The 72,089-nt window shown below is 45.8% G+C and overlaps 1 protein-coding gene across 13 annotated transcripts; it reads left to right on the top strand.

Annotated features, from left to right (window-relative positions):
* The first annotated feature begins 20,452 nt into the window (after nt 1–20,452).
* Nucleotides 20,453–25,934, top strand: LOC109750273 (serine/arginine-rich-splicing factor SR34). 13 transcript variants are annotated; one of them, XR_012182042.1, is made up of 17 exons: nt 20,544–20,606; nt 20,893–21,095; nt 21,891–21,986; nt 22,343–22,408; nt 22,527–22,601; nt 22,688–22,808; nt 22,896–22,942; nt 23,035–23,092; nt 23,771–23,820; nt 24,061–24,117; nt 24,191–24,276; nt 24,356–24,448; nt 24,691–24,903; nt 24,989–25,060; nt 25,314–25,347; nt 25,486–25,572; nt 25,650–25,934. XR_012182042.1 is itself a non-coding variant. In XM_073496625.1 (15 exons), the coding sequence occupies exons 3-15, from the start codon at nt 21,900–21,902 to the stop codon at nt 25,662–25,664; spliced, it is 876 nt and encodes a 291-aa protein (XP_073352726.1). In that variant the 5' UTR covers nt 20,534–20,606; nt 20,893–21,095; nt 21,891–21,899; the 3' UTR covers nt 25,665–25,934. The 13 variants fall into 13 exon arrangements, 7 of the variants coding, with proteins under 7 accessions (XP_020164838.1, XP_020164823.1, XP_073352727.1 ...); XR_012182039.1 differs by having other exon boundaries at nt 20,552–20,606; nt 24,807–24,903; nt 25,650–25,923; XR_002229863.4 differs by lacking the exon at nt 20,893–21,095 and having other exon boundaries at nt 20,453–20,606.
* The last annotated feature ends 46,155 nt before the right edge of the window (nt 25,935–72,089 follow it).

Raw genomic sequence — 72,089 nt, 5'->3', positions numbered from 1 at the left:
TTTTGACGCCTGGATAATTAAGCTACAGTAATTCCCCGCTAATGATGCCACATCATCATGATTACTGTTGTTAAACTCGCGTTGGTTCGAGATCCAAATTCAAATTTAAATTAAAGTCAAAAATAGAAGTTCTCAAGCATAAAATCTAAAATGTTCAAAGTGTGGCAAATAATCTCTGGTTATTTGTCATGTTGGAAGCAACCTCTTTTGGATTCCCAGGTGCCCCTGAAAATTTATTTAGTGGTCCAACAGCATTTAAAATTGACCTTTCCACTTTCTAAAAATGGTTAGACAACTCCTTTTGGCCTCGAACTTTTTGTGCCTCATAGAAATAATATGCTTGATTTATGTGACAAGTCTCATATCTAACAAAACTCATTTAGTTTTACAATTTAATAGAAAACAGTAGCTGAAATTGAAAACAGAAAATAGTTAAAATGAAAAGAAAAACAAAAGGCAGAAGAAAACAAAAGCCCCCTCCCTGTTGGGCCTTGGCCCAGTTGGCCAACCAGCCAGCCCACCTACACCTCACCCCCTCCTCTGTACAGGAGACAGGGGGATCATGGCACACATCCATGGCCATGGCCACGGCCATGGCACGCGTGGCGGCCATCGGTGCCCCTGGCCGCCTACAAGATGTCCCCGACGCCCTCCCCTAAACCCTAGCCCCTATTCGCCCACTTCCTCTCCCTCTTGCTCCTCTCTCCTCCAGATCCGCTGCACCAGAGCGGGAGCTCGTCCCGCCACCATCGCCAGCACGCTCCGACGCCACCCCGGGCCGCACCAGAGCGTCCAGGAGCTCCCTCTTCCTCGCCTACGTCGACTACATCACCCCGTTCGAGCTCAGCACCGCCGCAACACCCCGTTCGAGGTCGTCTTCAACCTCCGGACCCGATGCCGTGCGCCGTTGACCCACCCCGAGCACGCTGCCATCCCCTACCGTCCCACCATGAGCACCACATCTATTCCCCCCTTTTCCCCCCGTTGATTTGGACGCCGTAGGCTGCCGACTCCGTCGTGCCTGAATGGAGGGAGGCGCTCGGGGCCGGCGCCGGCGCGGGACGGCGAACGGCGGCGCGGGCTGGAGCTCGGGCTCCGGCGGTCGACGACGGCGGCGGAGGGCGCGGCGGCGTGGCGCCGGCGGCGAGGCGGCGGGGCGGTGACCGGCAGGGAAGGGCGAGGCATGGGCGGAGGAAGGAGGCGCCGGGCGGCGAGGTGGCGCGCGCGGGCCGCGGGGAGGGCCGGCCACGGGCTTCGGCGGGCTGCGGCGTGCGCGGTGGCCGGGGGATGACGTGGCGGACGCGGAGTGGCTGCAGGGTGGCGGCGGCTTCGTCCGGCGGCGCCGGAGGGTGATTTTAGGGTTTGATCTGCGAATGTATTCGGAGGGGGAGGTGTATATATATGTAGAGGGAGCTAGGAGACTCCAAACGGAGTGCGGTTTTCGCCCACACGATCGTGATCGAACGACCTAGAGCATGGAGATGACTTAGAGGGGTTTTGGGCTGTTTAGAGAGGGGTTTTTTCTGCAACACACAAAAGGACTTTGCGGTTACCCGGTTAACCGTTGGGGTACCAAACGACCTCCAAATGGAACGAAACTTGACCGGTGGTCTCCCGGTGGTATACCAAGGCCACTTGACAAGCCTCAGTCCATTCCGAGAATGTTCAACACCCGCTCACGAGAAGAAACAAGAGGGGTGCGCCGGAGGAGATGGGAGTGCCGGATTGCAAAACGGACAACGGGGAAAAAGCTCGGATGCATGAGACGAACACGTATGCAAATGCAATGCACATGATGACATGATATGAGATGCATGACATGAACAAAATGCAAAACGAAAAACAAAACCCGACCACGAAGGGAATATCATAACACATAGCCGAAAATGGCAAGAGTTGGAGTTACAAATATGGAAAGTTACATCCGGGGTGTTACAACACTCCACCACAACGAGAGGATCTCGTCCCGAGATCTAGGACTGAAAGAACTCCAGATATTCGGAACGGAGATGGTCCTCGCGTTCCCAGGTGGCTTCTCGGTCGGAATGGTGCGACCACTTCACTTTCAGGAATTTGATTGACTTGTTGCGAGTCTTGCGCTCAGTTTCTTCAAGAATAGCAACGGGGTGCTCATGATAAGACAGATCTTCTTGGAGGTCAATCTCTTCGAAGTTGATGGTGCGCTCGGGTGTCTTGAAGCACTTGCGAAGCTGTGACACGTGGAACACATCGTGCACGTTCACGAAGTTGGAGGAAGCTCAAGTTGATAGGCGAGGTCGCCTCTTTTGCCAATGATCTTGAAAGGACCCACGTATCTAGGGGCAAGCTTCCCTTTGATACCGAAGCGACGAGTGCCTTTCATTGGAGAGACGCGGAGGTAGACATGGTCTCCGATCTCGAAAGCCACATCACGGTGCTTACTATCATAGTAACTCTTCTGGCGCGATTGCGCAGCTTTGAGATTATCACGGATGACTTTACACATTTCTTCAGCCTCTGTGATTAAGTCATTGCCAAGAAGTTGGCGTTCACCAGTCTCTGACCAATTGAGAGGAGTACGACACTTTCTGCCATAGAGAATCTCGAATGGGGCCTTGCCCGAACTCGCTTGGAAGCTGTTGTTGTAGGAGAACTCGGCATATGGAAGACAATCTTCCCATTTCATGCCAAAGGAAATGACACAAGCCCTGAGCATATTTTCAAGAATTTGATTGACTCGCTCGACTTGGCCACTAGTTTGAGGATGGAAAGCTGTGCTGAAGCGAATGTTGGTGCCCATGGCCTTCTGGAAGGAGTCCCAGAACTTAGAGGTGAAGATGCTTCCACGATCTGAAGAAATCAATTGTGGAATGCCGTGCAAAGAGACAATCCTGGAGGTGTAAAGCTCTGATACCAACTTGTAACGCCCACGATGCGGCTATATCTCCCACGTGTCGAGGCACGACTTAGAGGCATAACCGCATTGTGGTTTTGTCGCAAGAAGGGTCATCTTCACACAATCCCATGTAATGAACAAGAATGGGATAACGAGAGTTGGCTTACAATCGCCACTTCACACAATACATAAATATAATTCATACATCATCCAAAATACACACATAGACCGACTACGGTCAAAACCAAATGAAAATAAGATAACCCCAAATGCTAGATCCCCGATCGTCCCAACTGGGCTCCACTACTGATCATCAGGAAAAGACACATAGTAATGACCACGTTCCTCATCGAACTCCCACTTGAGGTCGATTGCGTCATCTGCACTGGCATCGTCGGCACCTGCAACTGTTTTGGTAGAATCTGTGAGTCACGAGGACTCAGCAATCCCACACCCGCGAGATCAAGACTATTTAAGCTTATAGGAAAGGGATGGTGAAATGAGGTGGAGCTGCAGCAGGCACTAAGCATATATGGTGGCTAACATATGCAAAAGAGAGCGAGAAGAGAAGCAACGGAACGGTCGTCATCTAGTAATGACCAAGAAGTGATCCTGAACTCCTACTTACGTCAAACATAACTCAAACCATGTTCACTTCCCGGACTCCGCCGAGAAGAGACCATCACGGCTACACACGCGGTTGACGTATTTTAATTAAGTCAAGTGACAAGTTCTCTACAACCGGACATTAACAAATTCCCATCTACCTCATAACCGCGGGCACGGCTTTCGAAAGATAATACCCTGCAGGGGTGTCCCAACTTAGCCCGTCATAAGCTCTCACGGTCAACGAAGGATAAACCTTCTCCCGGAAAGACCCGATCAGTCTCGGAATCCCGGTTTACAAGACATTTCGACAATGGTAAAACAAGACCAGCAAAGCCGCCCGATGCGCCGACAAATCCCGATAGGAGTTGCACATATCTCGTTCTCAGGGCACACTGGATAAGTCAAGCTACGAGTAAAACCAGTCCTCGAGTTTCCCCGTGGTGGCCCCGCAGGCTGCTCGGTTTGGACCAACACTCGAAGGAGCACTGGCCCATGGGGGGTTAAAATAAAGATGACCCTCGGGCTCGCGAAAACCCGGGGGAAAAGGCTTAGGTGGCAAATGGTAAAACCAAGGTTGGGCCTTGCTGGAGGAGTTTTATTCAAGGCGAACTGTCAAGGGGGTCCCATAAATCACCCGACCGCGTAAGGAACGCAAACTCAAGGAACATAATACCGGTATGACAGAAACTAGGGCGGCAAGAGTGGAACAAAACACCAGGCATAAGGCCGAGCCTTCCACCCTTTACCAAATATATAGATGCATTAATTAAATAAGAGATATTGTGATATTCCAAAAAAATCCATGTTCCAACATGGAACAAACTTCAACTTCACCTGCAACTAGCAACGCTATAAGAAGGGTTGAGCAAAAGCGGTAACTTAGCCAAACAACAGTTTGCTAGGAAAGGATGGTTAGAGGCTTGACATGGCAATATGGGAGGCATGATATAGCAAGTGGTAGATAGCGCAGCATGGCAATAGAACGAACAACTAGCAAAGCAAAGATAGAAGTGATTTCGAGGGTATGGTCATATTGCCTGCAAGGTTCTCAGAGTTGTCGAAAGCTTGATCCTCGTAAGCGTACTCAACAGGTTCCTCGTTCACGAACTCGTCTCCCGGCTCTACCCAAAACAAGAACACAAGCAACGGAACCACAATCAATCACGGGAAATGCACAAGCAACATGATGCAATACATGAATGATATGCAAGATATGATATGCGATGCATATGCCTCTAACTTGTAACGCCCACAATGCGGTTATGCCTCTAAGTCGTGCCTCGACACGTGGGAGATATAGCCGCATCGTGGGCATTACAGCTGCCTCGCACCCCTCCCCCGCCACTCGCCTGCGCCCGCCATTGCCCCACCGTGGCCGTGGCCGTTGCTCGGTTCCGCCCCGACGGGCGCCCCCGCCAGTGCCCAGACGGGCTGGCACCCGTGGCCCCGTTAGCCGTCGCCCACTAAGCCCCCCAAGCCCACTGACCAGGGGGCCCCACGCCCCTTTTCTATAAAAAAAGTTTTAATAACAATTAATTAATTAAGCTAATTAATCTTAATTAAACTAATTAAATTTGTTTAGTTAAACTAATTAAAACTAATTAGCCTAATAACCTATTTACTCTAAGCAGTGTATGACACGGGGGCCCCACCCCTTGTTGACCAGTCAAACTTTGACTAGTCAACTGGGTCCACCCTGGCCCACATGTCATCCTTTGTGTACACTGTTGTGTACACAGAGCTGGGTGCACCTAGCTTTTAATCATTATTTTCGAATTAATATTAATTTCAGAATATTGCTAAAACTTTAGAAATTCGTAGAAAATAAATCGTAGCTCGGATTGAAAAGCTTTATACATGAAAGTTGCTTAGAATTTCGAGATGAATACGGATACGCCCTTCGTTCGTCTGTCACACGTCCCTAGCATAGCGAACATGAAGCCTTCCCCCTCTTTTCGTCTGCCTGAAAATGCCGAACACCGGGGATACTTTCCCGGATGTTTTCCCCCTTCACCTGTATCACGCAGCACCGCGTTAGAACATCCCTAACGCTGCTTATTGTCTTGTCATATGCATAGTTTTGCATTTGTTTGCTTTGTATTTATTGTTTCTTCCCCCTCTTCTCTCCGGTAGACCCCGAGAACGCTGTTGATGTCCTTGTGATCGACTACGTCGACGACGACCCTTCTTCCCTTTCAACGGAGCTTCCAGGCAAGCCCCCCTTTGATCATCCCGATGTCGCCCATTCCATTCTCTCATGCTTGCATTAGATTTTGCTACTGTAATTGATTGCTCCTATTCTGATGCATAGCCTGCTTTTGTAACCTGCTTATTGTTACCTTACCTGCTTGTCCTAAACTGCTTAGTATAGGTTGGTTAGTGATCCATCAGCGACCCCCACTTGTCCTTGTTGCCCCTGCTTCATCATCGATGACTCGATCAATGTGATCGACGACCAGAGCCCGACACCTCACATCACATCACGCCCCTTTTGTTGCTCGACTCTGCAGAGTTGCCATCGAGTGCCGAGGGTGGTACCTCATACATCACTCCTGATGAGATCTCTCTAGTGTAGCTATTCGGTCGTGGTCAACAAGGGTGATTCCTCATTAACCATTTCCGATACGACTCTGTCGTGCAACCCCTCAAGTGTGAACCTCGAGGGTGGTTCCTCTTACGTTCACCTTGATGATTACATCGAGTGGAATCCACCGAGGGTGATTCCTCGGGTTTTCCCCTTGATGTTTGGACACACGGTTACCTTGACTTTACTTGAGACCTTTGGGAAAGTCAGGCGGGCCTGGAGAGCACCTGCAAGATGGTTACGAGGCACGGCCGGGCAGGCAGGCTGCCCCCGAGTGGGCTGGGCTAGCCCTTGCCGTATTTCCTCGAGACGGGGCAACGGGGTCACATTATCGTGAGTCTCTGCTCGTCTCCGCAAGCTAATAATACACTATGGTTGGGTATTTGTTCTGAGTTGGCTTCTGGCCTTTCGCACTAACCACCACGCGAGAATAGTTATGGGCCTCGGCGTCGTAGTATCAACCGAAGCTTTGTCAGACGTCTAGTTCAGCATTGTGGCCGGGCCGGATCGCGCCATCTAGGCAGAGGTGGTGCTAGTATCCCCTTGCGCACAACGACCCGGAGTGCAACTGGCGATGGGCCCATACCCCGGAGTGCTTAGGATGTAGACCGGTGGGGACCTCTCTGTTGAGCCTAGGTAGGGATACGACGTGTTGATCTTCCGAGGTCGGGCATTGACCCAGAAAAGTGTGTCCGGCCAGAGTAATCAAGCGTGTTGGAAAACGTGGTGCACCCCTGCAGGGAAGATTATCTACTAATAGCCGTGTCCACGGTAACGGACGTTCAGACTTATATCCTGATCTTTTACAACTAGAAATGGATACTTGAGATATGTGGCCCCGGGATTGCTTTCTCGCAGGGAGTCGAGGAAGGATCTCTGGGCATTAATGCTACTACATGCTTGTTAATTATAAACTGCTATTCTTTACTCTTCTACATGCTGCAAGATGCTTGGAGCTGCTTGAAGATGCTAGTCTTCGATAGGCTAGGCCTTCCCCCTCTATTCTGGCATTCTGCAGTTCAGTCCACAGATACAACCCTTCCATTTGATACCAATGCATACTTAGTATAGATCTGATGCTTGCGAGTACTTTGGATGAGTACTCACGGTTGCTTTGCTACCCCCTTTTCCCCTTTCTTCCTTCTTTCCGGTTGTTGCAACCAGATGGTGGATCCCTGGAGCCAAATGCCACTGTTGACGTCTACTACTACCCGATGATGCTTGCTACTACATGGAGGCTGTCGACGACCAGGAGTAGTTAGGAGGTCCCCGGCAGGAGGCCTTGCCTCTTCGATCATGTTGCTTTTGTGCTAGCCTTCTTAAGGCGTCCTTTTTTAACTTATGTCTGTGCTCAGATATTGTTGCTTCCGCTGACGCTTGTGTCTCGAGCTTTTGTATTCGAGCCCTCGAGGCCCCTGGCTTGTAATATTAAGCTTGTATTATTTTATTTGTGTCTAGGGTTGTGCTGTGATATCTTCCCGTGAGTCCCTGATCTTGATCGTACACATTTGCGTGCATGATTAGTGTACGATTGAATCGGGGACGTCACAAGACACATATCTATACAAAAAACAAATAGGACCTATAGAAAAACACGTTTTTGCTTTAAGCGCTAAAATATGCAAGCTCGAACATCTACGTGTCTAAGACAAAGGGAAAATCATGTACCAATTTTCAATTGCCCTATCTATGCAGATAAACTTTATTTTCTATGTGCATTACATTCACCCACTCATGAGGTCAATTAGCAGTTTTGGCACCCGAACCGTTTTCCATTATATTACAAACGTAAGAATGCACATTCAGCCAGGCAAACAACCATATGAAAAAAAATCATACACTGCACCAAACCATCTTTCTTATCTGTGCAGGCATTTCTTTCCACAATTTGGGTACAATCACAACCAAATATCATGTTCATAATAAAGCAAAGGAAGTTATTTTATAGTGAAGTGAACAAAAAATTAACTTCCAGGGTGGGACACCATGCAAAGCACATCATTTATATTTTTTTTATCACATGATGAACTTTAAATATAGTGAGTCAGGTGCGTGTTTTTCCAGGTCGGTCAGCTATTCTCCATGGCTAAGCTGGTGGCGGCACGTCCGGCCCGGATGCTCGGAGCGAGCAGCCTGTATAAGCGAAGGGATAAGCGCATGACGTACCAGCGATCCAGCCACTTACATATGGGTCCACCACATCCTCCAAAGCCCCAACGCCCTAGAAAGCATCATTTCTACGGAGCTTGGAGTTTTAGTATATAGTAAGGTAATTCATGCATTGCACACATGAAATTTGGCAACGAAATTATGAATAAATACCACACTATAACATGTAAGCTTTGAGTCATACATGGATGATGTAGATGTTCGTTTAATTTTTATAGTTTATCTCATTCAAAATCAATTAATTTTTATAAAAAAATAATCTATTTTAAGATTCATAAAATTATGCGTTGTAAAGCATAAAGTAAAAACAAATAATGGCAATTCATCTAGAAAAAAGTTTGGGCAATTATGATAGGAAGATTCTACAACAAATGCAGATGATATCCAACGGCCAGTAGTTGTGACGCCCCCGATTTGACCGTACACTAATCATGCACGCAAATATGTACGATCAAGATCAGGGACTCACGGGAAGATATCACAACACAACTCTAAAACATACATAAGTCATACAAGCATCATAATACAAGCCAGGGGCCTCGAGGGCTCGAATACAAGTGCTCGATCACAGACGAGTCAGCGGAAGCAACAATATCTGAGTACAGACATAAGTTAAACAAGTTTGCCTTAAGAAGGCTAGCACAAAAGTAGCAACGATCGAAAAGGCAAGGCCTCCTGCCTGGGACCTCCTAACTACTCCTCGAAGCCGAACTCCACGTAGAATCATCCTCGGGATCTCTAGCTCCTGGACTCCAGCATCTGGTTGCGACAACCAGGTATAGAAAGGGGAAAGAGGGAGAAAAGCAACCGTGAGTACTCATCCAAAGTACTCGCAAGCAAGGAGCTACACTACATATGCATGTGTATATGTGTAAAGGGCCATATCGGTGGACTGAACTGCAGAATGCCAGAATAAGAGGGGGATAGCTAATCCTGTCGAAGACTACGCTTCTGGCAGCCTCCATCTTGCAGCATGTAGAAGAGAGTAGATTGAAGTCCTCCAAGTAGCATCGTATAGCATAATCCTACCCGGCGATCCCCTCCTCGTCGCCCTGTTAGAGAGCGATCACCGGGTTGTATCTGGCACTTGGAAGGGTGTATTTTATTAAGTATCTAGTTCTAGTTGTCATAAGGTCAAGGTACAACTCCGGGTCGTCCTTTTACCGAGGGACACGGCTATTCGAATAGATAAACTTCCCTGCAGGGGTGCACCACATAACCCAACACGCTCGATCCCATTTGGCCGGACACACTTTTCTGGGTCATGCCCGGCCTCGGAAGATCAACACGTCGCAGCCCCACCTAAGCACAACAGAGAGGTCAGCACGCCGGTCTAACCCTATGCGCGCAGGGGTCTGGGCTCATCGCCCTATGCACACCTGCACGTTGCGTACGCGGCCGGAAGCAGACCTAGCCCCCTTAATACAAGCGCGAGCTTACGGTCCAATGCGGCGCGCGCCACTCAGTCGCTGACGTCAAAAGAGCTTCGGCTAATACCACGACGCCGGGATACCCATAACTACTCTCGCGTAGATGGTTAGTGCGTATAGACCAAATGGCCAGACTCAGATCAAATACTAAGATCTTGTTAAGCGTGTTAAGTATCTGCGAACGCCGACCAGGGCCAGGCCCACCTCTCTCCTAGGTGGTCTCAACCTGCCCTGTCGCTCCGCCACAAAGTAACAGTCGGGGGCCGTCAGGAACCCAGGCCCACCTCTACCGGGGTGGAGCCACCAGTCCTTTCAGCCCCCTCATCAGAATCACTTGCGGGTACTCCTCGAGCCGACCCGACTTTAGTCACCACATGTGTCATGTATATAATGTATATAGTATATACCCATGATCACCTCCCGAAGTGATCACGGCCCAGTAGTATAGCATGGCGGACGGACAAGAGTGTAGGGCCACTGATGGAACACTAGCATCCTATACTAGGCAGTAGGATAGCAGGTAAGGGTAACAACAGTAGAAGCAAGGGCAGGCTATGCATCAGTATAGGATTAACGGAAAGCAGTAACATGCTATACTACTCTAATGCAAGCACTATAGAGAAGAATAAGCAATATCTGGTGATCAAGGGGGGGCTTGCCTGGTTGCTCTGGCAAGTAGGAGGGGTCGTCAACTCCGTAGTCGAACTGGGGGTCGTCAGTAGTCTCGGGGTCTACCGGAAAGAAGTAACGAAGGGGGAACACAATAAATAACAGAGCAATCAAAGCAACACAAAGCGTATCATGACAATACACGGTGCTAGGTGTGCCCTAACGCGGTAATAGGTGATTCCGACGAAGGGGGGAAACATCCGGGAAGGTATTCCCGGTGTTTCGCGTTTTCGGACAGAGGTACCGGAGGGGGGGAAGTTGCGAGTTCGATAGGTTAGGGAGGTGTGGCGGACGAACGGGCTGCGTATCCGGATTCGTCTCGTCGTTCTGAGCAACTTTCATGTAGAAAACATTTTCATCCGAGTTATGGTTTAAAAGATATGAATTTTCAAAGATTATTTGAATTTAGCAAAAATGAATTATGACGTCAGCATGAGGTAACGCTGACGTCAGCAGGTCAACAGGTCGGCTGACCAGTCAAACCAGACAGGTGGGTCTAGTGGGACCCACATGTCATTGACAGGGCACTAACAGAGTTTTATAACTAACTTAAACAAGGTTATTAGCAGGTAGGCCCCACCTGTCAGTGCCTATTTAGATTAATTAATTAGTTTTATTTATAAAAACATTTTATTTAGTTTACTTACGCGGCGGGGCCCGCATGACAGTGACACTGGGCTGCCCAGTCAGCAGTTGACTGGGGTCAACCCAGTCAACTGGGCCACCAGGACCCACTGGCGGTGACCCAGGGGGGCCCACTTAGCCACATTGGCGGACGGCGCCGGAACAGCTCCGGCGAGCCAAATCGCGGTGGCGCGCGGCGGGCTCGGCTCAGGTTTAGCGCACAGGGGGTCCCAGGGGCCGCGGTTGCTTGCGTTCGACGTGGCTCGACGCCGCGCGTCGTACTGTGGCGGTGCGGGGTGCTGGGGAGGTCGGAGCGGAGCGCCAGGAGCTCGCCGGCGGCGGGGTGGTTCGGGCGTGCGGCAGAGGCGGGGCTACGGTGCGAACTGGGGCAAACCGAAGAGCGGGGCGAGGCCTACACGATGCGGCCAAGGCAACGGAGGCACGAACGAGACCAAAAGGTCGCCGTGGCCACGCCGGCGACGAGGCCAGGCGGCGGAGGGTGCGGCCTAATGCGGCGCGGTGGCTACGGCAAGCTAGCGAGCTAATGGAGAGGGGGAGGAGGAGCAAGAGCTCACAGCGGGGCGTAGCCGTTTAGAGCGGGCGCGGGGAAGGCGTGGTGCAGTCGGAACCGACAGCGAACGGCGGCGGGGATCCGACGAGGAAGAAGATGGCGTGGGGTCGATGCAGGGTTCCCGGGGCTCAGGCCCGTGGTCGAGGAGGACGGGCCCGACGCGGCGGAGCTCGTGGACACGTTGGGGAGGAGAACGGGGCTCGGTGGCCGCGGCTATGGCGCAGCCATGGGGACGGCGGCGCTCGGTTGCGGTGGGGAACGAGGTGGAGCTGAGGGGGAAAGGCGCAGGGGCCGAGAGGGAGAGCGGGTGAGTGGAGGGGAGGGCTCGAGGCGTCGAGGGGATGTCGCCCTTATCCCCTCTCTGACGGGGACGGCGACAGGGTTCGGTGGCGACCGGCGAGCGCGGTCGCTGGGTCGGGGGAACAGGGAGGAGGGAGGCGACCGGGGGAAAGGTGGGCTGCTGGGTTGGGCCGCCCAGATGAGCCGGCCAGCTGGGCCATCTGGCCCAGTGAGAGGGGGGGTTAGGTCCAGGAAGGGGTTTGCTCTTTTTTTGTTTGTTTGTTTCTTTTTATTTTATTTTCTTTTATCTCTTTTCTGTTTTATTTCATTTTAATGCATTTAGGCATTTTCTGGAAATATGTTTTCTCCACAATAATTATCAGTGCAATATTTGGCACCCACTGAACATTTTTGTTTAAATTTTTGAAAACTTTTATTATTGACATTAATTTGAATTTAAATTTTGAAACGGTTTCGAATCATCGCGAGGTTAACAACAGTAACCGTGGTGACGTGGCATCATTAGCGTGGGATTACTGTAGCTTAATTATCCGGGCGTCACAAATCTCCTCCACTACAAGAAATCTCGTCCCGATATTTAGGAGCGGTTATAAGGGGGAAGGGATCTGGTTACGAAATTCTAACGATTCTTCTCGGTCATAGTTGCTCTTCTCGAAGAGGTCGATCCATTACGTTGATGTCTTCAGTCCTCTGCTTCAGGTCATCATGATGAAGTTTGTCGTCCTTCCTGCAGGATCTTCACCGTACTTACGAAAGGGTGAGCAGGGAAAACTTTTCATTGGAATAGCTTATTCCCTATAAGGACGGATTCTAACAAGATCGAGCATCAAGCGGTTAACCCAGGGGAAGAAGCATAAGTATCTCTCGAATTGAAACCTAAGAAGATGTCGAGAGCAAAGTAAGAAGGTACCATGAGCAGTTTCAAACCGATAGGCAAGCGTTCGATGCCTATCAGAAGGTGAAAGGGGTTCAGAGCAACGAGAATACGTATTGCGTCTGATACCCGGATAGAGGTTTCGATCCTGTGGAACTGTGGGTTATGGGCCCACCATGTGGTTTTTTTATAGGAGCAGTGACATCTTGCACGGTCATGATAGCAAGGCATGTCAGAGAACACCCTGTCAGTTATGTCGGCAACACGTTGGTACCAAGGGCGAGGGACGAAGAGAACCATTTTCCTGCTCGTTCAAACGAGGCGGACCATTAGGCAAAGTTCTCGTCCATCAGTGGTTACCGAAATGTCACCAACAATAGTAACAGGGTCTTACTGACAGAGTTGTACACCGAGGTGTTTACATAAGTAGGAGAATATTACTGCTTAGATCATATAGATCACCAGAAAGGTTAAACCAAACAATGGAAAGGAAAATATGATTATCAGATTAAACAGAAGAATGGAAAGGAAAATGTGTTTAAACACATATTTCAAGGGTGTATCCTTCCCAAGGACAAGCAGCGTATCATATCCATGACAGGATAGAAAGTAGAAAACCATTTAGGTAAGGGGAGAGGAATTTCATGACATAACCCATACAGCGGTGTTTGGATAATTGAGCAAGAAACATTTAGTATTGGGCTTCAAATGTTCTTGTTGAAAATCGGAGTACCATAGACATGCTTTGAGATAGCATTGACATGGTCAACAGGTGAAGATCGGAATTTGGAAACAAAAAGGATCCATCAGGAACAACTTATAGAATAAGTCTTACAATTTCCTCATGGAAGAATAGATAACCTTGCTGAAAGGAAAGCTTATAACAATAGGTCCTCCAGCCAGGTGTGTTCGGCATGTCATCACCTTACCGGGTCAAAAATAGGCCAATGTTATAACTCTTGGAAATATGTTCCAACCATCATATCTGACCGAGATTCAGATTTGATTGGTGTCAGGATAACTCAGACTCAGGATGCCTGAGAAGAAAGGTGCAACACAAATTGTCGAAACGACATCGAAGATTCTCGGGAGATGAACTACGGAAGCGAGTTCCGAACAAGGGTTCATCATTACATCAAGGAGAGGTGAGGAGGTGACTGATTGACTCAGCGACAATCCATTGAGATTTTCAAAAGATGGATTTCCACAACTATGTGAACAAGGAGATAACATTAGCTAGATCAAATGACTTAATGATGTATGCTCGAGGAAAACATACTCAGTTAAACATTGGTTGAAATGTGCACCCAAAATATGGGCTAGGTAGCACGATCAACGTTCGAATGATGATTCATTAAGCCATAGACGTAGAATGAAACTATAGACCAATAACTTCAAAGCAATAGGGTTGCTAGAAGTTTAGAATTTACACGTCACAGACCATTTGTCGGTATTTCGTTTAGAAACAACACGGGGACCAAGAAAGAATGGTGATGGTGAGAAGTATCACTGTACCAAGAATTCTCAATAGGTGGAGAAATTCTCACAATATCCTTGACATAAAATATGGTAATACTCCAAGGTAGAACATAACATAAGTTGGATAGCAGGGGAAATCAAGATACAACACAAAATATGAACAAGTTTGTGTTGGGGGGAGGTAAGAATGTTGTCGATGTTAACACAATTCATCGAGGGGCAAGGATGGTATTTCTCATCCTGAATTTCGACACACAACTTGGAAGAAGTCAAATTGTTGACAATGATCACGACAAATTTGTCGAGAGGTTTTCAAGAAGATGTAATTGATCGACGATGACATCAAGTCAAAGGAATGATGAAAGCGAAAGGTTATTGGAACTACGGGTAGGACACAAACTCGAAATCAAGTTTGCAGTTCAAGGAGAAGTGATATGACGAGGAAGATCGACGCAAGATTAGCTCACTATCGAAATTGGTGCGTTGGGAAGGTCCAGATAGCACGGTTAAAATCGGCACGATAATGACATAGCCGAGCAGGCTAGGAATGACTTGAAGGATTATTAAACTCGTAAGCAACAAAAATTACTTAGAGTTATTGAATCGGAGTGCGGAATTGATTCACATATCGGTGTCCTTGAGGGGTTCTAACAACTCAGAACCCGTTGGAAAAATTGGAATTAGTGAGAAATAATAGCTGATGAAGACTCATAAGATGCAACACAGTTCTTAGATATTCTCGAGATACCAGAGGGTATTACTCGACGGTAGATCAAAGTAGAGGTTGGACTGGGGTATTGACTTGCAAAAGACAAGTGCTTTAACTTGTCCGAGAAATGGGATCAAAGAGAAAATATGGTCGGAACCACGATTGCATAGGATCAATTCACAGATACCAGATGATATTATATCAACGAAATAGTTATTATTACAAGAAGCTTCTATGGTAGGATCTACATCGTGTCCATGGGCATGAACACAAAGTTCAAGGTCGACTCCCACTTCTTCAATGTATAACCTTCCATTCACCTCTCACTTTCGAATAAGTTGTAGTGTTGAAATTTTATCTAGCAAAATACCAGAAGAGTATGACTCGCGAAAACTTTTGAGTTCACACATATTAAGGAAGGCATAGGTTCAACCCGTCAGGGTATCGTGGAAACATATACCACAAGCTTCAATAGTAAATACCACCAGCTCAAAAACAGAGCATGGTTGAGAAAGTAGAGGATACAATTTACCAAAGGCCTTATATATCCGTGGAAAGGCTCACAAGGTTATTTGAATATGGAGGACACTGCCAGATAATAATCCAACAAGAGGTCTGGTGGTCTACAACGGAGCTGATGTGAGTATCGGTACTCTATCAAAGGGAGAAGGAACGCAAGTGCATCGGATTATAGAAGCAACTGACTAACTCAAAGCTCAAATGCAAAGGAATTATGATTTCCAAATCAAGGGATCCGAAGCAATGCTCTGATTAGGGATGGATAAGTTGAATAGCCTTAGGGATACAATCGACAGTAATTTGATTAGTCGAGAACCAGCTCCTGTTTAAAATGACGTCTGAGCCGGAAGGATGAATTCTAGGATATGATTGAGGATTGCGAGCATTCGCAACAATTTGAATCAACGGACTCAAAATGATAATGACAAAAGATGCCAATAAGATTATAGACTTATGGGATTAACCATAATGCTAGTAAGCAAGAATTTCAAGAGCAACAGGCTCCTGAAGATTTTCGGAAGATAGAATGATATTTTGAACACTTTTGTGAAATACTTGAATCAACTGGGGATGAGCGGATACTCGGTAAGTGCGAGGATTATCCATAGGGGTATTCAGGTGACAATGAACAACAAGGTAGTAAGCTCAAAGGATTCTCGGAACAACAGAGCGAATTTCGGGGTATCTTGTAATAACAAGATCATCTGGGAAACATTGTATGAATGGCGAGTATACGTGGTTATCCATAGGAGTTTATCGATGAAAGGGAATTGCAAAAGCGATGAACACAAGTTCTCGGGTTATCAGCGGAGAGTATCTTCAGGGTCTTCACGTGCAACAGACGATCATCAGTAATAAGGGGCTCTCCGGGTGAAAGTGATAACGAGATCCTAATGTTAGATTTAGTAAAATCATTTAACCCGAATAGAAGAGAGATCAGAGTCCCAGAGTATAGGCAAGGAGTAAAAGATCCTAATACCACCCAATGGCGACGTGGGCCCGTAAGACACACAGCCATGTTAGTAAAAGTTTTTGAAATGTCTAGACTAGACTTCGGCCAAGGAGTGTGGAAGGGGGATTCCTACAGGCAGTCGGCTCTGATACCAACTTGTGACGCCCCCGATTTGACCGTACACTAATCATGCACGCAAATGTGTACGATCAAGATCAGGGACTCACGGGAAGATATCACAACACAACTCTAAAACATACATAAGTCATACAAGCATCATAATACAAGCCAGGGGCCTCGAGGGCTCGAATACAAGTGCTCGATCACAGACGAGTCAGCGGAAGCAACAATATCTGAGTACAGACATAAGTTAAACAAGTTTGCCTTAAGAAGGCTAGCACAAAAGTAGCAACGATCGAAAAGGCAAGGCCTCCTGCCTGGGACCTCCTAACTACTCCTCGAAGCCGAACTCCACGTAGAATCATCCTCGGGATCTCTAGCTCCTGGACTCCAGCATCTGGTTGCGACAACCAGGTATAGAAAGGGGAAAGAGGGAGAAAAGCAACCGTGAGTACTCATCCAAAGTACTCGCAAGCAAGGAGCTACACTACATATGCATGTGTATATGTGTAAAGGGCCATATCGGTGGACTGAACTGCAGAATGCCAGAATAAGAGGGGGATAGCTAATCCTGTCGAAGACTACGCTTCTGGCAGCCTCCATCTTGTAGCATGTAGAAGAGAGTAGATTGAAGTCCTCCAAGTAGCATCGTATAGCATAATCCTACCCAGCGATCCCCTCCTCGTCGCCCTGTTAGAGAGCGATCACCGGGTTGTATCTGGCACTTGGAAGGGTGTATTTTATTAAGTATCCAGTTCTAGTTGTCATAAGGTCAAGGTACAACTCCGGGTCGTCCTTTTACCGAGGGACACGGCTATTCGAATAGATAAACTTCCCTGCAGGGGTGCACCACATAACCCAACACGCTCGATCCCATTTGGCCGGACACACTTTTCTGGATCATGCCCGGCCTCGGAAGATCAACACGTCGCAGCCCCACCTAAGCACAACAGAGAGGTCAGCACGCCGGTCTAACCCTATGCGCGCAGGGGTCTGGGCCCATCGCCCTATGCACACCTACACGTTGCGTACGCGGCCGGAAGTAGACCTAGCCCCCTTAATACAAGCGCGAGCTTACGGTCCAATGCGGCGCGCGCCACTCAGTCGCTGACGTCAAAAGAGCTTCGGCTGATACCACGACGCCGGGATACCCATAACTACTCCCGCGTAGATGGTTAGTGCGTATAGACCAAATGGCCAGACTCAGATCAAATACCAAGATCTCGTTAAGCGTGTTAAGTATCTGCGAACGCCGACCAGGGCCAGGCCCACCTCTCTCCTAGGTGGTCTCAACCTGCCCTGTCGCTCCGCCACAAAGTAACAGTCGGGGGCCGTCAGGAACCCAGGCCCACCTCTACCGGGGTGGAGCCACCAGTCCTTTCAGCCCCCTCATCAGAATCACTTGCGGGTACTCCTCGAGCCGACCCGACTTTAGTCACCACATGTGTCATGTATATAATGTATATAGTATATACCCATGATCACCTCCCGAAGTGATCACGACCCAGTAGTATAGCATGGCGGACGGACAAGAGTGTAGGGCCACTGATGGAACACTAGCATCCTATACTAGGCAGTAGGATAGCAGGTAAGGGTAACAACAGTAGAAGCAAGGGCAGGCTATGCATCAATATAGGATTAACGGAAAGCAGTAACATGCTACACTACTCTAATGCAAGCAGTATAGAGAAGAATAGGCGATATCTGGTGATCAAGGGGGGGGGGCTTGCCTGGTTGCTCTGGCAAGTAGGAGGGGTCGTCAACTCCGTAGTCGAACTGGGGGTCGTCAGTAGTCTCGGGGTCTACCGGAAAGAAGTAACGGAGGGGGAACACAATAAATAATAGAGCAATCAAAGCAACACAAAGCGTAGCATGACAATACACGGTGCTAGGTGTGCCCTAACGCGGTAATAGGTGATACCGACGAAGGGGGGAAACATCCGGGAAGGTATTCCCGGTGTTTCGCGTTTTCGGACAAAGGTACCGGAGGGGGGAAGTTGCGAGTTCGATAGGTTAGGGAGGTGTGGCGGACGAACGGGCTGCGTATCCGGATTCGTCTCGTCGTTCTGAGCAACTTTCATGTAGAAAACATTTTCATCCGAGTTACGGTTTAAAAGATATGAATTTTGAAAGATTATTTGAATTTCTGGAATTATTTGAATTTAGCAAAAATGAATTATGACGTCAGCATGAGGTAACGCTGACGTCAGCAGGTCAACAGGTCGGCTGACCAGTCAAACCAGACAGGTGGGTCCAGTGGGACCCACATGTCATTGACAGGGCACTAACAGAGTTTTATAACTAACTTAAACAAGGTTATTAGCAGGTAGGCCCCACCTGTCAGTGCCTATTTAGATTAATTAATTAGTTTTATTTATAAAAACATTTTATTTAGTTTACTTACGCGGCGGGGCCCGCATGACAGTGACACTGGGCTGCCCAGTCAGCAGTTGACTGGGGTCAACCCAGTCAACTGGGCCACCAGGACCCACTGGCAGCGACCAGGGGGGCCCACTTAGCCACGTTGGCGGACGGCGCCGGAACAGCTCCGGCGAGCCAAATCGCGGCGGCGCGCGGCGGGCTCGGCTCGGGTTTAGCGCACAGGGGGTCCCAGGGGCAAACCGAAGAGCGGGGCGAGGCCTACACGATGCGGCCAAGGCAACGGAGGCACGAACGGGACCAAAAGGTCGCCGTGGCCACGCCGCCGACGAGGCCAGGCGGCGGAGGGTGCGGCCTAACGCGGCGCGGTGGCTACGGCAAGCTAGCGAGCTAATGGAGAGGGGGAGGAGGAGCAAGAGCTCACAGCGGGGCGTAGCCGTTTAGAGCGGGCGCGGGGAAGGCGTGGTGCAGTCGGAACCGACAGCGAACGGCGGCGGGGATCCGAGGAGGAAGAAGATGGCGCGGGGTCGATGCGGGGTTCCCGGGGCTCGGGCCCGTGGTCGAGGAGGAGGGGCCCGACGCGGCGGAGCTCGTGGACACGTCGGGGAGGAGAACGGGGCTCGGTGGCCGCGGCTATGGCGCAGCCATGGCGACGGCGGTGCTCGGTTGCGGTGGGGAACGAGGTGGAGCTGAGGGGGGAAAGGCGCAGGGGCCGAGAGGGAGAGCGGGTGAGTGGAGGGGAGGGCTCGAGGCGTCGAGGGGATGTCGCCCTTATCCCCTCTCCGACGGGGACGGCGACAGGGTTCGGTGGCGACCGGCGAGCGCGGTCGCTGGGTCGGGGGAACAGGGAGGAGGGAGGCGACCGGGGGAAAGGTGGGCTGCTGGGCTGGGCCGCCCAGATGAGCCGGCCAGCTGGGCCATCTGGCCCAGTGAGAGGGGGGGTTAGGTCCAGGAAGGGGTTTGCTCTTTTTTTGTTTGTTTGTTTCTTTTTATTTTATTTTCTTTTATCTCTTTTCTGTTTTATTTCATTTTAATGCATTTAGGCATTTTCTAAAAATATGTTTTCTCCACAATAATTATCAGTGCAATATTTGGCACCCACCGAACATTTTTGTTTAAAATTTTGAAAACTTTTATTATTGACATTAATTTGAATTTAAATTTTGAAACGGTTTCGAATCATCACGAGGTTAACAACAGTAACCGTGGTGACGTGGCATCATTAGCGTGGGATTACTGTAGCTTAATTATCCGGGCGTCACAGTAGTGCTCGGATTTGCCATCTCTGCACCGTCGGATTGGTTTCATCCAACGATCATTATTCAAAGTTATTCATCCAACGACGTACCAGCGATCCAGCCACTTACATATGGGCCCACCGGCTCCCTCCAAAGCCCCAACGCACTAGAAAGCAGCATTCTTAGGGAGCTTGGAGTTTTAGTAGATATATATACCTGGTCAAAAAAAAAGAGCCCTACTGGTTTTTTTTTTGAGGGGTAAGAGAGCCCTACTGGTGAGCGAATCTGGAGGCAGCAAAGCCCAGTCCATACCGCGTGAAAAGTAGGCCCAAAGTGAACGCGGCTCCTCCCACGAACCCGGTGCGCACTTGTCTGTTGTCCGAGTGGTCAGTGGTCATAAACCCTTCTCCCTCCTCAGCCTCCTCTTTCCCCCTCTCGAAAGACTGCGCGGCCGCGAAGCCAAACCCTAGCCTCCGCCCCCCCTTGGAATCCGCATCGTCTTCAGGTACGACTTTTCCTCCCAGTCTCCTACCGTCCTCTGTGCTAATCACTAGTCTATATCTATACTATATACTCCCTCCGTTCCTAAATATAAGTCTTTCTAGAGATTTCACTAAGAGACTATATACGGATGTATATAGACATATTTTAGAATATAGATTCACTCATTTTGCTCCGTATGTAGTCCCTTATTGGAATCTCTTAAAAGACTTATATTTTGGAACGGAGGGAGTACAATATAGTGTACGAGTTTTGAAATTTTGAACCCTAAGCCTAAGAATGAATTTCAGCCGTTGATGAGTGTCAATCCAATGGCCTGGAGCGAAGGGATTCGCATCAACAGTGTCATTGTTTTACTCTAGAGAAATCTAGGATATTATCGCGTGCCTACAAGGCCTCAACTCAGGTAGCCAAGGAGAGGGAGCAGGATTGTGTGGCTGTAGCAAAGTTACTACTGTCCACCTGTCCCCAAGGCTTACTTCAGAACTTTCACGTGAGGATCCTGTTATCTGTTGTGAATTGGTGACGTTGTAAATTCCAGTACAGGCTAGAAGTATCTCGGTGCGGTGTGTATACAGTCTGGCAACCTACAGTAGTACAGTATACTACTCCATAGCGGTTTACCCTTATGTGCTAGATACAAATGTTCAAACAATCCATGTAAAATTTAGGCTTGAAAGTTTTTTTTTGACTTAAAATATTTTCATTTACACAAAGTGATCTCGAGGACACAAGACTGAAATAGAGATTATGAAACCAGTAAAAAGATTGAGATTATGACCAAAAAAGAAATGTATATTTTTGAAAAAACTAACTTAATGGTGGTAAAAGGAGGAAAATGCAAAGTTGGAAATTAATTAGTTTGAATATGCGAAACTATATTTCATGACACACATCAATAAAATTTCTTAGTGAAAGTAAAACGAGGCCTTCAACCATGCTTCATAAAGAACGATGTTGCACCATTGTGTGTTATGCTAATTATATGAAAGTTTCAAGGAGTTCCCATTAGAAAACATAAATCTTCTTTTGAATTACATGATAAATTTAACCATAACATAGATGTTTAAATTTTTATTTTAATGGTTTAAACATAATGATCTGTCGTGCAAAGCACGTACAAATTATTAGTATAGATTTTATTGGGAGGTTCTTTGCTGTTCCGTTTGGGTTGGGGAGACGGACCATGCTCTGTTTTGATTGGGGAGATGCGGGGGGGAGACATATCTGTTATTTTTTGTCCGTGTTGCTCGTAGGATCTGACTGACACGCCCTTCTTTGGTTGCAGCAGGGAGGGATGAGCAGGCGCTGGAGCAGGACGATCTATGTTGGCAACCTCCCTGGGGATATCCGGGAGAGGGAGGTGGAGGACCTCTTCTACAAGGTCTTGCAATTCATTTCTGTCATTATGTTGTAAAATAAGGAATTTGCGCTAAGCTCTCTGTTAAGCCATGTTCGCTAGATTCATCTCTGTGATGTGGTTATTCTTGTTCCCAAATTAAATTAGCAGTACGATTTGTGCAATTTAATGGGATGTAGAATATGGTACCGTTGTGCAAAAAGAAAACAAAGACAAGAGAAGTATAGTGACTTGAGAAGGCTGATGCCTCATGTACCTTCCATCCAACTTTCCTGAATCTCAAGTCAGGATATGGCTCCAGGATGTACTAGTTTTCTACTGCTGAATTTGCGTGTATGATTTTGTGCAAAGGTCTAATATTATCAGCCTTGTTCATGTAGTATGGCCGTATTGTTGATATTGACCTGAAGGTTCCTCCAAGGCCGCCTGGCTATGCTTTTGTTGAGGTAATATACAACCTAATGCTCTTGATAGTGCTCACTCTATTTTGTTCTCCTGCTGAGACATCATTGCTGTATACAAAGTGGGCACAAACTGATGATAAGCTTATATGTAATTTTGTAGTTTGAAGATCCTCGTGACGCCGAAGATGCCTGTGCTGGACGGGATGGGTATAACTTCGATGGAAATCGTCTAAGAGTAACAACACTATAGTCTTAGCAACTTACTCCATTCAAAGTCTCTAATTTCTCTGTGTAATGCCCACTTCTGTGTGGTGTGTGCAGGTGGAACCTGCTCATGGTGGGAGAGGTAGTGGTGGCCCCTCTCATGATCGTTCTAGCAGCTTTGGTGGCGGCGGCGGCGGTGGCGGACGCCGGGGTGTCTCCAGGCACACGGATTACCGTGGTATGGCTTTTTACAGATAATATTGAAAATAATGCTAAGTACCCAGTCCTCTGCCAGCAAGCTTAATCTCTGCAATATTGTGCACAGTTCTGGTTACTGGCCTGCCTTCTTCTGCGTCCTGGCAAGATTTAAAGGTTTTATTATCATCCGTTCTTTCTTGATTTTAGCTGTAAAATGTTTTCTTTCATGCGAGCAAGTAATATTTGCCTGAATAATCTCTGCTCAGGACCATATGCGAAGGGCTGGTGATGTTTGTTTCGCAGAAGTGTATCGTGAAGGCGGCGGTAAGCCTGATTTTGAGCACACCTTTGGTTTATACTAATTGACTTACGTTGATTTAACACCCATCTTAACTATTAAGAAGCAGTGAAGTATGTGCTTAATGTGATAACTCTGGAGCTATTTTTACAAAGGGAAAGTTCAGTCCCAGATCCATTCTGAAATTCCCATCTAACCCTCAACTCACACCCGATCATTTACCACCACCTGTAAGAATAACTCCTCAAGCATGTGAAATCTGAATAGCTAAGAAAAAAATTGAAGCAGAATTCCTATTACCAGCAAGTGCATTCTACTAATAATTATTCAAGACATTTTTTTTGTTCTGTTTGTCCAGAATCCCAATGCTTAATCAAGTCTGACAAAACTAGGCACTCATATTACCTGAAATGTTCCACAACAAAATACCGTTTGTTTCTGTTTATATTTCTATAAGAAGAGGGTTTTCTTCATCAGGACCAGTGATTTGTTCCCTTTGTGCTTCTGTTGATGGCAGCAGCTCCTACTCTACTATAAGGCACTTTCTGACTTTATGTGCATGTTATGCCATATTTCATTTGCGGCTTTATGCTTTGCATTTACTACCATACCATTTTTCGTTTCCTTTATGCATATAGTACTCTGAAGCAATAATGATTCCTTGTATATTTAGTGTCTTGACCTGTGTTTTTATATTGTTACAGGCACCATAGGAATTGTGGACTACACAAACTATGATGATATGAAATATGCTGTAAGTCTGTATTAATCTGTTTTATTGTATCCTCTCTAATTCATTTGTCTATTTGTATTAAGGTTTTCATCCAATGACCATTGCTGGTACTAATTTGGATGCGTGAAAATACCTAACTATTGCACTGTATAGGAATCTTTTATACTGTTACTGTGTTATACTAATTAGTAGTTCTTGTCGTTCTCTTTCTATGTTTTTTGTTCTAATTACACCGTCTTGGCTGTTGACTATCGCTTGCAGATAAAGAAACTGGATGACACTGAATTTAAGAATGCGTTTTCTAAAGGTTATATAAGGGTAAGCACTTGCTTGCATCCTAGTCAGTCCTGGGATTCTGGTTCATGAGGCTAACCATGTGCCTTCTCTGCAGGTGAAGGAATATGATGGCAAACGTGGGCGCTCCTACTCACGTAGCCGGAGCCCAAGTCGTAGCCGCAGCAAAAGCAGGAGCCCAAGGTTTATATATCGTATTATGATGGTGTCCTTTTTATTCTGTTTTATAAGTATCTTAGTTGTATGAAATTGTTATATGCAGCAAATCTCCCAGGGCCCGCTCAGCATCTAGGTCCAGATCAAGGTCTCTTTCTTCCCGTTCTCGTTCAGCATCAAAAGGACGTTCTCCATCAAGGTAATATACATTGATTGCAGTAGATTCCCAACCTCCAAAATAGTAGTACTCTACTACGCTTTCAGGTGTACAACATGATCTAGGCTTCCTGTAATATTTACTTGTATTCTATATTTGTTGATACATTTGCAAAGAAGCTTGCTAATTTGAAAACAATTGTATACTAAAGAATGAGTTGTTCTGTCATTTCAGCCTATTGGCTGTAGTAGTAACGAAGTTCAGTTATTTGATTATGTTCCCAGACACCTTTGATAATGTTGGCACATGATAATGTCGGACTGCAAGGGGATTTCCTTCTCAAGAACTCAGTTTATGCTACAAACGATGTGAACTGCTTAGATTCTTGTGTTTTTTGAAGACTTCTCTTCATTTTATCTGGGATTGTGCGGCGATCTGGGGATTGCACATTAGGATATTGAGGATGGAATTTGCTACAGTTGTGTTGGTTGTATGAGGTATGCTCGTTTATTGAGAGCTTCTATGGAAAGCTAAAATCACCCTATTTTCCTTACCTAATGTACTGTAACTGATTACCATCAGAGCTTGGGCATAGCGCATTTTTTGGAATTCTGGACATAAGAGCCTTAAGGAATGACGATATGGATTATGATGGTACAGTGACTAGGAATTTGCTTGGGAGTCCAATGCATGAGGAATGAGTTTGCTTCCTACTTGTACTCTCCACATGGTTGTAGTTTGCATGCACTAATTGCATTCAGTACCAGATGTTTGCATTTCCTTGAGCTCTTTTCGCTTTCATTTGGTTAGTCCAATACCGGGTGAGGCATGAAGGCTTTTTGGACTCAAGCTGATATAAATGTGCATTCTGGATATTGAATTCAGTTGTTTGTGGAACTTTTTGCAGATCACCAGCAAGATCGAAATCCCCAATTGCTTCTGTAAGTTTCTTTATGTTTACTTAATATGTTGTTTCTACCCTATAATGTTTTTGGAACTTTTGCAGATCACCAGTATTATGGATCTCTTTCATTTTTGTTTTTTACTTATGTTGTTTCTACTCTAATGTTTGTTCCCAGCCGGCAAACGGTGTAGTGGCAAGTCCAGGGGCAAGCCCGAAGAAACGCAGTCCAAGCAGGAGTCCATCTCGTTCACGGTCACCTGATGTAAATGTTGTTCCTTGTCTACATGTCCCTTGAAGATCACGGCATGGCTGCTCTGACTAACTTGTCCACATTTTCAGGCGAAATCTGAATAGAAGCACTGCACTGGGCAGATGAGGCGTGTGCTCAGGTCTAGATATTTGTTGTCCTCTATGCTTCTTGAGAAGATGTCAGCAACTGTCCAATGAGTCTCCTTTATTGTATGAACAGTGTCAACTTGTATTGCTGAAGCCATCGAACTTGAGCACTATCATATGCGATGCCTGCCAGCCAGCCTTTCATTCAACTAGTACTTTGTCTGTTAAATGTTATTTCGTGGATTCTGTTAAAAAATTCATGCAAGACGTTTGTGTATTCATGCTTCATGCTTTTTCTCACCAATGTTCCTGTTACCATCGTTTTACAGCGTATGCTCGTATAAGTTCGTACTCTGTTCTGAATTAATTGAGGTTCTAGATTTGTCCTAAGTCAGACTTTTAAGTTTAATCAAGTCTAGAATAATATATGGATCTTTTTAACACCAGCTTAAAATACATTTTTGTCCAGTTTTTTTGTTTAGGACAACAAAAAACTAATTAATTCGGAGCGAAAAAAGTAATAAGGAATTGATGCCCTATAAGGCCTTGTACGGTGTAAGGCGCGTCTCTTTTGAAGAAATAGACATTGGTTTTAAAAAAGTTCGGTTTATTTTTCCAAACACCTCTCTAAGCACCTAATATTGTACAAGGCCTTCAAGGCGGACCCTTAAACCTTTGCTATATGTTCGATGGCCACTTTTGCCATTTAATAGGGATCTGTATATGCCCGCTTCGCAGTACGAATGTATGGGTTCCGGTATCCAAGAGACAAAAGTGGGGATTCCAGTACCAAAAGACAAACATGGGATTTTGTCGGAGTCCGGAATGTATGTGCCATCTTTTAGAGGAAAGGCATGCGCCCGACTTTATAAATAAAGCCATAAGGCAGGTAGCAAATACACAAAGGTTCAAGACCCACAACCAGCAAGACCCCAACCAGGGCCACACGCAAGAGAGTTAAAAGGGGATACATGGCTCCCTAGCCGCAGGCCGAAAATATTACTGTCCAAAAAGACTAGCCGACGAGGCACACACTAGCTAAGCATCCTGCTCTTGTCTGCAAAAATTAGACGTCGAGGCCCGAACTTTGGAGATCAGCTCAGACAGCGCAACTTGGTCGTCCACCTTAGTCAATGATTTCCACTGCTGCAAGAGAGCACACGACTTAAATAAGCAATCAACAGGTTTAGCCGAAACCACATGCTCAATAGTAAATTTGTTCCTAGTCGTCCAGAGAGACCAACAAATTGCTCCCAGGCCCACCCAAAAGATACGTCTGGTTACGCCCGACAAATTACTAGCAAGGGTCTGGAGCTCTGAGAAAGAAACAGGGTCCCAGGCTACATGAAGCCAATCTCTGACGCAACTCCAAATAAGTTTGGCCAGCACACAATGGAAGAAGATATGAGTCGTATCCTCTAAGTCACCACACAAGGCACATAATTGAGACCCGGGACCATTTCTCTTACGAATTTGGTCAGCCGAAGGCAGCCGGCCCCTGAAGGCTTGCCATAAGAAAATTTTCACTTTAGGAGGGATCCGAGCCTTCCAGATCTAAGAGAATTTGTTAGTAGGGGTGCCACCAATAAGCTTAGAATAAAGCGATTTAACTGAGAAGCGGCCGGAGGCAGTGTGCGGCCAGATCACCGAATCCAATTCTGTCGAGAGCGTGGGGAAGAAGGCAGTAAGACGTTGCCAATCTTCGAACTCTTCAGGCGAAAGGGAACGACGAATGCATGTGCCATCTTTAATTTTTTAAAATAAATTTCCTTTTTGTGTGCTCGTACCGCTCATGAAGCGGCAGGGGTGGCCAATATTTTCCATGCTATATGTGTTATTTTCAAGATGAGTGTTTATTCACTTGTCATTGCACGAGAGTACGACGGTAATAGGGATGCCCAGTCCCGAAATGAAAAATAAATTTATTTATGTTGTCAAATAATAAATTTCTTGGAAAGTGTTGGTATGAAAGGCACCCGTGGATACGACTAGCCATTGATTGTGAAATAATGGTGAAAAAATGATTAAACTTTATTTTCTGTTTGGGAACTGCCTATAATATATCTAGCATGGAAAGTGTTGGGAATTACTCGATCGTTTTCATTGACGGGAAAAGTATGCCTCTCAATTTTTTGTATCTCTCAATTTAAGTTTTGAGCTCCGGCACCTCTACAAATCCCTACTTCCGTCTGCGAAGGGCCTTTCTATTTACTTTATGCAATTTTTATTTTTTATTTAAGTCTCCATCTTTTCTTATAAAGCACCAACTAGGGAACACTATGATCACACTTGAGCATCGGATATAGCTAATATACGAGTGTGTTCCATGAATTGATCAATGATTAAGCATGACGGGCTAGGGAGAGCTTTCTTTGGCGTTGATATTTTAAAAGACATGGTTGCTTGTTGATATGCTTGAGTATTGAAATCTTCATGTCAAAACTAGACTATTGCTTTGAACCATATGAAAGTCCAAATGTCCATGCCATAAAAGAAAAAAAATGTGATGAACATGTTAGGCAGTTTTCCACATCAAAAATTCTGTTTTTATCATTTACCTACCCGAGGACGAGCGGGAATTAAGCTTGGGGATGCTGATACGTCTCCAACGTATCTATAATTTTTTTTGTTCCATGGTGTTATATTATCATTCTTGGATGTTTTACAATCATTTTATAGCAACTTTATATCATTTTTTGGGACTAACCTATTGACATAGTGCCAGTTGCTATTTTTTCCTTGTTTATACTTCGCAGAAAATCAATACCAAACGGAGTCCAAATGCAGCGAAACTTTTTTAAGTTTTTTTTTTGGACCAGAAGACATCTAGTGAGCCAAAGAAGTACCAGAGGGGAGCCCTGAGGGGGGCACAACCCACCAGGGCGCGCCTGGAGGCCCAGGCGTGCCCAGATGGGTTGTGCCCACCTCAGTGGCCTCTCGCACCGCCTCTTCGCCCTATAAATACTCAAATATTTCAGAAACCCTAGGGGAGTCGACGAAACACAATTCCAGCCATCGCAAGTTCCAGAACCACGTGATCCAATTTAAAGACCATCACGGAGGGGTTCTTCATCCTTATTGGTGCCTCTCCGATGATGCGTGAGTAGTTCACCATAGACCCACGGGTCCGTATGCAGTAGCTAGATGGCTTCCTCTTTCTCTTTTGATTCTCAATACAATGGTCTCTCGGAGATCTATTTAATGTAACTCTTTTTGCGGTGTGTTTGTTGGGATCCGATGAACTTTGAGTTTATGATCAGATCTAAATCCATGAATATTATTTGAGTCTTCTTTGATCTCTTATATGCATGATTATCAATAGCCTCGTATTTCTTCTTCGAATCTTTGGTTTAGTTAGGCCAACTAGATCGATTTTTCTTGCCATGGGAAGAGGTGCTTTGTGATGGGTTGGATCTTGCGGTGTTCTTTCCCAGTGATAGAAGGGGCAGCAAGACACACATGTATCGTTGCTATTAAGGATGACAAGATGGGGGCTATTCCTACATGAATAGATCTCGTCTACATCATGCCATCGTTCTTATTGCATTACTCCGTTTCTCCATGAACTTAATACACTAGATGCATGCTGGATAGTGGTCAATGTGTGGAGTAATAGTAGTAAATGCAGGCAGGAGTCGGTCTACTAATCTTGGACGTGATGCTTAAATATTGATCATTGCCTTGGATATCGTCATAACTATTTAATTTTCTATCAATTTCCCAACAGTAATTTGTTTACCCACCGTGTGCTATTTCTTGAGAGAAGCCACTAGTGAAATCTACGGCCCCCGGGTCTATTCTTTATCATATCTGGTTTCCGATCTATTATTTGCCTTTGAGATCTATTTTTATTTGCTTTTGTTTTCAGATCTATTATTCCAAAAAGCCAAAAATACCTTTCTACACTTTTTTATTTGCATCTTTTATTTCGCGTTTTATCGAGATCTATTTACCCAATCTACCATAATTTTATCCCGTCAACTTGACAATTTCTGGCGCCGTTACCCGAAGAGTGATTGACATCCCCTCATACGCGTCGGGTTGCAAGTATTTATTCTTTGTGTGCATGTACCGTTTACATAGTGTTGCTTGGTTCTCCTACTGGATTGATACCTTGGTTTCATAACTGAGGGAAATACCTACCGTAGCTGTACTACATCATCCCTTCCTCTTTGGGGAAATACCGACGCAGTTTCAAGCGACATCAAACCACAAGAAGATCGTTGGAAAAACAGAAGGAGGACACAACACTGCCAGCAGAAAGAGGTACTCCTCTTCCCTTATTCGTGCAAATCTTACGTTTCCGCTCACACCGTATTCATCCCACGAAAGAAACTAGGTGAGCGCTTCCTACTGCACGTTCTTCGTGATACTAAATGCACAAGGTTTCTCCCCATTTACTATTTCACCTTAGCTACAAGTCAGTCGCCTGCCTGGATTTCAATTCAGGGTCAGTTGATTCACAATTAAAAGTAGTAGCACCCGCTTAGGCGCGCAGAGCACCTAGTCCGCCTGTTCGCCGGGGAAGCAGCGCATCGGTGTGTATCATAGGGGTGTGGGGCGCAGGAGCTGATTGCACCCGGTATGGAGGTCGGCGGGGCTTGAAGGGATGGCTGGGGGGTGGTACCAAGCACGGCGGTGAGGTGAGGTCGAGGGGAGGGCGGAGGCAGGGGACTAGGCCGGTGGTCGCTGGCGTTTCGAGGAAGATCGTCAACACTGACTGGTTGGAGGTGGATGAAGGCGATCTGCCCATTCTTTGTACATCGGACGATGTAGAAAAAATGGACTGACCTATTTGTTTTCGGTCGACTATTATTTTCATAGGACCACACCTTGTGGTGTGCTGGAGGAGTATCTGCATTTCCCAGCCATCCCTATCCTCATATTTCAAAATCCTAGAATCTAATTTCGTGTGCCATGCATGTTGTAGAGCTATCATATGTCTCTCGTCATTTATTTCTCACCCACCTGCTATCTGCTACTTTTACACTGACTACTTGTGCACACACTTCACCCATACTCACATTATTGTTTTTATGCATGGATATTTCAGACTCTGACGCACTGTTGATAAATACATAAAAGAAAAGATAGAAGTCGCTCCAGTCTAATTCGAGGATAAGCACTAAGCGTTTCAACGCTCTAAAGGGTGCAGTGTTAGTACATGGAGACAGTAAATGTAGCTCTGCAGTTGATGATCTCAATTGCCACACACAACCATCCCAGGTGCTTGCTTTAACTTCGCCCTGTCAAATGTGGTTGCATGTTGCATATGTTGTCTAGCTTGTATTGGTTCCAATTTGGTTAAATTGCATCAGCTTACTTTACACATTATACCTTTGATAATGACATGTCTTCCTATTTTTGATACATACTACATCTGTCTATTAACCATGTTCTTACATCAAACTAATCCTCTTGTGTATCCCTCATCAATCACTTATGATGAGACAGTCACGCAAGTGGGTTACTGTGAGACGCGCTACTCTTTTAAAGAGTGCAGTGTCATCCTCCCCACATGATTCTCAAGAAATAGCAAGGCTAAATGAAGATAGTCAACGCAGCTCTGTAGTTGATGACCGCAATTCTCCTAAACCACCATCGCAGGTGCTTGCTCTTACTTGGCAATGTGATATGTGGTTGCATATTGCATATGGTGTCTACCTTGTATTGCTTCTAATTAGGGTAAATTGCATCTTCTTAGTTAACACATTATACCTGTGAATATGACACGCCTTCCTATATTTGGTACACACTATGTCTTTCAATTAACCATGTTTTTACATTAAACTACTTTTTGTGTGTATCCCTCATCAATCACTTCTGAGGAGACACCTTCAAATTGACAGTGTAATATTGGTTGCATCTTGCATATCATTTCAAGCATGTACTGCCTCTAATTTGTTGAAATGCCACTTATGATGAGACACTTCTAACTTGGTAGTGTGATTTTGGTTGGATCTTTCATATGGTGTCTAGCTTGCATAGCTTCCAATTTGTTGAAATACCTTCTGCTCAGCGGTTTTCGTACATATTCCATCCTCCTACAATGTGGTTGCCTTACATAAAAGTTGTGTTCATCAGTATCATGCATCAACGAATTTGGAAGAGCGAATTCCATTCCTTTTTCTTGTGAAGGATGAACGCACGGATGATGGTGGTCCTCTGGAGATACCTGAAAGCTGAATAAAACTATTGCTTATTGATGATTCGGTGCGGCATACAAGAGTATATAAGAGGGTACAAACCGACTTGGGGTAGGGGTACAAAACTGACTTGGACTAGAAGTCGTATACCATAATGACTACTCTAACATCCCCCCGCAGTATCAACGGCAGGCTCGACGACATGGAGACTGAAACAGATATCTTGAAACGGCTTAGTAGGCAGTGCCTTGGTGAAAATGTCAGCAAACTGAGCCGTAGAGGGAACATGAAGCACCCGAACCTGACCAAGAGCAACCTTTTCACGAACAAAATGAATATCAATCTCAATATGCTTTGTGCGTCGGTGTTGAACTGGATTGCTGGTCATGTAGACTGCTGATATGTTGTCACAGTAGACAATAGTGGCCTGCTCAATAGGCCTGTGTAGCTCGGAGAGTAACTGCCGAATCCAGATTGTATCTGCAACGGCATGTGCCACAGCGCGATACTCAGCCTCGGCCGACGAACGTGAGACTGTAACCTGTCTTTTCGAAGACCAAGAAATCAAATTGTTACCAAGAAAAACACAAAAACCGGAAGTGGACCTTCGAGTGTCAGGACAACCAGCCCAGTCTGCATCAGAGTATGCGGTAAGCGAGTTTGGAGAAGAATTATTGAGGTGGAGACCATGATTGAGAGTTCCTTTTAAATACCGAAGAATGCGTTTAACATGATTATAGTGAGGAACCTGGGGATCATGCATATAGAGACATGCTTGTTGAACAGCAAAAGAGATTTCAGGACGAGTAATGGTGAGATATTGGAGAGCACCTGTTAGGCTACGATAGAGAGTAGGATCGGAAAAGGGTTCACCGGTAGCCGAAAGTTTAAAACTAGTATCGACAGGAGTGCGAGATGATTGACAGTCAAGCATACCAGCACGATTAAGAAGATCAAGAATATACTGGCGTTGGGAAAGAAAAAGGCTGGAGGAATCTCGAACAACAACAATGCCTAAGAAATGATGAAGGAGTCCTAGGTCAGTCATAGAAAATTCAGATCTAAGAAGAGAGATAATATGATCTAAGAACTTTTGAGAGGAGGCGGTAAGAATGATATCATCTACATAGAGAAGTAAATAGGCAGTGTCAGAAGTTTGATGATACACAAAAAGAGAGGTGTCGGAGAGAGATGGAGTGAAGCCTATTGTTTGAATGAAGGAGGAGAAGCGTTGAAACCAAGCTCGTGGGGCCTGTTTAAGACCGTAGAGAGATTTCTGAAGAAGACATACATGAGTTGGAAAGGATGGATTTTCAAAACCCAGAGGTTGCTGGCAGTAGACAGTTTCTTGAAGGGAACCATGGAGGAAAGCATTTTTAACATCAAGTTGGTGAATGGGCCATGAAGAGGAGACAACAACACTAAGAACGGTGCGAATGGTGCTAGGTTTAACAACAGGAGAGAAGGTTTCTTCGTAATCAATTCCTTGTTGCTGAGAAAAGCCACGACAAACCCACCTGGCTTTATATCGTGAGAGGCTCCCATCGGAGTGGAACTTTTGGCGAAAAATCCATTTGCCAGAAACAATATTTGTATTGGGAGGACGAGGAACAAGTTGCCAGGTGTTGTTTTGAAGTAAAGCATTATATTCTTCTTGCATGGCAGCGGCCCAATTGGGATCAAGTAGAGCAGTTTTGTAATTCTTTGGAAGAGAAGTGAGAGATACGGAGGTATGAAGGTTTAGGCGGTCTTGGGGTTGATGAAATCCTGATTTGGCCCTAGTACGCATGCGATGATCATTAATCGGGGCTGCTGTAGGAATAGCACGAGGGGGTAAGGTGGGTACTGGTGAGTCCGGCGCAGCGGAAGAGTCGGACGAAGGAGTAGGGCTGGGTAGTGGAGTGGGAGCAGGGCTGGGTGGTGGAGTGGGAGTAGGGGCCGGGGGTGTTGGGGAGGGAGCAGGGGTCGGGGGTGTTGGGGACGTCTCGGGTGGGGTGAGTGTATGGTTGGGATTGGCTATGGTGGGTGTTAATGGTGGTGGTGATAAGTTGTGTTCGGCAGGTAGGGGAGTATATAGTTGGAAAGGACGGGGAGAGGGGGTGTTTGCGGAGCTAGGGGTGTTGGATGGTGTAGTAGTGCGTTGTGAGAAAGGAAAAATGTGCTCAGCAAACGTGACATGACGAGAGACATGAACGTGTCTGGTGTGAAGGTCGAGACAGCGATAGCCTTTGTGCTCGTCAGAGAAGCCGAGAAAAGCACATGGGATAGAGCGTGGTGACAATTTATTTGCAGAAGTGGCGTAGGCATTGGGAAAACAGAGACAGCCGAAAACACGAACCGCGGAGTAGTCGGGGTGGGAAAGAAAGAGGGAATAATAGGGAGTAGTGTTGGGTTTAGTTTTGGAAGGTCGAATATTTAGAAGGAAGGTGGCCATGTGTAGGGCTTCAGCCCAAAACTTGGGAGGCATAGATGATTGAATGAGGAGAGTGCGAACTATATCATTGAGGGTGCGAAGAGAGCGTTCTGCTTTACCATTTTGAGGGGAGGTGTAGGGACATGAGAACCTAAGCAGGATGCCATGTTGTAAGAAGAAAGTACGATTTTTAATGTTATCAAACTCGCGACCATTGTCACATTGGATAAAGCGAATTGGGAGGAAGAAGTGAACAGACACATAGCGTTGAAAATTAAGAAAAAGAGAATGGACCTCGGATTTGTTGCGTAGAGGAAAAGTCCAGACAAAGTGGGTGAAATCATCTAGGATAACAAGGTAGTATTTAAAACCCGAAACACTTGCAATGGGAGAGGTCCATAAATCACAATGTATTAATTCAAAGGGATAAGTGCTACAAGAACTAGAGGAACTAAAGGGAAGACGCACATGTTTGCCTAATTGACAAGACTCGCAAAACACAGAATTATGAGAGTCCCTATTACATGGTATGGTAAATTCACTAAGCATAGAAGCTAAGACGGCGGGGTTGGGATGGCCCAAGCGACGATGCCAGAGATCGACGGAGGCCAGCATGGATGTTGGAGGGGTGGCGGCAGGAACTCCATTAAGAGAATAAAGATCACCGGAGCTATTGAAGCGAGCGATCTCGGCCTTGGTCAGGTAATCCTTCACAGATAAACCAAAAGGGTCAAATTCAGCCGAAACTAGATTGTCGCAAGTAAATTGGCGAACAGAGATCAGATTTTTAATGAGGGCGGGTGCAACTAGAACATCGCGAAGTAAAAGAGGTTTGGTGGAAGAGGGAAGTTGAGCCTGACCAACACAATATATAGGAATAGATGATCCATCTCCAAGGATAATGGAAGGGAAAGGAGATTTAGTGCAAGAAGATAACCAATTACTAGATGCAGACATATGACTAGGGGCCCCTGAATCAAAGATCCAATCCGTACCTGAGTTTCCTTGTGCAGCAAAGTTATTCATGGCCTGGAGAAAGGCAGCTTGATCCCAGCTCGGCGTCGCAGGTGAGGGTTGCGTCGGAAGCAGTGCCGGCGGATACGATGGTGAAGGCAGTAGGGCCGGCTGGGGAGTGTAGTAGGCATTGGCCGGCTGTGGTGGGGGTGGCGTCGGGAGCACGGCCGGCTGAGGTGTGTAGTAGGCGCCGCCGTCGGTGCTGTAATGACCATAAGGAGCATACGTCGGGGCGGCGTGATAGGCATTGGCCGGCTGTCGGGGGTTGAGAACCCCGGGAGCACCAGTAGGCGGCCGAAGGCCGGGTTGCCAGGCACCTGAGTATGCCGGCGGAGCACCGAGGGTGGACGGAGCGGACCAGGGCATGGGCCATGCTTGAACAAGCCCCGTCCAAGGATCATGAGGAGGCCGCCATGCAACCGCAGATGGAGCACTGGTGGGTGGTGTAGGACTCGGTGCTGGTGATGTCGTAGGCGGAACCGAACGAGTCGACGGCGGCCTGTAGATAGGGTTTTTGCCGCGGTAGTTCGGACTAGGACGCCAGCCTGGGGGCGGTTGAACAGATGACGATGCGGACGGCCCAGCGGCAGGAGCCAGCCTGGAAGGCGGCGCTGGTGTAGACGGCAGAGGAGGATGAGCCGCAGCATGAAAGACCTTGGGGCGAGAGTCCTTGCGAGCTTGTGTTTCCGCCATGAGTTGTAGCAAGGAACGAACTTCAGTGAAGGTAGGAGGGGGCCGTATCATCGGTATGAACGAGGCTTGCTTGTCAAAGTCTTCGCTGAGGCCGACGACGGCGATATTGATTAGCTGTGAGTCGCTAACTGTATCGCCGAGTTCGCGGAGCTCATCACCAATGGTCTTAACGCGCTCGCAGAACAGGTTCACCGGGGCGTCTCCTTGCACCATATTGCGAAGCTCGGTGTGGAGAGCATTTTTCCGAGCGTCGGTGTTGCTTTGGAAGAGCTGACGGAGGGAGTGCCAGATGTTGGCAGCGGTGGCGCCGTCGTGATCGAGCATGTTGAATATTTCGGTGGTGATGCGGGTGTAGAACCACTGGACGATCGCGAGATCGTCTTTCAACCATTGCGGATCGTCGGGGCGGGGAAGACAGTTGGCGGCGACATGCGAGCGCAGGTTGCAGCGGCCGAGGTGGAGATCGAAGAGATGTCTCCAATGGTAGTAGTTGTGGGCGGCGAGATCAAGAACTATGGGGATGTAGGGGCTGACGTCGGAGATTGTGTCAGCAAGAGATATTGGTGCGGCGAGGATGGGTGCAGGGTAGTTTTGTGGAGCTATGGTGAGGGCCGAGAGAGAAGCGGCCGCGGCGTTGGCAGCCTTGGCGATGAGTGCGGCCCGACGCTCGAAGTAGCCGGGCGGCGGCGGCGGCGGTGGCGTTGGCGGAGCCATACCCTAAACCTTGGGACCGGTATCTGATACCATGAAAGCTGAATAAAACTATTGCTTATTGATGATTCGGTGCGGCATACAAGAGTATATAAGAGGGTACAAACCGACTTGGGGTAGGGGTACAAAACTGACTTGGACTAGAAGTCGTATACCATAATGACTACTCTAACAATACCGAAACAGATGATCTCTGCAGATTCTCCTGCTACTCCTACTATAGTGCAGGTTCCAAATATCATCTCCCCTACTCCACAACCCCAGGTGCTTGCTCTAACATGGCAGTGTGATATCTGGTTGCATGTTGCATATGGTGCATAGCTTGTATTGCTTATAATTTGTTAAATTGCATCTCCTTAGCTTACACATTATACATGTGAATATGTCAGGCCTTCCTGTTTTTGGTACATACTACATCTGCCTATCACACCATGTTCTTACATCAAAATACTGTTATTGTGTATCCTGCATCTATCACTTATGATGATAAAGTCACGCCCGTGGGTTTGTATGAGACGCGCTACTCTTATAAAGAGTGCAATTTCATCCTCCCCACATGATTCTCTAGAAAGAACAAGTCTAAATGAAGATATTCAACGTAGCTCTGTACTTGAGGACCGCATTTCCCCTACACCACCATCGCAGGTGCTTCCTCTAACTTCACAGTGTGATATGTGGTTGCATGTTGCATATGGTGTCTAGCTTGTAATGCTTCTAATTAGGATAAATTGCATCTGCTTAGTTTACACATTATAGCTGTGAATATGACATGCCTTCCTATTTTTGGTACATACTACATCTATGTGTTAACCATGTTCTTACATGAAACTACCGCTCTTGTGTATCCTGCATCAATCACTTACGATGAGACACATTTATTCGTTGCATATTGCATATGATTTCTAGCCTGTTGCCATGTATTGCTTCTAATTTGTTCAAATACATTTATGAGGCCACCCTTTTAATTTGGCAGAATGATATTGGTTTCATCTTTCATATGATGTCTAGCTTGCATTGCTTCTAATTAGTTCAAAAACCTTGCGCTTACTTTACACTTTACATATCATAGATGTCAATGTCATGTTGTCCTGTTTTTCATACATATTCCATCCTCCTATCATGTGGTTGCCTTACATGAAAGTAGTGTTCGTCAGTATCATGCATCAATGAGTTCTGAAGAGCAAATTTTATTCCTTTTTTGTGGGTTTGACTTGACAAGGCAAAATCAAAAAAGAGGAAGGAAAAAAGTAAGGAAGGCGATGGTGGTGGTCCTTTGCAGCAACGTAAACGAAGCATCTGTACGGATACTCCTCGTACTGCTGGTGCATTAGAAGTTCCAAGTCTCCGCTCCCCTACTCCACCATCCCAGGTGCTTGCTCTAACTTGGCAGTGTGATATCTGGTTTATGTTGCATATGGTGTCTACCTTGTATTGTTTCTAATTAGTGTAAACCACATCTGCTTAGCTTACCCATTATACGTGTGAATATGACACGCCTTCCTGTTTTTGGTACACATTATATCTATCTATCACACCATGTTCTTACATGAAACTACTGTTCTTGTGTATCCTGCATCAGTCACTTATGATGAGACACCTTTAAGTTGGCAGTGTGATATTGGTTGCATCTTGAATATGATTTCTAGCATGTAGTGCTTCTAATTTGATGAATGCCACCTATGACGAGATAGTTTTAACTTGGCAGAGTGATATTAGTTGCACCTTCCATATGGTGTCTAGCTTGCAGTGCTTCTAATTTGTTGAAGTGCCTTCTGCTTAGTTTCCACATCATAGGTGTGAATATGTCATGCCGTCTAGTTTTTCGTACATATTCCATCCTCGTATCATGAGTTTGCCTTCCATCAGAGTAGTGTTTGGTAGTATCATGCATGAATGAGTTTTGAAGAGCAAATTTATTCCTTTTTCTTGTTGGTTTGACCTCACAATGCAAAATCAATAAAGCGGAAGGAAATTGGTAAGGCATTGGATGATGGTGGTCCTTCCGAGCAACTGAAACAGAGGGTTTCTACAGATTCTACTCCATCATCCTCCCAACAAGATTCGTAAGGCTAGACAGTCAACGTAGCTGTGTAGATGATGAGCACATCTCCCCTACTCCACCATCACAGGTGTTTGCTCTAACTTGGCACTATTATATGTGGTTGCATGTTGCATACTTGTATTGCTTCTAACTTTGTTGTATTGCATATGCTTACTTTATACATCATACTTGTGAATATGACACGTGTTCCTGTTTTTAGAACATAATATATCTGATCACACCATGTTCTTACATCAGACTATTGTTCTTGCGTATCCCACATCAGTCACTTATGATGAGGCACCTTTAAGTCGCCACTTTGATATTGGTTGCGTCTTACATTTGATTTCTAACATGTACTACTTCTAATTTGTTGAAAAGCCGGATAGTTTGAACTTGGCATAGTGATATTGGTTGCATCTTTCATATGGTGTCTAGCTTGCAGTACTTCTGATTTGTTGAAATGCCTTTTGCTTAGTTACCACATCATAGTTGTGAATATGTCATGCCGTCCCGTTTTTCATACATATTCCATCCTCGTATCATGTGTTTGCCTTTTATCTGATTAGTGTTTGTCAGTATCATGCATGAATGGGTTCTGAAGAGCGAATTTTATTCCTTTTTCTTATCGGTTTGACTTCACAATGCAAAATCAATACAGCGGAAGGAAATTAGTATGGCAATGGTTGATGGTGGTCCTTCGGAGCAACTCAAACAGAGGGTCTTTATAGATTCTACTCCGCCGTCCTCCCAACATGATTTGCAAGACAACACAACGTTGGACAGTAAACGTAGTTGTGTAGATGATGAGCACATCTCCCCTACTCCACCATCACAGGTGCTTGCTCTAACTTGGCACTGTTATATGTGGTTGCGTGTTTTTTATGATGTCTAGTTTGTATTGCTTCCAATTTTTTTGAATTGCATCTGCGTAGCTTACAACTTATACCTGTCAATATGACACGTGTTCCTGTTTCTGGAACATAATAAATCTGTCTATCACACCATGTTCTTACATCAAAGTACTGTTGTGTATCCTGCAACAATCACTTACCCATAAGACACATTTAACTTGGGAGTGTGATGTAGGTTGCATCTTTCATTGTCTTTTAGCTCGTACTGCTTCTAATTTGTTGAAATGGCACTTATGAGGAGACAGTTTTTACCTGGTAGAGTGATATTGGTTGCATGTTCATATGGTGCCTAGCTTTCATTTCTTCTAATTTTGTTGAAATGCGTTCTACTTACTATTTTTCATACATATTCCATCCTCCTATCATAGGTGTGAATATGCAATGCTGTCTTTTTTTGTATGTATTCTATCCTCCTATCATGCGCTTTCCTTACATCAAAGTAGTGTTCTTCTGTATCATTTATCAACCAGTTATGCAGAGCTAATTTTATTCCTCTTCTTGTGGTTTTGACTTCAGAAGGCAATATCAAAAAAGAGTAAGGAAAATAGTAAGTTAGGGAATGTTGGTGGTCCTCCGGACCGACACCAACGGAGGCTCTCTAGATTTGCCACTGCTACTGCTACTGCAGTTGAAGTCCCAAGTCTATATGATGAGTTCATCTCCCCTACTCCACCATCGCAGGTGCTTGCTCTAAGTTGACAGTGTGATAATTGGTTTCATGTTGCATATGTTGTCTAGCTTGTGTCTCTTCTAATTTGATTAAATTGCACCTGCTGAGTTTATACATTATACATGTGCGATATGCCTTTCTGTGTCTAGAATACACTGCATCTATCTATCGTACCATGTTCTTACATCAAAGTACTGTTGTTGTGTATCCCGCATCAATCACTTATGATTGGACACTTTTAACTTGGCAGTGTGATAGTGGTTGCATCTTGCATTGATTTCTAGTTGTACTGCTTCTAATTTTTTGAAATGCCACTTATGACAAGACACTTTTAACTTGGTAGAGTGATATTGGTTGCATCTTTCATATGGTGTCTAGCTTGTATCACTTCACATTTCTTGAAATCCTTATGCTTAGTTTACACATCGTAGGTGTGAATATGTCATGCCGTCCTGATTTTCTTACATATTCCATCCTCCTGATATGGTTGTCTTACATCAAAGTATTGCTTGTATGTATCATGCATCAATGAGTTCTGAAGAGTGATTTTATTATTTTGTGTTGTGGGTTGATACGTCTCCAACGTATCTATAATTTATGAAGTATTCATGCTGATATATTATCATTCTTGGATGTTTTACAATCATTTTATAGCAACTTTATATCATTTTTTGGGACTAACCTATTGACATAGTGCCCAGTGCCAGTTGCTGCTTTTTGCTTGTTTTTTACATCGCAGGAAATCAATACCAAACGGAGTCCAAACACATCAAAACTTTTTGGAGATTTTTTTGGACCAGAAGACATCCAGTGGGCCAAAGAAGTGCCACGGGGGAGCCCCGAGGGGGGGAAAAACCCACCAGGGCGCGCCTGGGGGCCTAGGCGCGCCCAGGTGGGTTATGCCCACCTCGGTGGCCTCCCGCACCGCCTCTTCGCCCTATAAATTGCCAAATATTCCAAAACCCTGGGGGTAACCCTAGATCAGAAGTTCCGTCGCCGCAAGCCTCTATAGCCATGAAAAACCAATCTAGACCCCGTTCCGGCACAGTGCCGGAGGGGGAAATCATCACTGGTGGCCATCTTCATCATCCCGGCGGCCACCATGATGAGGAGGGAGTCAACCTAGCAGTCGGGTCGGGTTTGGTCGGGTGAACCTCTACCAGACCCATGCCCAAGAGATTATCGGGTCACTCCCACACCCACGACCCTGCCCATAGGTCTGAACTTACACCCACGCCCGAATCATTCGGGTAGCCCGACCCTATCAGGCATGTTGGAAATATGCCCTAGAGGCAATAATAAAATGGTTATTATTATATTTCCTTGTTCATGATAATTGTCTATTGTTCATGCTATAATTGTGTTATCTGGAAATCGTAATACATGTGTGAACACATAGACCATAACGTGTCCCTAGTGAGCCTCTAGTTGACTAGCTCGTTGATCAATAGATGGTTACGGTTTCCTGACCATGGACATTGGATGTCATTGATAACGGGATCACATCATTAGGAGAATGATGTGATGGACAAGACCCAATCCTAAGCATAGCACTAGATCGTGTAGTTCGTTTGCTAAAGCTTTTCTAATGTCAAGTATCATTTCCTTAGACCATGAGATCGTGCAACTCCCGGATACCGTAGGAATGCTTTGGGTGTACCAAACGTCACAACGTAACTGGGTGGCTATAAAGGTGCACTGCAGGTATCTCCGAAAGTGTCTGTTGGGTTGGCACGGATCGAGACTGGGATTTGTCACTCCGTATGACGGAGAGGTATCTCTGGGCCCACTCGGTAATGCATCATCATAATGAGCTCAATGTGACTAAGTAGTTAGTCATGAGATCATTCATTACGGAACGAGTAAAGTGACTTGCCGGTAACGAGATTGAACGAGGTATTGGGATACCGACGATCGAATCTCGGGCAAGTAACGTACCGATTGACAAAGGGAATTGTATACGGGATTGCTTGAATCCTCGACATCGTGGTTCATCCGATGAGATCATCGTGGAACATGTGGGAGCCAACATGGGTATCCAGATCCCGCTGTTGGTTATTGGCTAGAGAGCGGTCTCGGTCATGTCTGCATGATTCCCGAACCCGTAGGGTCTACACACTTAAGGTTCGATGATGCTAGGGTTATAAGGAAGATTTGTATGTGATTACCGAATGTTGTTCGGAGTCCCGGATGAGATCCCGGACGTCACGAGGAGTTCCGGAATGGTCCGGAGGTGAAGATTTATATATGGGAAGTCATCATACGGTCATCGGAAATATTCGGGGGTATACCGGTATTGTACCGGGACCACCGGAGGGGTTCCGGGGGTCCACCGGGAGGGTCCACCTGCCCCAGAGGGCCTTATGGGCTGTAGGTGGAAGGGAACCAGCCCCTAAGTGGGCTGGGCGCCATCCCCCCTAGGGCCCATGCGCCTAGGGTTTGGGGGGAACCCTAAAGGGGGCGCCCCTAGCTTGGGGGGCAAGCCCCCTCCCCCTTGGCCGCCGCCCCCCTCTAGATCTCATCTAGAGGGGCCGGCCCCCTTCCCCCTTCTCCCTATAAATAGAGGGGTAGAGGGAGGGCTGCAGGACATCATCCAAGGCGCAGCCCCTCCCCTCCCCAACACCTCTCCTCCTCCGCGTGAGCTTGGCGAAGCCCTGCCGGAGAACTGCCACTCCATCACCACCACGCCGTCGTGCTGCTGTTAGAGCCCTCTTCCTCAACCTCTCCCTCCTCCTTGCTGGATCAAGGTGCGGGAGATGTCACCGGGCTGCACGTGTGTTGAATGCGGAGGCGCCGTTGTTCGGCGCTTGGATCGGAATCAACCGCGATCTGAATCGCTACGAGTACGACTCCCTCATCCGCGTTCTTGTTACGCTTCCGTCTCGCGATCTTCAACGGTATGAAGATGCACTTCCCTCTCTCTCGTTGCTAGTTACTCCATAGATTGATCTTGGTGATGCGTAGAATTTTTTTAATTTCTGCAACGATCCCCAACAGTGGCATCATGAGCTAGGTCTATGCATAGTTTCTATGCACGAGTAGAACACAAGTTGTTGTGGGCGTCAATTTTGTCAATTTACTTGCCGTTACTAGTCTTATCTTGATTCGGCGGTATCGTGGGATGAAGCGTCCCGGACCGACCTTACACGTACGCTTACGTGAGATAGGTTCCACGGACTGACATGCAGTAGTTGCATAAGGTGGCTAGCGGGTGTCTGTCTCTCCCACTTTAGTCGGATCGGATTCGATGAAAAGGGTCCTTATGAAGGGTAAATAGAAATTGGCATATCACGTTGGGGTTTTGGCGTAGGTAAGAAACGTTCTTGCTAGAAACCTATAGCAGCCACGTAAAAATTTGCAACAACAATTAGAGGACGTCTAACTTGTTTTTGCAGCAAGTGTCATGTGATGTGATATGGCCAGAAGGATGTGATGAATGATATATGTGATGTATGAGATTGATCATGTTCTTGTAATAGGAATCACGACTTGCATGTCGATGAGTATGACAACCGGCAGGAGCCATAGGAGTTGTCTTAATTTATTTATGACCTGCGTGTCAACTGGAACGTCATGTAATTACTTTACTTTATTGCTAACCGTTAGCCATAGTAGTAGAAGTAATAGTTGGCGAGAAAACTTCATGAAGACACGATGATGGAGATCATGGTGTCATTCCGGTGACGATGATGATCATGGCGCCCCGAAGATGGAGATCAAAAGGAGCAAAATGATATTGGCCATATCATGTCACTATTTGATTGCATGTGATGTTTATCATGTTTTACATCTTATTTGCTTAGAACGACGGTAGCATAAATAAGATGATCCCTCGCTAAAATTTCAAGAAAGCGTTCCCCCTAACTGTGCACCATTGCGAAGGTTCGTTGTTCCGAAGCACCACGTGATGATCGGGTGTGATAGGTTCTAACGTTCGCATACAACGGGTGTAAGCCAGATTTACACACGCAATACACTTAGGTTGTCTTGACGAGCCTAGCATGTACAGACATGGCCTCGGAACACAAGAGACTGAAAGGTCGAACATGAGTCGTATAGCAGATACGATCAACATGAAGATGTTCACCGATGATGACTAGTCCGTCTCACGTGATGATCGGACATGGCCTAGTTGACTCGGATCATGTATCACTTAGATGACTAGAGGGATGTCTGTCTGAGTAGGAGTTCATTAATAATTTGATTAGATGAACTTAATTATCATGAACTTAGTCTAAAATCTTTACAATATGTCTTGTAGATCAAATGGCCCACGCTAATGTCAACCTCAACTTCAACGCGTTCCTAGAGAAAACCAAGCTGAAAGACGATGGTAGCAACTATACGGACTGGGTCCGGAACTTGAGGATCATCCTCATAGCTGCCAAGAAAGCATATGTCCTTGAAGCACCGCTAGGTGAAGCACCCGTCCCAGCAAATCAGGACATTATGAACGCATGGCAAACACGTGTTGATGATTACTCCCTGGTTCAGTGCGGCATGCTTTACAGCTTAGAACCAGGGCTGCAAAAGCGTTTCGAGCAGCACGGAGCATATGAGATGTTCCAAGAGCTGAAAATGGTTTTCCAAGCTCATGCCCGGGTCGAGAGATATGAAGTCTCCGACAAGTTCTACAGTTGTAAGATGGAGGAGAATAGTTCCGTCAGCGAACACATACTCAAAATGTCTGGGTTGCACAACCGCTTGTCTCAGCTGGGAGTTAATCTCCCGGATGACGCGGTCGTTGACAGAATCCTTCAGTCGCTTCCACCTAGCTACAAAAGCTTTGTGATGAACTTCAATATGCAGGGGATGGAGAAAACCATTCCTGAGGTATATTCGATGCTGAAATCAGCGGAGGTGGAGATCAAAAAGGAACATCAAGTGTTGATGGTGAATAAGACCACTAAGTTCAAGAAAGGCAAGGGTAAGAAGAACTTCAAGAAAGACGGCAAGGGAGTTGCCGCGCTCGGTAAGCAAGCTGCCGGGAAGAAGACAAAGAATGGACCCAAACCTGAGACTGAGTGCTTTTATTGCAAGGGAAACGGTCACTAGAAGCGGAACTGCCCCAAGTACTTAGCGGATAAGAAGGTCGGCAATACCAAATGTATATGTGATATACATGTTATTGATGTGTACCTAACCAGCGCTCGTAGTAGCTCCTGGGTATTTGATACCGGTGCGGCTGCTCATATTTGTAACTCAAAGCAGGAGCTGCGGAATAAGCGGAGACTGGCGAAGGACGAGGTGACGATGCGCGTCGGGAATGGTTCCAAGGTCGATGTGATCGCCGTCGGCACGCTACCTCTACATTTACCTACGGGATTAGTTTTAAACCTCAATAATTGTTATTTAGTGCCAGCTTTGAGCATGAACATTGTATCTGGATCTCGTTTTATGCGAGATGGCTACTCATTTAAATCCGAGAATAATGGTTGTTCTATTTATATGAGAGATATGTTTTATGGTCATGCCCCGCTGGTTAATGGTTTATTCTTAATGAATCTCGAACGTGATGTTACACATATTCATAGTGTGAGTGCCAAGAAATGTAAGGTTGATAATGATAGTCCCACATACTTGTGGCACTGCCGCCTTGGTCACATTGGTGTCAAACGCATGAAGAAACTCCATGCTGATGGACTTTTGGAGTCTCTTGATTATGAATCATTTGACACGTGCAAACCATGCCTCATGGGCAAAATGACCAAGACTTCGTTCTCCGGAACAATGGAGCGAGCAACCAACTTATTGGAAATCATACATACTGATGTGTGCGGTCCAATGAGCGTTGAGGCTCGCGGTGGCTATCATTATGTTCTCACCCTCACTGATGACTTGAGTAGATATGGGTATGTCTACTTAATGAAACACAAGTCTGAGACCTTTGAAAAGTTCAAGGAATTTCAGAGTGAGGTTGAGAATCAACGTGACAGGAAAATAAAGTTCTTACGATCAGATCGTGGAGGGGAATATTTGAGTCATGAATTTGGCACACACTTAAGGAAATGTGCACAACTCACGCCGCCTAGAACACCTCAGCGTAATGGTGTGTCCGAACGTCGTAATCGCACTCTATTGGATATGGTGCGATCTATGATGTCTCTTACCGATCTACCGCTATCATTTTGGGGTTATGCTTTAGAGACTGCCGCATTCACTTTAAATAGGGCTCCATCGAAATCCGTTGAGACGACACCGTATGAATTATGGTTTGGGAAGAAACCTAAGCTGTCGTTTATGAAAGTTTGGGGATGCGATGCTTATGTCAAGAAACTTCAACCTGAAAAGCTCGAACCCAAGTCGGAAAAATGCGTCTTCATAGGATACCCGAAGGAAACCATTGGGTATACCTTCTACCTCAGATCCGAAGGCAAGATCTTCGTTACCAAGAACGGGTCCTTTCTGGAAAAAGAGTTTCTCTCAAAAGAAGTAAGTGGGAGGAAAGTGGAACTTGATGAGATGACCCCTCTCGAACCAGAAAGTAGCGCAGCACAAGAAAATGTTTCTGTGGTGCCTGCACCGACTAGAGAGGAAGTTAATGATGACAATTATGATCAAGTTACCACTGAACTTCGTAGGTCCACAAGGACACGTTCCGCACCAGAGTGGTACGGCAACCCTGTCCTGGAAATCATGTTGTTGGACAACGGTGAACCTTTGAACTATGAAGAAGCAATGGCGGGCCCAAATTCCAACAAATGGCTTGAAGCCATGCAATCCGAGATAGGATCCATGTATGAAAACAAAGTATGGACTTTGACAGACTTGCCCGATGATCGGCGAGCGATAGAAAATAAATGGATCTTTAAGAAGAAGACGGACGCGGATGGAAATGTTACCATCTATAAAGCTCGACTTGTCGCTAAGGGTTATCGACAAGTTCAAGGAGTTGACTATGATGAGACCTTCTCACCGTAGCGAAGCTGAAGTCCGTCCGAATCATGTTATCAATTGCCACATTCTACGATTATGAGATATGGCAAATGGACGTCAAAACGGCATTCCTTAACGGCTTCCTTAAGGAAGAATTGTATATGATGCAGCCGGAAGGTTTTGTCGATCCTAAGAATGCTGACAAGGTATGCAAGCTCCAGCGCTCAATCTATGGGCTGGTGCAGGCATCTCGGAGTTGGAACATTCGCTTTGATGAGATGATCAAAGCGTTTGGATTTACACAGACTTATGGAGAAGCCTGTGTTTACAAGAAAGTGAGTGGGAGCTCTGTAGCATTTCTCATATTATATGTGGATGACATACTATTGATGGGAAATGATATAGAATTCTTGGAAAGTATAAAGGCCTACTTGAATAAGTGTTTTTCAATGAAGGACCTTGGAGAAGCTGCTTACATATTAGGCATCAAGATCTATAGAGATAGATCGAGACGCCTCATAGGTCTTTCACAAAGCACATACCTTGATAAGATATTGAAGAAGTTCAATATGGATCAGTCCAAGAAGGGGTTCTTGCCTGTATTGCAAGGTGTGAGATTGAGCACGGCTCAATGCCCGACCACGGCAGAAGATAAAGAAAAGATGAGTGTCATCCCCTATGCCTCGGCCATAGGGTCTATTATGTATGTCATGCTGTGTACCAGACCTGATGTAAACCTTGCCGTAAGTTTGGTAGGAAGGTACCAAAGTAATCCCGGCATGGAACACCGGACAGCGGTGAAGAACATCCTGAAGTATCTCAAAACGACTAAGGATATGTTTCTCATTTATGGAGGTGACGAAGAGCTCGTCGTAAAGGGTTACGTCGATGCTAGCATCGACACAGATCTGGATGACTCTAAGTCACAAGCCGGATACGTGTATATTTTGAATGGTGGGGCAGTCAGCTGGTGCAGTTGCAAGCAAAGCGTAGTGGCGGGATCTACATGTGAAGCGGAGTACATGGCAGCCTCGGAGGCAGCACATGAAGCAATGTGGATGAAGGAGTTCATTGCCGACCTAGGAGTTATTCCCAATGCATCGGGGCCGATGACTCTCTTCTGTGACAACACTGGAGCTATTGCCCTTGCCAAGGAGCCCAGGTTTCACAAGAAGACCAGGCACATCAAGCGTCGCTTCAACTCCATTCGTGAAAATGTTCAAAATGGAGACATAGATATTTGTAAAGTGCATACGGATTTGAATGTCGCAGATCCGTTGACTAAACCTCTTCCACGAGCGAAACATGATCAACACCAGAACTCTATGGGTGTACGATTCATCACAATGTAACTAGATTATTGACTCTAGTGCAAGTGGGAGACTGTTGGAAATATGCCCTAGAGGCAATAATAAAATGGTTATTATTATATTTCCTTGTTCATGATAATTGTCTATTGTTCATGCTATAATTGTGTTATCCGGAAATTGTAATACATGTGTGAACACATAGACCATAACGTGTCCCTAGTGAGCCTCTAGTTGACTAGCTCGTTGATCAATAGATGGTTACGGTTTCCTGACCATGGACATTGGATGTCATTGATAACGGGATCACATCAATAGGAGAATGATGTGATGGACAAGACCCAATCCTAAGCATAGCACAAGATCGTGTAGTTCGTTTGCTAAAGCTTTTCTAATGTCAAGTATCATTTCCTTAGACCATGAGATCGTGCAACTCCCGGATACCGTAGGAATGCTTTGGGTGTACCAAACGTCACAACGTAACTGGGTGGCTATAAAGGTGCACTGCAGGTATCTCTGAAAGTGTCTGTTGGGTTGGCACGGATCGAGACTGGGATTTCTCACTCCGTATGACAGAGAGGTATCTCTGGGCCCACTCGGTAATGCATCATCATAATGAGCTCAATGTGACTAAGTAGTTAGTCACGGGATCGTGCATTATGGAACGAGTAAAGTGACTTGCCGGTAACGAGATTGAACGAGGTATTGGGATACCGACGATCGAATCTCGGGCAAGTAACGTACCGATTGACAAAGGGAATTGTATACGGGATTGCTTGAATCCTCGACATCGTGGTTCATCCGATGAGATCATCGTGGAACATGTGGGAGCCAACATGGGTATCCAGATCCCGCTGTTGGTTATTGGCTAGAGAGCGGTCTCGGTCATGTCTGCATGATTCCCGAACCCGTAGGGTCTACACACTTAAGGTTCGATGACGCTAGGGTTATAAGGAAGATTTGTATGTGGTTACCGAATGTTGTTCGGAGTCCCGGATGAGATCCCGGATGTCACGAGGAGTTCCGGAATGGTCCGAAGGTGAAGATTTATATATGGGAAGTCATCATACGGTCACCGGAAATATTCGGGGGTATACCGGTATTGTACCGGGACCACCGGGGGTCCACCGGGAGGGTCCACCTGCCCCGGAGGGCCTTATGGGCTGTAGGTGGAAGGGAACCAGCCCCTAAGTGGGCTGGGCGCCATCCCCCCTAGGGCCCATGCGCCTAGGGTTTGGGGGGAACCCTAAAGGGGGTGCCCCTTGCTTGGGGGGCAAGCCCCCTCCCCCTTGGCCGCCGCCCCCCTCTAGATCTCATCTAGAGAGGCTGGCCCCCTTCCCCCTTCTCCCTATAAATAGAGGGGTAGAGGGAGGGCTGCAGGACATCATCCAAGGCGCAGCCCCTCCCCCCCCCCCAACACCTCTCCTCCTCCGCGTGAGCTTGGCGAAGCCCTGCCGGAGAATTGCCACTCCATCACCACCACGCCGTCGTGCTGCTATTGGAGCCCTCTTCCTCAACCTCTCCCTCCTCCTTGCTGGATCAAGGTGCGGGAGACGTCACCGGGATGCACGTGTGTTGAACACGGAGGCGCCGTTGTTCGGCGCTTGGATCGGAATCAACCGCGATCTGAATCGCTACGAGTACGACTCCCTCATCCGCGTTCTTGTAACGCTTCTGTCTCGCGATCTTCAACGGTATGAAGATGCACTTCCCTCTCTCTCGTTGTTAGTTACTCCATAGATTGATCTTGGTGATGCGTAGAAAAAATTTAATTTCTGCAACGATCCCCAACAAGGCAACCATCGGGTCTGACAATAATTAATTTGTTTATTTAGTCGATGTACATTTTGCATTTTACATTTCACAGATCGCAAGGAGTGGACGATGTACCGATCCAGCAATCTGTTTTATAGGCAGACCTCCCCTTCCCATGTGCTCCCGTAGGCGAGGTGGTACTAATGCATATGTGCGCCGCTGCGTACCGCAGCCTGCATCCATCCATTTTGCTTGCATGGGCCAGCCTGATGCTAGAATTGGGCCATACCAAGCGTGTGAATGAGAATTGAGAAGAGGCCTAGTGATGGATTTGCTCCCGTATGGGTCCCAGCTATTTGTGCCTCGTTCTTTTTTAATGACCATTGCTAGTGAGACGCTATACGTGAGTGTATTTAGATTTAGATTAGATTAAAAACATCAGGTAAAATGGAGAACAAATCATTTATTTCATTATTAGTACTAATCGGGTGACCCATCGGGTAACCCACGGGCATAAACTTGAACCCATACCCTACCCACGACTAATCGGGTTACCCATGGGTAAGACCCATGGGCGAGGTCGACAACCCATACCCTACCCATTCGGGTCGGGTGCCCATGGGCGGACGAACCCATGGGTCAGATTGCCGGGTTGAGGAGGGAGTAGTCCACCCTCGGGGCTGAGGGTTTGTACCAGTAGCTATCTGTTTAATCTCTCTCTCTCTCTCTCTCTCTCTCTCTCTCGTGTTCTTGAGGTCATGATCTTGATGTATCACAAGCTTTGTTAATATAGTTGGATCATATGGTGTTTTCCCCTCTCTATCTTGTTGTGATGAATTGAGTTTTCCCTTTGAGATTTCGTTTTATCGAATTGAATACTTTTATGGATTTGAGAGCACTTGATGTATGTCTTGCTATCAATACCCGTGGTGACAATGGGTATCATATTGATTCACTTGATATGTGTTTTGGCACTCAACTCACGGATTCCCGAGGTGAAATTGGGGTAATCTATGCATAGGGGTTGATGCACTTTCTCGTCTTTTGTTTCTCAAGTAGAAATCCTGGGGCACTCTTTGAGGTTCTTTGTGTTGGATTGAGTATTATGAATCTGAATTTGCTTTGGTATTATTTTAGTACGAACTCTTGATAGATCGACCAGAAAGAATAACTTAGTGTTATTTTAGTATGAACTCTTGATAGATCGATCGGAAAGAATAACTTGGTGTTATTTTAGTACGAACTCTTGGATAGATCGATCGGAAAAAAATAGCTACAAACAATTTCTTCTTATGTTCTCCGCTAGATAGGAACTTTGGAGTGATTCTTCATCGCACGTTGAGGGATGATTATATGATCCAATTATATTAGCATTGTTGAGAGATTGCACTAGCGATGGACCCCAAGCCTCATTTTCAAGCATTGCAATACCGTTTGTGCTCCGTTTTATCAATTTCTACCTTGTTGTTTTTTATTGTTCTTATTACAAAAATCAATATGTACTATCCATATTACACTTGTATCACCATCTCTTCACCGAACTAGTGCACCTATACAAATTACCATTGTATTTGGTGTGTTGCGGACACAAGAGACTTTTTGTTATTTGGTTGCAAGGTTGTTTGAGAGAGACCATCTTCATCCTACGCCTCCCACGGATTGATAAACCTTAGGTCATCCACTTGAGGGAAAATTGCTACTATCCTACAAAACTCTGTGCTTGGAGGCCCAACACGTGTCTACAAGAATAAAGTTGCGTAGTAGACATCATGGGTACGGCTTGACATGGCAAAGTCAAAAAAGAGCAAGGAAAAGAATATAGTAGGGAATGGTGTTACTCGTCGGGTGCAACGGAAAAGGATCTTCCCTCAAGATTCTGCTAGTACTTCTAGTGCAGTAGAAGGTCCAAGTACGCCGGCTAAATCTACAAACATAGTATCACCTGCTCCACCAGATGCAACATCTCCTTCAACTATACTGACATCTCAACGAGTTACTCGTTCGTTTGCTCCGCAAGTGGCATGTTCCCAATCTGCCTTCACACCTAACACTACTTTGGAAGCACTGCTGACACAACAGGACTTGGCAAGATCAGATGAACCTCATGAGCTTCAGCACCAAGACGGTACCTGACCGAGTCAAGTTGCAGTTGCATGCTCCTTTATATGTACCCTCACAGTTTTATGTGCACTAACACTTTCCATATTCGTTGTTGAACTAGCACCATGACGCAAGCGAAAACAGACATCAGGGATAATGCTTGACAGATTAAAAAAATCTAAAGGCGGAAGAATGGAGATCCATTTTGAGGCAGGTTTAAAAAGTCCACGTGATGCTATAGAGTCAGCCAAGTTAGTATCAGAGGCAGCCGTTGCCGTTAGGTGTCATGCACGTATCCTACCAACATGGATCCAGTACAGTAATGAGAAAGACGATACCCAGTTTAACACCTTCCTTGACCATTTATCCGTAAGTAATGTTATTCATCGCAATTTGTAATATTGTCTTGCTCTGTCCCATGCTTTCAAGCTTCCTCCTAATGAGACTCACATTCTTTTTTCAACAGATGAGGTTCAAGTTGGATCTGAAAGATGATGCAACTAAACAAGCATGCACTCATGTTTTTTCAGTCTGCTCTGCGACAGTATCAGTATCACCTTAGAAAAATCACTTTGAAGGCAAGGCTAACAATGAAATCGCCTAAACATCTCCAGTGGAATATATTATGGATGAAGACTGGACATCCCTTGTTAAACACTGGTCTGATCCAAAGTATCAGGTAGGGTATATGTATTTGATCACATCATATATTGAACTCATATTTACGTATGTGCCTTACAATTCTATCTTATTCTAGGCTAACTGTTTGAAGAACAAGACCAACCGTTCTAAAGTGAAATTCCAACACACAATAGGATCTCGTAGCAATATTGTACACTGCGAGGCTCTTGTAAATACCTGCTGCTTCCTTCTTTTTTCTATGCCATATTATCGTATCTATATTGACTTGTTCCAAATATAGAGGAAAGCCCATGCGGACCAAAAAGAACCTGAACCAAATGCAGTGCAAATCTTCAAGGATTGCCACACCAGCAAGATGAAGGGCATGAGCACACCATTTCAAGCCATTGTTGTAAGTCCTTACTCCTCATGCCTTTGAACTGCTTGTTAATGTGATGTGTTCATTTAACTACTTGGTTTGCAGCCAATGTCAGTTACTCTGTTCACTTTTACACACAGTTGTCTTAACGTATTATTTCACCTTACACGATTTAAAAGAGAGGAAGGATATTCCTTTGGTCTTGATCTGTAATCTAGTTGTGATGTTCACGTGCCCACACAATGATACAATAGCCTGTTTGTTTGATATCTATTTGCCCGTGATATAAATGATGTCATACTATGTTCATCCTACTTTAAACCATGTCTCTTTATCCTTAGATGTCAATGAATGTGAGGAAATAGACAATACGGTAGGCATGCCACATGCACATATGTTTCGAAAGTGATTTCATTATGTAGTTGGCACTACAATACATGCTAATGTATTACAGTAGTTCACCAAAATAAGTTATGTATAAATGTGAAACCTATTTTGTTTGTTTTTATTTCATTAGTAACTTATCTAGTACACTAATCTACAAATTCAAAATTTCAGCAAGCTATGGAACAAATGACTGAACAACCACAACCACCTGAAGGTGACGAGGCTACCATAGGCACAATGTCACCTCTTGCTGTAGTGCATCAGCATCTCTCCACTAACAGTGCAAAAAGCACCTTCCTACATAATTTTGGATTGGTTGTCAAGGTAACCTCGTCCAAATCGCCTACTGAACAAAATCTTCCAGCTAGACAGAGTGATATATCTGTGCTCTAGACACAAGTACAATCCCTAATGGAGGTCGTTTCTGAAACAAGAATAGTGGTTGACAAATGTTGTCAAGATATGAATGGTTTTGAAACCAGACTATCAGACATTTGCTTCATTGTTCAAGAGCAATGGCGGAAAAAGGGGAAGTTCATGCTGCTCCATCAGATTCTACAACATGAAACATTAGCACTCAAGTCAAATGATCTGTGCCTCTATACATCTGATGGTGCTTTTATCTGCAAGGACTATAAACTTTTATGCCAACAGGCTTTTGTTGTATGGCTGTAATTTATTTTGTTGTGATACATCATTATCATGCTGCCAAAGGCTATAGAAATTATGACGCTATTTTTGTACAGTGTAGGTTTATCTTAGTAATGTATTCGGCATCATCGATCTCCTTTCGGCCGAAAGCTTTGTAGGAGCCAAGCGTGCCAACATTCGTCGGGCCCACAATTCCAATTGGGCTAAAATGATTATGGACCGTAATCGACATGTAGTCCACTAAAAATATTTGGGCCTAAATCAGCATAAGCTTTCTTATTTTTGGTAGGTCTGTGCCCACAGTGGGCATTAACAAGCCTAAACATAAATTTGGCCCTTAGTAACAATAGGTTGTTAACATGTTATCTCGCAGGCCTAATATGGCCCATAAATAACATGGGCCTTTAATAGGCCAAAATTCAGATTGGGCCCTAATTGGGCTAGATTATGGCCATTGCTTTTAGGAGGTTGAATGATCATTGGGCCTGAAATGTGCAAAATAACTCACTGGTCATTAGCATGCCGAAATGTATCTCAGCTCATGGTGGGCCATTTACAATGCGGATCGTTCACAGGCCGAAATTCAGATGGGTCGTAAATGTGCCGACCTACTACACGGGCCTTTACCAGGCCGTAAGTGCGGCCAGGCTTGATTAGTAACATCGTTTATATGGGCCTTCAATAGGCCCGATGTGACATAGGGCCACATATGGCCCATGGATTTCGTCCGACGTTAACATGCCAAAAAACACAACGGGCTGGAAGTGGCCCAAATCTACAGTGGGCCACTAACAGGTCGAATGTCAGACAGGGCCAAATATGACCCAGTTCCTTCATGGTAGTTTATGGGCCGAAAGTTTCATTGGGCAATAAACGAGCCCAAATGTAGCAGGATCTTTAACAGGCTGGAAACACACCGGGCTGTAATTCGGCCCAAATACTTAGCGGACTATTAACAAGCCCGAAGTGACCATGGGCTGCAATGATGACAAATCTAGAATAGGCCGTTGACGGGCCGATTTGACACTATTTCTACGGGCCTTAACTGCGAATGGGTCGTCTGCAAGCAGGCCGTTAATGGGCCAGCCCGCTAATTTTGACTGGGCCGGCCTTTTTAACCTAAATGAGCCGCTGTTGGGCCTTGCCACGTGTCGATGTATCATAGGCGCCTCCTGTCCATTGGGCGGTTGACATATGTCCCTACGCGGAGTTGACACGTGGTTGCTAGAGCCGATGAGAATTTTACACGTGGAAAATCCCCATTGGTCCCGGCTGTTAATGGGTTATCGGATCCAAACCGAAACCCGATAGCTTAACAACGACGCGTTATGGTGGATGCCATGTGTCGGTTACCCTTGACGAAAGCACTTCCTGTTGGGGAACGTAGTAATTTCAAAAAAATTCCTACGCACACGCAGGATCATGGTGATGCATAGCAACGAGAGGGGAGAGTATCGTCCACATATCCTCGTAGACCGAAAGCGAAAGCATTAGCACAACGCGGTTGATGTAGTCATACGTCTTCACGATCCGACCGATCAAGTACCGAACGTACGGCACCTCCGAGTTCAGCACACGTTCAGCTCGATGACGTCCCGCGAACTCCGATCCAGTAGAGCTTCAAGGGAGAGTTTCGTCAGCACGATAGCGTGATGACGGTGATGATGATGCTACCGACACAGGGCTTCGCCTAATCACCGCTATGATATGACCGAGGTGGATTATGGTGGAGGGGGGCACCGCACACGGCTAAAAGATCAATAATCAATTGTTGTGTCTAGAGGTGCCCCCCTGCCCCCATATATAAAGGATGGAGGAGGGGAGGCCGGGCAGCCTCTAGGGCGCGCCAGAAGTGTGGAGTCCTACTAGGACTCCCTAGTCCTAGTAGGATTCCTCCTCCAACATGGAATAGGAAAAAGGGAAGGGAAAAGGAGAAGGAAGGAAGGAAGGGGGCGCCCCCCCCCCCTAGTCCAATTCGGACCAGACCATGCGGAGGGGTGCGGCCACCTTTTGAGGCCTTTCTCTCCTTTCCCATATGACCCATTAAGGCCCAATACGAATTCCCGTAACTCTCGTGTACTCCGAAAAATACCCGAATCACTTGGAACCTTTCCGATGTCCAAATATAGTCGTCCAATATATCGATCTTTACGTCTCGACCATTTCGAGACTCCTCGTCATGTCCCCGATCTCATCTGGGACTCCGAACTACCTTTGGTACATCAAATCACATAACTCATAATATAAATCGTCACCGAACGTTAAGCGTGCGGATCCTACGGGTTCGAGAACTATGTAGACATGACCGAGACACATCTCCGGTCAATAACCAATAGCGGAACCTAGATACTCATATTGGCTCCTAAATATTCTACGAAGATCTTTATCGGTCAAACCGCATAACAACATACGTTGTTCCCTTTGAAAACGGTATGTTACTTGCCCGAGATTCGATCGTCGGTATCTCAATACCTAGTTCAATCTCGTTACCGGCAAGTCTCTTTACTCGTTCCGTAATGCATCATCCCGCAACTAACTCATTAGTCACATTCCTTGCAAGGCTTATAGTGATGTGCATTACCGAGAGGGCCCAGAGATACCTCTCTGATACACGGAGTGACAAATCCTAATCTTGATTCATGCCAACCCAACAAACACCTTCGGAAACACCTGTAGAGCATCTTTATAATCACCCATTTATGTTGTGACGTTTGATTGCACACAAAGTGTTCCTCCGGATATTCGGGAGTTGCACAATCTCATAGTTCGAGGAACATGTATAAGTCATGAAGAAAGCAGTAGCAATAAAACTGTAACGATCACAATGCTAAGCTAATGAATGGGTCTTGTCCATCCTAATGATGTGATCCCGTTCATAAAATGACAACACATGTCTATGGCTAGGAAACATAACCATCTTTGATGAATAAGCTAGTCAAGTAGAGGCATACTAGGGACACATTGTTTTGTCTATGTATTCACACATGTATCAAGTTTCCGGTTAATACAATTCTAGCATGAATAATAAACATTTATCATGAAATAAGGAAATAAATAATAACTTTATTATTGCCTCTAGGGCATATTTCCTTCACTTCCATGATGTGACATTTATCATCATGGAAGTGGACACTTTTGTGATGATAATTTTGGTATTATCATGGAACACTTCTACGACAACACATGTATGACTATCTTCATTCTGTCATAAAATCGTCATGGATGTACATGCATGATAGAAAACGTGACCTTCTGTGACAAACATGTATCATCATGGAAGTGTTTTTTGTAGTGTGTAGTCATACTCTTCACGATTCAATCGCGATCTAATCCGATCTAGTGCCGAATGGACGACATCTCCGAGCTTAACACACGTACGGCTCAACGACGGCGTATCCTTCTTGATCCAGCAAGCGAGGGAGAGGATGTAGATGATATTGGAACCAACACGTTGGCATGGTGGTGGTGGTGGCAGCAGCGGAACTGCAGCAGGGCTTCGCCAAGCGTCTGCGTGAGGTGGAGTAGGTGTAACGGGGGGGGGGGGGGGGGGCGACAGGCAAGGGCCAAGGGCGGCTGCCCCCAACACCTCTCCACCTTTATATAGGCGTGGAGGGGGCTGGTGGCTTGCCTTCTAAGCCCCTGGGGTCATTGGCTAAGGTGGGAGGAAGGAAATCCCTCATTTCCTTTCCCATCGATTGCTATCCCCTTTTCAGGGATCCTAATCTTATCCCTTCAGGATATGATACTATTCCTTTTAAGGGAGGATCTTGGTCCACCTAGATCAGGGGTGTGGGTCCTTTCCCCACTACCCACGTTCATGTGGGTCCCCCCATGCAGGTGGGCCCCACTTAGGAACCTTCTAGAACCTTCCTCGTACAATACCGAAAAAACCCAAACATTTTTTGAAACCCTGAATATTACTTCCCGTATATAAATCTTTACCTCATGACATTTCGGAGCTCCTCGTGATGTCCCAGATCCCATCCGGGAGTCCGAACAACCTTCGGACTTCACCATATTAATATCTCAATACTACCCTATGTTGGGGAACGTAGTAATTTCCAAAAATTTCCTACGCACACGCAAGATCATGGTGATGCATAGCAACGAGAGGGGAGAGTGTTGTCCACGTACCCTCGTAGACCGAAAGCGGAAGCGTTAGCACAATGCGGTTGATGTAGTCGTACGTCTTCACGATCCGACCGATCAAGTACCGAACGCACGGCACCTCCGAGTTCAGCACATGTTCAGCCCGATGACGTCCCTCAAACTCTGATCCAGCCGAGTGTTGAGGGAGAGTTTCGTCAGCACGACGGCGTGGTGACAATGATGATGTTCTACCGATGCAGGGCTTCGCCTAAGCACCGCTATAGTATTATCGAGGTGGACTATGGTGGAGGGGGGCACCGCACACGGCTAAAAGATCAAACGATCAATTGTTGTGTCTAGGGTGCCCCCTGCCCCCGTATATAAAGGAGCAAGGGGGAGGTGCGGCCGGCCAGGAGGAGGCGCGCCAGGAGGAGTCCTACTCCCACCGGGAGTAGGACTCCCTCCCTTCCTTGTTGGACTAGGAGAGGAGAGGGAAGGAGAGAGGGGGAAAGGAAGGGGGGGCGCCGCCCCCATCCTTGTCCAATTCGGACTTGGGGGGGGGGGGGAGGGGCGCGTGGCTGCCCCTTGGCCACCTCGCCTCTTCTACCAATTGGGCCCATGAGGCCCAATAGCCTCCGGGGGGGTTCCGGTAACCCCCCGGTACTCCGGTATATATCCGATAACCCCCGGAACCATTCCGGTGTCCGAATATAGTCATCCAATATATCAATCTTCATGTCTCGACCATTTCGAGACTCCTCGTAATGTACGTGATCACATCCGAGACTCCGAACAACCTTCGGTACATCAAAACATATAAACTCATAATATAACTGTCATTGAAACGTTAAGCATGCGGACCCTACGGGTTCGAGAACTATGTAGACATGACCGAGACACGTCTCCGGTCAATAACCAATAGCGGAACCTGGATGCTCATATGGGCTCCCACATATTCTACGAAGATCTTTATCGGTCAGACCGCATAACAACATACGTTGTTCCCTTTGTCATCGGTATGTTACTTGCCCGAGATTCGATCGTCGGTATCTCAATACCTAGTTCAATCTCGTTACCAGCAAGTCTCTTTACTCATTCCGTAATACATTATCCCACAACTAACTCATTAGTTGCAATGCTTACAAGGCTTGAGTGATGTGCATTACCGAGAGGGCCCAGAGATACCTCTGCGACAATCGGAGTGACAAATCCTAATCTCGAAATACGCCAACCCAACAAGTACCTTTGGAGACACCTGTAGAGCACCTTTATAATCACCCAGTTACATTGTGATGTTTGGTAGCACACAAAGTGTTCCTCCGGTAAACGGGAGTTGCATAATCTCATAGTCATAGGAACATGTATAAGTCATGAAGAAAGCAATAGCAACATACTAAACGATCGAGTGCTAAGCTAACGGAATGGGTCAAGTCAATCACATCATTGTCCTAATGATGTGATCCCATTAATCAAATGACAACTCATGTCTATGGCTAGGAAACATAACCATCTTTGATCAACGAGCTAGTCAAGTAGAGGCATACTAGTGACACTCTGTGTGTCTATGTATTCACACAAGTATTATGTTTCCGGTTAATACAATTCTAGCATGAATAATAAACATTTATCATGATATAAGGAAATAAATAATAACTTTATTATTTCCTCTAGGGCATATTTCCTTCAGTCTCCCACTTGCACTAGAGTCAATAATCTAGATTACACGGTAATGAATCTAACACCCATGGAGCCTTGGTGTTGATCATGTTTTGCTCGTGGAAGAGGCTTAGTCAACGGGTCTGCAACATTCAGATCCGTATGTATCTTGCAAATTTCTATGTCTCCCACCTGGACTAAATCCCGGATGGAATTGAAGCGTCTCTTGATGTGCTTGGTTCTCTTGTGAAATCTGGATTCCTTCGCCAAGGCAATTGCACCAGAATTGTCACAAAAGATTTTCATTGGACCCGATGCACTAGGTATGACACCTAGATCGGATATGAACTCCTTCATCCAGACTCCTTCATTTGCTGCTTCCGAAGCAGCTATGTACTCCGCTTCACATGTAGATCCTGCCACGACGCTTTGTTTAGAACTGCACCAACTGACAGCTCCACCGTTCAATGTAAACACGTATCCGGTTTGCGATTTAGAATCATCCAGATCAGTGTCAAAGCTTGCATCAACGTAACCATTTACGATGAGCTCTTTGTCACCTCCATAAACGAGAAACATATCCTTAGTCCTTTTCAGGTATTTCAGGATGTTCTTGACCGCTGTCCAGTGATCCACTCCTGGATTACTTTGGTACCTCCTTGCTAAACTTATAGCAAGGAACACATCAGGTCTGGTACACAACATTGCATACATGATAGAGCCTATGGCTGAAGCATAGGGAACATCTTTCATCTTCTCTCTATCTTCTGCAGTGGTCGGGCATTGAGTCTTACTCAACTTCACACCTTGTAACACAGGCAAGAACCCTTTCTTTGCTTGATCCATTTTGAACTTCTTCAAAACTTTGTCAAGGTATGTGCTTTGTGAAAGTCCAATTAAGCGTCTTGATCTATCTCTATAGATCTTGATGCCCAATATATACGCAGCTTCATCGAGGTATTTCATTGAAAAACTCTTATTCAAGTATCCCTTTATGCTATTCAGAAATTCTATATCATTTCCAATCAGCAATATGTCATCCACATATAATATTAGAAATGCTACAGAGCTCCCACTCACTTTCTTGTAAATACAGGCTTCTCCAAAAGTCTGTACAAAACCAAATGCTTTGATCACACTATCAAAGAGTTTATTCCAACTCCGAGAGGCTTGCACCTGTCCATAAATGGATCGCTGGAGCTTGCACACTTTGTTAGCTCCCTTTGGATCGACAAAACCTTCCGGTTGCATCATATACAACTCTTCTTCCAGAAATCCATTCAGGAATGCAGTTTTGACATCCATTTGCCAAATTTCATAAAATGCGGCAATTGCTAACATGATTCGGACAGACTTAAGCATCGCTACGGGTGAGAAGGTCTCATCGTAGTCAATCCCTTGAACTTGTCGAAAACCTTTTGCAACAAGTCGAGCTTTATAGACAGTAACATTACCGTCAGCGTCAGTCTTCTTCTTGAAGATCCATTTATTCTCAATGGTTTGCCGATCATCGGGCAAGTCAACCAAAGTCCACACTTTGTTCTCATACATGGATCCCATCTCAGATTTCATGGCCTCAAGCCATTTTTGCGGAATCTGGGCTCACCATCGCTTCTTCATAGTTCGTAGGTTCGTCATGGTCTAGTAACATAACCTCCAGAACAGGATTACCGTACCACTCTGGTGCGGATCTTACTCTGGTTGACCTACGAGGTTCAGTAACAACTTGATCTGAAGTTCCATGATCATCATCATTAACTTCCTCACTAATTGGTGTAGGCATCGCAGAAACCGGTTTCTGCGATGAACTACTTTCCAATAAGGGAGCAGGTACAATTACCTCATCAAGTTCTACTTTCCTCCCACTCACTTCTTTCGAGAGAAACTCCTTCTCCAAAAAGATTCCGGATTTAGCAACAAAAGTCTTGGCTTCGGATCTGTGATACAAGGTATACCCAACAGTCTCCTTTGCTTTGGAACGTGGAGAGATGGCTGAGTGGACTAAAGCGGCGGATTGATCCTATGAAGACACATTTCTCCGATTTGGGTTCGAGCTTATCAGGTTGAAGGTTTTCACATAAGCATCGCAGCCCCAAACTTTAAGAAACGACAACTTTGGTTTCTTGCCAAACCACAGTTCATAAGGCGTCGTCTCAACGGATTTTGATGGTGCCCTATTTAACGTGAATGCGGCCGTCTCTAAAGCATAACCCCAAAACGATAGCGGTAAATCAGTAAGAGACAACATAGATCGCACCATATCTAGTAGAGTACGATTACGACATTCGAACACACCATTACGCTGTGGTGTTCCGGGTGGCGTGAGTTGCGAAACTATTCCGCATTGTTTCAAATGAAGACCAAACTCATAACTCAAATATTCTCCTCCACGATCAGATCGTAGAAACTTTATTTTCTTGTTATGATGATTTTCAACTTCACTCTGAAATTCTTTGAACTTTTCAAATGTTTCAGACTTATGTTTCATTAAGTAGATATACCCATATCTGCTTAAATCATCTGTGAAGGTGAGAAAATAACGATATCCGCCAGGAGCCTCAACATTCATCGGACCACATACATCTGTATGTATGATTTCCAACAAATTTGTTGCTCTCTCCATAGTTCCGGAGAACGACGTTTTAGTCATCTTGCCCATGAGGCACGGTTCGCAAGTACCAAGTGATTCATAATCAAGTGGTTCCAAAAGTCCATCAGTATGGAGTTTCTTCATGCGCTTTACACCGATATGACCTAAACGGCAGTGCCACAAATAAGTTGCACTATCATTATCAACTCTGCATCTTTTGGCTTCAATACTATGAATATGTGTATCACTACTATCGAGATTCAACAAAAATAGACCACTCTTCAAGGGTGCATGACCATAAAAGATATTATTCATATAAATAGAACAACCATTATTCTCTGATTTAAATGAATAACCGTCTCGCATCAAACAAGATCCAGATATAATGTTCATGCTTAACGCTGGCACCAAATAACAATTATTTAGGTCTAAAACTAATCCCGAAGGTAGATGTAGAGGTAGCATGCCGACCGCGATTACATCGACTTTGGAACCATTTCCCACGCGCATCGTCACCTCGTCCTTAGCCAATCTTCGCTAAATCCGTAGCCCCTGTTTCGAGTTGCAAATATTAGCAACAGAACCAGTATCAAATACCCAGGTGCTACTGCGAGCATTAGTAAGGTACACATCAATAACATGTATATCACATATACCTCTGTTCACCTTGCCATCCTTCTTATCCGCCAAATACTTGGGGCAGTTCCGCTTCCAGTGACCAGTCTGCTTGCAGTAGAAGCACTCAGTCTCAGGCTTAGGTCCAGACTTGGGTTTCTTCTCCTGAACAACAACTTGCTTGATGTTCTTCTTGAAGTTCCCCTTCTTCTTCCCTTTGCCCTTTTTCTTGAAACTGGTGGTCTTATTGACCATCAAAACTTGATGCTCCTTTTTGATTTCTACCTCCGCAGCCTTTAGCATTGCGAAGAGCTCGGGAATCGTCTTATCCATCCCTTGCATGTTATATTTCATCACGAAGCTCTTGTAGCTTGGTGGCAGTGATTGGAGAATTCTGTCAATGACGCTATCATCCGGAAGATTAACTCCCAGTTGAATCAAGTGATTATTATACCCAGGCATTTTGAGTATATGCTCACTGGCAGAACTATTCTCCTCCATCTTGCAGCTGTAGAACTTATTGGAGACTTCATATCTCTCAATTCGGGCATTTGGTTGAAATATTAACTTCAACTCCTGGAACATCTCATATGCTCCATGACGTTCAAAACGTCGTTGAAGTCCCGGTTCTACGCCGTAAAGCATGGCACATTGAACTATCGAGTAGTCATCAGCTTTGGTCTGCCAGACGTTCTTAACGTTGTCAGTTGCATCGGCAGCAGGCCTGGCACCCAACGGTGCTTCCAGGACGTAATTCTTCTGTGCAGCAATGAGGATAATCCTCAAGTTACGGACCCAGTTCGTGTAATTGCTACCATCATCTTTCAACTTTGCTTTCTCAAGGAACGCATTAAAATTCAACGGAACAATAGCACGGGCCATCTATCTACAATCAACATAGACAAGCAAGATACTATCAGGTACTAAGTTCATGATAAATTTAAGTTCAATTAATCATATTACTTAAGAACTCCCACTTAGATAGACATCCCTCTAATCCTCTAAGTGATCACGTGATCCATATCAACTAAACCATGTCCGATCATCACGTGAGATCGAGTAGTTTCAACGGTGAACATTACTATGTTGATCATATCTACTATATGATTCACGCTCGACCTTTCGGTCTCCGTGTTCTGAGGCCATATCTGTTATATGCTAGGCTCGTCAAGCTTAACCTAAGTATTCCGCGTGTGCAACTGTTTTGCACCCGTTGTATTTGAACGTAGAGCCTATCCACCCGATCATCACGTGGTGTCTCAGCACGAAGAACTTTCGCAACGGTGCATACTCAGGGAGAACACTTATACTTTCATAATTTAGTGAGGGATCATCTTATAATGCTACCGTCAATCAAAGCAAGATAAGATACATAAAAGATAAACATCACATGCAATCAATATAAGTGATATGATATGGCCATCATCATCTTGTGCTTGTGATCTCCATCTCCGAAGCACCGTCATGATCACCATTGTCACCGGCGCGACACCTTGATCTTCATTGTAGCATCGTTGTCGTCTCGCCAATCTTATGCTTCTACGACTATCGCTACTGCTTAGTGATAAAGTAAAGCATTACAGGGCGATTGCATTGCATACAATAAAGCGACAACCATATGGCTCCTACCAGTTGCCAATAACTCGGTTACAAAACATGATCATCTCATACAATAAAATTTAGCATCATGTCTTGACCATATCACATCACAACATGCCCTGCAAAAACAAGTTAGACGTCCTCTACTTTGTTGTTGCAAATTTTACGTGGCTGCTACGGGCTTAGCAAGAACCGTTCTTACCTACGCATCAAAACCACAACAATAGTTTGTCAAGTTGGTGCTGTTTTAACCTTCGCAAGGACCGGGCGTAGCCACACTTGGTTCAACTAAAGTTGGAGAAACTGACACCCGCCAGCCACCTGTGTGCAAAGCACGTCGGTAGAACCAGTCTCGCGTAAGCGTACGTGTAATGTCGGTCCGGGCCGCTTCATCCAACAATACCGCCGAACCAAAGTATTGTTGGAAATATGCCCTAGAGGCAATAATAAATGGTTATTATTATATTTCTTTGTTCATGATAATCGTCTATTGTTCATGCTATAATTGTATTGTCCTGAAATCGTAATACATGTGTGAATGCATAGACCACAACGTGTCCCTAGTAAGCCTCTAGTTGACTAGCTCGTTGATCAACAGATAGTCATGGTTTCCTGACTATGGACATTGGATGTCATTGATAACGGGATCACATCATTAGGAGAATGATGTGATGGACAAGACCCAATCCTAAGCATAGCATAAAAGATCGTGTAGTTTCGTTTGCTAGAGCTTTTCCAATGTCAAGTATCTTTTCCTTAGACCATGAGATCGTGCAACTCCCGGATACCGTAGGAGTGCTTTGGGTGTGCCAAACGTCACAACGTAACTGGGTGACTATAAAGGTGCACTACGGGTATCTCCGAAAGTGTCTGTTGGGTTGGCACGGATCGAGACTGGGATTTGTCACTCCGTGTGACGGAGAGGTATCTCTGGGCCCACTCGGTAATGCATCATCATAATGAGCTCAATGTGACTAAGGCGTTAGTCACGGGATCATGCATTGCGGTATGAGTAAAGAGACTTGCCGGTAACGAGATTGAACAAGGTATTGGGATACCGGCGATCGAATCTCGGGCAAGTAACATACCGATTGACAAAGGGAATTGCATACGGGATTGATTGAATACTCGACATCGTGGTTCATCCGATGAGATCATCATGGAACATGTGGGAGCCAACATGGGTATCCAGATCCCGCTGTTGGTTATTGACCGGAGAGGCGTCTCGGTCATGTCTGCATGTCTCCCGAACCCGTAGGGTCTACACACTTAAGGTTCGGTGACGCTAGGGTTGTAGAGATATGTGTATGCGGAAACCCGAAAGTTGTTCGGAGTCCCGGATGAGATCCCGGACGTCACGAGAGATTCCGGAATGGTCCGGAGGTGAAGAATTATATATAGGAAGTCAAGTTTCGGCCACCGGGAAAGTTTCGGGGGTTACCGGTATTGTACCGGGACCACCGGGTGGGGCCACCTATCCCGGAGGGCCCCGTGGGCTGAAGTGGGAAGGGAACCAGCCCCTAGTGGGCTGGGCGCCCCCCCATGGGCCTCCCCCCATGCGCCTAGGGTTGGGAACCCTAGGGTGGGGGGCTTCCCACTTGCCTTGGGGGGCAAGGCACCCCCCTTGGCCGCCGCCCCCCACCCTAGATGGGTTTGGCCGGCGCCCCCCCTCCCAAGGGGGCCTATATGAAGGGGGGGGAGGGAGGGCAGCAACAAAACAGCCTTGGGCGCCTCCCTCCTCCCCTGCAACACCTCTCTCTCTCTCTCTCTCTCTCTCTCTCGTATAAGCTCGGCGAAGCCCTGCCGACATCCCGCTGCATCCACCACCACGCCGTCGTGCTGCTGGATCTCCATCAACCTCTCCTTCCCCCTTGCTAGATCAAGAAGGAGGAGATGTCGCTGCACCGTACGTGTGTTGAACACGGAGGTGCCGTCCGTTCGGCACTCGGTCATCGGTGATTTGGATCACGGCGAGTACGACTCCGTCATCCACGTTCATTGGAACGCTTCCGCTCGCGATCTACAAGGGTATGTAGATGCACTCCTTTCCCCTCGTTGCTAGTAGACTCCATAGATGCATCTTGGTGAGCGTAGGAAAATTTTAAAATTATGCTACGATTCCCAACAGTGGCATCATGAGCCAGGCCTATGCGTAGTTACTATGCACGAGTAGAACACAAAGCAGTTGTGGGCGTTGAGTTTGCCAATTCTTCTTGCCGCTACTAGTCTTTTCTTGTTTCGGCGGCATTGTAGGATGAAGCGGCCCGGACCGACCTTACACGTACGCTTACGTGAGACAGGTTCCACCGATTGACATGCACTAGTTGCATAAGGTGGCTAGCGGGTGTGTGTCTCTCCTACTTTAGTCGGAACGGATTCGATGAAAAGGGTCCTTATGAAGGGTAAATAGAAATTGGCAAATCACGTTGTGGTCATACGTAGGTAAGAAACGTTCTTGCTAGAAACCTACAAACCACGTAAAAACTTGCAACAACAATTAGAGGACGTCTAACTTGTTTTTGCAGCATGTGTTATGTGATGTGATATGGCCAGAAGATGTGATGAATGATATATGTGATGTATGAGATTGATCATATTCTTGTAATAGGAATCACGACTTGCATGTCGATGAGTATGACAACCGGCAGGAGCCATAGGAGTTGTCTTTATTATTTTGCATGACCTGCGTGTCATTGAATAAACGCCATGTAAATTACTTTACTTTGTTGCTAAACGCGTTAGCCATAGAAGTAGAAGTAATCGTTGGCGTGACTACTTCATGAAGACACAATGATGGAGATCATGGTGTCATGCCGGTGACGAAGATGATCATGGTGCCCCGAAGATGGAGATCAAAGGAGCATAATGATATTGGCCATATCATGTCACTATTTGATTGCATGTGATGTTTATCATGTTTTTGCATCTTATTTGCTTAGAACGACGGTAGTAAATAAGATGATCCCTTATAATAATTTCAAGAAAGTGTTCACCCTAACTGTGCACCGTTGCGAAGGTTCGTTGTTTCGAAGCACCACGTGATGATCGGGTGTGATAGATTCTAACGTTCGAATACAACGGGTGTTGACGAGCCTAGCATGTACAGACATGGCCTCGGAACACACGCAATACACTTAGGTTGACTTGACGAGCCTAGCATGTACAGACATGGCCTCGGAACACGGAGGACCGAAAGGTCGAGCATGAGTCGTATAGAAGATACGATCAACATGGAGATGTTCACCGATCTTGACTAGTCCGTCTCACGTGATGATCGGACACGGCCTAGTTGACTCGGATCATGTTTCACTTAGATGACTAGAGGGATGTCTATCTGAGTGGGAGTTCATTAAATAATTTGATTAGATGAACTTAATTATCATGAACTTAGTCTAAATCTTTACACTATGTCTTCTAGATCAAATGGCCCACGTTGTCCTCAATTTCAACGCGTTCCTAGAGAAAACCAAGCTGAAAGATGATGGCAGCAACTATACGGACTGGGTCCGGAACCTGAGGATCATCCTCATAGCAGCCAAGAAAGATTATGTCCTAGAAGCACCGCTAGGTGAAGCACCAATCCCAGAGAACCAAGACGTTATGAACGCTTGGCAGCAGCGTGCTGATGATTACTCCCTTGTTCAGTGCGGCATGCTTTACAGCTTAGAACCGGGTCCAAAAGCGTTTTGAGAAACATGGAGCATATGAGATGTTCGAGGAGCTGAAAATGGTTTTCCAAGCTCATGCCCGGGTCGAGAGATATGAAGTTTCCGACAAGTTCTTCAGCTGTAAAATGGAGAATAGTTCTGTTAGTGAGCACATACTCAGAATGTCTGGGTTACACAACCGCTTGTCCCAGCTGGGAGTCAATCTCCCGGATGACGCGGTCATTGACAGAATCCTCCAGTCGCTTCCACCAAGCTACAAGAGCTTTGTGATGAACTTCAATATGTAGGCGATGGAAAAGACCATTCCTGAGGTATATTCAATGCTGAAATCAGCGGAGGTGGAAATCAGGAAAGAACATCAAGTGTTGATGGTGAATAAAACCACTAAGTTCAAGAAGGGCAAGGGTAAGAAGAACTTCAAGAAGGACGGCAAGGGAGTTGCCGCGCCCGGTAAGCCAGTTACCAGGAAGAAGTCAAAGAATGGACCCAAGCCTAAAACTGAGTGCTTTTATTGTAAGGGAAGTGGTCACTGGAAGCGGAACTGCCCCAAATACTTAGCGGACAAGAAGGCCGGCAACACCAAAGGTATATGTGATATACATGTAATTGATGTGTACCTTACCAGTACTCGTAGTAGCTCCTGGGTATTTGATACCGGTGCGGTTGCTCATATTTGTAACTCAAAACAGGAACTACGGAATAAACGGAGACTGGCGAAGGACGAGGTGACGATGCGTGTCGGGAATGGTTCCAAGGTCGATGTGATCGCCGTCGGCACGCTACCTCTGCATCTACCTACGGGATTAATTTTAAACCTCAATAATTATTATTTAGTGCCAGCTTTGAGCATGAACATTGTATCTGGATCTCGTTTAATTCGAGATGGCTACTCATTTAAATCCGAGAATAATGGTTGTTCTATTTATTTGAGAGATATGTTTTATGGTCACGCCCCGCTGGTCAATGGTTTATTTTTGATGAATCGAACGTGATGTTACACATGTTCATAGTGTGAATACCAAAAGATGTAAAGTTGATAACGATAGTCCCACATACTTGTGGCACTGCCGCCTTGGTCACATTGGTGTCAAGCGCATGAAGAAGCTCCATGCAGATGGACTTTTGGAGTCTCTTGATTACGAATCATTTGACACGTGCGAACCATGCCTCATGGGTAAGATGACCAAGACTCCGTTCTCCGGAACAATGGAGCGAGCAACCAACTTATTGGAAATCATACATACCGATGTGTGCGGTCCAATGAGTGTTGAGGCTCGCGGAGGATATCGTTATGTTCTTACTCTCACTGATGACTTAAGTGGATATGGGTATGTCTACCTAATGAAACACAAGTCTGAAACCTTTGAAAAGTTCAAGGAATTTCAGAGTGAGGTTGAGAATCAACGTGACAGGAGAATAAAATTCTTACGATCAGATCGTGGTGGAGAATATTGAAGTCACGAGTTTGGTGCACACTTAAGGAAATGTGGAATAGTTTCACAACTCACGCCACCTGGAACACCTCAGAGAAACGGTGTGTCCGAACGTCGTAATCGCACTCTATTGGATATGGTGCGATCTATGATGTCTCTTACCGATTTACTGCTCTCATTTTGGGGTTATGCTTTAGAGACTGACGCATTCACTTTAAATAGGGCTCCGTCGAAATCCGTTGAGACGACACCGTATGAATTATGGTTTGGAAAGAAACCTAAGCTGTCATTTCTAAAGTTTGGGGATGCGATGCTTATGTCAAGAAACTTCAACCTGAAAAGCTCGAACCCAAATCGGAAAAATGCGTCTTCATAGGATACCCTAAGGAAACCATTGGGTATACCTTCTACCTCAGATCCGAAGGCAAGATCTTCGTTGCCAAGAACGGGTCCTTTCTGGAGAAGGAGTTTCTCTCGAAAGAATTGAGTGGGAGGAAAGTGGAACTTGATGAGGTGATAGTCACCCCTTCCGAACCGGAAAGTAGCGCAGCGCGGGAAAATGTTCCTGTGGTGCCTACACCGACTGGGGAGGAAGTTAATGATGATGATCATGAAGCTTCGGATCAAGTTACTACTGAACTTCGTAGGTCCACAAGGACACGTTCCGCACCAGAGTGGTACGGCAACCCTGTCCTGGAAATCATGTTGTTAGACAACGGTGAACCTTCGAACTATGAAGAAGCGATGGCGGGCCCGGATTCCGACAAATGGCTAGAAGCCATGAAATCTGAGATAGGATCCATGTATGAAAACGAAGTATGGACTTTGACTGACTTGCCCGATGATCGGCGAGCCATAGAAAACAAATGGATCATTAAGAAGAAGACAGACGCGGATGGTAATGTGACCATCTACAAAGCTCGACTTGTCGCTAAGGGTTATCGACAAGTTCAAGGGGTTGACTATGATGAGACTTTCTCACCCGTAGCGAAGCTGAAGTCCGTCCGAATCATGTTAGCAATTGCCGCATACTATGATTATGAGATATGGCAGATGGACGTCAAAACGGCATTCCTTAACGGCTTCCTTAAGGAAGAGTTGTATATGATGCAGCCGGAAGGTTTTGTCGATCCTAAGAATGCTAACAAAGTATGCAAGCTCCAGCGCTCAATCTATGGGCTGGTGCAAGCATCTCGGAGTTGGAACATTCGCTTTGATGAGATGATCAAAGCGTTTGGGTTTACACAGACTTATGGAGAAGCCTGTGTTTACAAGAAAGTGAGTGGGAGCTCTGTAGCATTTCTCTTATTATATGTGGATGACATATTATTGATGGGAAATGATATAGAATTCTTGGAAAGTATAAAGGCCTATTTGAATAAGTGTTTTTCAATGAAGGACCTTGGAGAAGCTGCTTTTATATTAGGCATCAAGATCTATAGAGATAGATCAAGACGCCTCATTGGTCTTTCACAGAGTACATACCTTGACAAGATATTGAAGAAGTTCAATATGGATCAGTCCAAGAAGGGGTTCTTGCCTGTATTGCAAGGTGTGCAATTGAGCACGGCTCAATGCCCGACCACGGCAGAAGATATAGAAAAGATGAGTGTCATCCCCTATGCCTCGGCCATAGGGTCTATTATGTATGCCATGCTGTGTACCAGACCTGATGTAAACCTTGCCGTAAGTTTGGTAGGAAGGTACCAAAGTAATCCCGGCATGGAACACTGGACAGCGGTCAAGAATATCCTGAAGTACCTGAAAAGGACTAAGGATATGTTTCTCGTTTATGGAGGTGACGAAGAGCTCGTCGTAAAGGGTTACGTCGACGCTAGCTTCGACACAGATCTGGATGACTCGAAGTCACAAACCGGATACGTGTATATTTTGAATGGAGGAGCAGTAAGCTGGTGCAGTTGCAAGCAAAGCGTCGTGGCGGGATCTACATGTGAAGCGGAGTACATGGCAGCCTCGGAGGCAGCACAGGAAGCAGTCTGGATGAAGGAGTTCATTACCGATCTGGGGGTGATTCCCAATGCGTCGGGCCCGATGACTCTCTTCTGTGACAACACTGGAGCTATTGCCCTTGCGAAGGAGCCCAGGTTTCACAGG

This window comes from Aegilops tauschii, chromosome 4, assembly GCF_002575655.3.
Source record: "Aegilops tauschii subsp. strangulata cultivar AL8/78 chromosome 4, Aet v6.0, whole genome shotgun sequence".
Taxonomy (NCBI): domain Eukaryota; kingdom Viridiplantae; phylum Streptophyta; class Magnoliopsida; order Poales; family Poaceae; genus Aegilops; species Aegilops tauschii.
The sequence above is the reverse complement of the archived record's forward strand: the minus strand, read 5'-3'. Positions and strand labels throughout refer to the sequence as shown.

Coding starts and splice junctions, on each gene's coding strand:
- LOC109750273 (XM_020309234.4), top strand. CDS start 21,900: ATGAGCAGGCGCTGGAGCAGGACGATCTATGTTGGCAACCTCCCTGGG. Junction 21,987..22,342: donor TGGAGGACCTCTTCTACAAG/GTCTTGCAATTC, acceptor TTGTTCATGTAG/TATGGCCGTATTGTTGATAT. Junction 22,602..22,687: donor TCGATGGAAATCGTCTAAGA/GTAACAACACTA, acceptor TGGTGTGTGCAG/GTGGAACCTGCTCATGGTGG.